The sequence below is a fragment of the Anolis carolinensis genome, chromosome 5, assembly GCF_035594765.1.
Source record: "Anolis carolinensis isolate JA03-04 chromosome 5, rAnoCar3.1.pri, whole genome shotgun sequence".
Taxonomy (NCBI): Eukaryota; Metazoa; Chordata; class Lepidosauria; order Squamata; family Dactyloidae; genus Anolis; species Anolis carolinensis.
Genome location: NC_085845.1, coordinates 39,879,660 through 39,951,748, shown reverse-complemented (window position 1 = coordinate 39,951,748; position 72,089 = coordinate 39,879,660). Strand labels below are relative to the sequence as shown.

The 72,089-nt window shown below is 38.5% G+C and overlaps 1 long non-coding RNA gene across 3 annotated transcripts; it reads right to left on the bottom strand.

Moving 5' to 3' along the window:
- Positions 1-23,792: 23,792 nt before the first annotated feature.
- On the bottom strand, positions 23,793-44,447 carry LOC103279012 (uncharacterized). 3 transcript variants are annotated; one of them, XR_506487.3, is made up of 4 exons: positions 44,332-44,447; positions 43,352-43,389; positions 36,692-36,760; positions 23,793-26,710 (listed from the first exon to the last, which is right to left on the bottom strand). It is a non-coding gene; the product is annotated as an uncharacterized LOC103279012 (long non-coding RNA). The 3 variants fall into 3 exon arrangements; XR_010006250.1 differs by lacking the exon at positions 36,692-36,760; XR_010006249.1 differs by lacking the exon at positions 23,793-26,710 and having other exon boundaries at positions 36,385-36,760.
- Between the last annotated feature and the right edge of the window lie 27,642 nt (positions 44,448-72,089).

Here is a 72,089-nt window from a genome sequence, read left to right as displayed (position 1 = left end):
CTGGAGAGTTCTTCCTAATGTGTCAGAGGAGGAGGTGGGAGGAAGTGATCCTTGGCCAATTGGAGGCTAAGGAAACAGTGACATGGGCTGCTAGGGAGGTATTTAAGGGGTGGACTGCCCCTAAACTGGCCATTGCCGTTGCGTCATTTGGTGCTGTGGGTGTGCAGGCTGGCTCTCTCTCTTGGCTTGGCTTGCTGCTTGTTGTTGCCTTGCATTTTGCCTTTGGCCTTGCTGCTTCCTTGCCTTGCTGGTGAGGTCACTGTGCAGTGGGCACAGATTTGGGTTTTCTTTTTTGCCTGGCTGCTTGACTTATTTTAATATTTTTTTCCTTTGAAGGGAAGGGGCTGGGATTTTTGAAGTGGTTGGGGGATTTTGCTGGGGAGCGAGTGTGGGGCTTTTCTTCTTTATTCTTTGTGTAAAACCCCCTTCTTTCTCCCCCATATAGGTTTTTTTTAAAAAGATATATTTCAAAGGATATAAATTTTTGGGCTTTCTTTCTCTGTTTAGAAATCAAACCTATCTCTTTTTCTATAACTGGCCCTTGGAAAATCTACTGTTTAATTTCTCTTTATCTCTCTGTATTGCCTCTGGCTTGGTCCTCCCTCTCCTTTGGGCTGCATAGAAAACAAATACAATAGGATAGTCTTATTATTTGTTATAGATTACATATATTTTTTGGAAACAAAGACATTTTTGGACTCCTGTCTCTATTCAAACCTTCGTTTTCTCTCTAAAACTGGTCCTTAAGAGAACTATAATAATAATAATAATAATAATAATAATAATAATAATAATAATAATAATAATCTTTATTTATATACCGCCCTATCTCCCGGATGGGACTCAGGGCAGTTTACAGTCATAAAAGCAAACACAAACATTACATAACAACATAATACACATTATTAAACAAAGTAAAATAATACAATTATAACAATAAATCACACTTACATGACCAGATCAAGGGGACGGGAACCATAAACCCAATATATTAAAATGTATCATTTTAGGCTAAGGAAATCTTGTGCAATATATTCAGGCCCAGAAATCGGCGGTAGTCCAATGTAATTACTCAAAAACCTGCCGACACCACCAGGTCTTCAGTTCCTTATGGAAATTGGATAATGTAGGGGATTGCCTGATCTCTTTTGGCAATGCATTCCAGAGCCGGGGGGCCACTGCCGAGAAGGTTCGTTCCCTCGTCCCCACCAGCCGCACTTGAGACGGTGGTGAGAGCGCGAGAAGAGCCTCCCCAGAAGATCTCAAGGTCCGCACTGGCTCATAGGAGGAGATGCGATCACGGAGATAGGTATAATTATTTTCTCCCTCTAGTACCTTTGCAATCCCCAATCTTTGAGTGCTTGCTACAATGTAACAGACCAGCAAAGCTTGGTCCTTGAGAAAACTACATTTCCTTTCCCTCCTTGGTTGAGTTTCCTTGTTTCTAATTCCCAAATAGGTGGGCTAAAAGGGGTCGATATGCCTTCTGTGTGTGGCGATTTTCACCCCTCTAGCCCTAAAACTGCATTGGGGGGGGGGGCAAGCCTTTGAAGCCCTCCCATTGTCACCATTTGTATAGGCACCCCATTTTCAGAAGCAGGGACAAATACAAAAACGAGACAAATAATATGAATAATATCTGACCTAGTGTAATCCTAAAGTGAACTCACAATGAGATTTTCTTGTAGATTTTCTTGGGGGGGGGGGGCTGGCATTACCTTCCTATGAGGCTGGGAGTGTTTGACTTGGTCAAAGTCACTCGGTGCATTTCTTTGGCTCAGCAAGAATTCTAAACTTTGCCTCCTGCAGTCTTAGCACTCAGACCACTATACCATGCTGGCTCTCATTAGTTCTATTTCTCCTCCTTTTCCTCCTCCTCTTTTTACATTCTTCTTTCTTCTTTCTTCTTCTTCAAGTAATACATCCAGAATTATGTTCCAAGAGCTCCAATTGTTCCCTTTAATTTGCTATTATGTGACTGCTTGGAGACTAAACCCAAATCAGGATAAAACTCCCATTCACTGCAATGGGATTTTGATCAGCCTCTCATACTTCAATAGGCTGCTGAGTGCAGTTGAACCATAGTGTGCTGACTTTGCAGTGTGTGTATTTTTGTGGTTAATTTGGGGGAATGAAGAGTTTTACTAACATATTATTTCTTTTGGTTTTTTGTTTAACTTCATTGTTATTCTCTTCTCACAGATGTTTATATAAAGGGGCTGTAAAAATTCAAGTAAATTCCTTAAAAAGAAAATGTGCTTTTGCATTAAGGTATCTAAAGCCTGAGGCTACACTCTCTCTCTCTTAATGAAAGATGATCTGCTCAGACTTATGCTGCAGTAAACATCCGCTTATCTCCTGTGAATGGAAAGTTAACATCAAGTGGAGAGAGGATCACAAGTTGTTTATAAATGAGGGCTTATCTTTTCTTTACATACCAATTATTGGTGTTTAAATAAAATCTGAATATTAGCATCCCAAAGATTCTCTACTGAAAATGATAAATCACTTTTCTCTGCTCATCATTTCTATTTTATTCAAGGTTGGAAAATATATATATATATATATATATATATATATATATATATATATATATATGGAGGTGTTATTTATCCATCAAATTTTATACCTCAGTCATCAACTCAAATAGAGGGTGGTTTTCAATTAAAGAGATTAAATGATTAAAAACCTTCAAATAAAAAATTAAGAACCCTTGTGGAATTGGAAGCAAAATAAAGGCAGACTAATAGGGAGAGTCAACAGCAATTTTCAGTAGAAGTAAATGAGAGATTAAAATATTTAGATAAACAAATGTTGGCTGGCACCCAAATAACAAAAGAATAAATCCTCCAATTCCTTTTGATCCATGAAAGTGCAGCAACTGAAAAAGCCCTTTCACTTGGCACTTACCTCAGTTCAAAATGTGTAGATTGTTAGAAGCAGGGAAATGTGCAATCACACTTTCCCAAGTAACAATGCCTCTCTTTGTCTTGACTGTTTTGTTGTGCCAGGATCTCTATACCTTTAGTCAAGTAGAAGAACACATCTTTCTTCTTCGTAGATATAGTGCAGTAATAAATATGTTTCTTCTTGCTGTAGATGTGTTGTTGTGGCTGATCCCAGATATCCATGGAAGTAATTGGGATACTAACTAGTAAAAAAGATGCCACAACTTGTGTCTCCCTTGTCTGAAATGTTTGAGACCAGATATTTTTCAGATTTAGGATTTTGTTCTTCAGATTTTGGAATACGGTACCTGCATTTGCATATACAAAATGAATGGAGAACAGGGGAGAGGGGGCTATTCATATGTATTGCCCAGCACCCACTGCCTGAAGGGGCTCTAATGGGAGAAAGGGAAGTAAGGGGTGGGACTTCACTGGCACAAGGTGTCTCTAAAAAGCACACCTCCTAGACACTTTCCTAGCAGTCACACTTTCTACCTTTTAAGCAAAGTAACTAGGAAGGGAGGGGAAAATGCTTCCCCCTGTGAGGCTTTTTCATTTTCTCTGGGTTGGACATACAGGTGGTAGATAATAGGGTAGTACTATATTTAAAAGTCTGTTTCCAGAGTAAATGTCAAACTGTGTACCACAATCGGCAAGTGCTGGACATTTGATTAATCCCCTTTCCCCAAAGGCAGAAGTGGGCAGCTGGTGGCAAAAAGCTTTGGGTTTTGGAATATTCCAAATTTCAGATTCTGGATAAGTGAGCTTCAACCTGTATATATCAGAGATGTCACTGAAAATACATCTTGATCTGATAATACTTCCAAGTGATGAAATTTGTATTTTATGGAAAGTAGTCTGATCCACAACAGATTTACAAACCCACCCCTTCACTTCATCTGGAATAAGCTCCAGTTAATTGGTTTTCATTCTGTCCTTTACCAATATAAAAATTTCTGCTTTTTCACCAGAGTAATGGCAAGAGTTTCCCCAGCATAATGTTACTTTATTCCATAAATCTAAGAAATGGGGGAGAAAAAAGTAAAAACCATGGAAAAACATGAGTGGGATGGACAGAACAGTAGTGTTTCAGAACCTCTTTTTGTGAATGACTGTCTTGCTAAAAATAAACAACTGAAGGGCAATAGCCTTAATCCTTATCCTTGGCAGCTGTTCCAGAAGAATAATATGATCACAGGTGTCAAAAGTTGTCAAGAAGTCCTGGAAATATTGTAGGATTTTGGCCCTCTTTCTTTTACCACATCAGTGTGGTCACAATGCCAAAGCTGAATAAGAAACCAGATCAAAATGGATCCTGATAATATGTGTAATAAAAAGAAAGAATGGTTAAAGTTCCACACTTACCACCCACTCAAACATGTTTTTCCCAAACCATTTTCAAATCGTCAAGTAATTAAGACCACATGTTGTGATATTGGTTATCTACTTTACAATTATAGGAGAAGCTTGTAGAATATATGAGGCGATTTAACCTGTAAACAACATGACCTTTTCCCAGGAGGAACTTTGCTTTGATACCAGGAAGTAGGTCATATAGATTTCACAGAGAGTCCCAGTAATTAGTAACAGGCAGGGGGGCATCACTGCACATCACAGTATCAGTAACATGATGTTTGTATACTACAAAATTGAGAAATATACCCAGTGCTTGTAATTCTTTTCAATAGAAATGGATCAATAGATGTAAAGGTAAGCACACTTTTAAAAAGATTGTGCTTTGTTGAACTTAATGCGACTGTAAAGAGATGAACCTCTTTTGAAAATATTTTTTATTCAAAGACCAAAACAGAACAAACAAACAAAAGCATGTTTCCACAAATTGAAGTTTTGGTAGTGGTGTTGTATTTTTAAGAGCTCCTTAACAAACATAAAACAAACAAGGAAGAACACACACCTACACAATAAAAACAAAACCAACAAACAGAAAAACCGATCTACAGACCTCTCACTCACTACATGCTGATTTTAAACCTATTTAGTATTTACTCTGAATGCTGTTATATAATTAATTTTCTCGTTTAATAACATTCTACTAATTCCTAAACCTCACAATAGATACTCCATTTATTATAACTAGTAAATTGGTAATTTATTTATTTATTTGCTACATTCCCAATCTTGCTTGTAGTTGGACAAATAATTCCCTTGATCAGCTTAATTTGTCCATCTCAAAAAATTCATTAATCTTCAACAGCCTTTGTTGTCATTCTTTGTCTTCAATGCTTTAGGTATGCATTCCTCCTGCTTTTCTCTTTCCTCTTTTATACAGATCTTGTTTTTCAATCTCTTCCCCAATACAATCCATTGATAAAGAGTTAGATCACCAATCTGCCATCTTATAAGGTTCACCACCACATACCTGTGAAGCTTTCTCTGACTGATCTCATAAGAATCCTGTGGATAGATTTCATACACCACACCACTGTAGTCTTTCTATTAAACTTTGACAAGAATAGGATGGACTTTGGACAATCTGAAACAGATCACTTCCTTTAGCGGTTTGAGTAGATCTTGTGCACAGATTATTTTCTTCTGCTAATTACTTTCCAAATTTTCTCCTTTTTGTGCTCTGATTTTTGCAAAATTTCTGGTTTTGAGTCCAAAATTTTACTAATTTATGGTTTTTCTGCATTAACTCACCAGACTGTTTGTCCAATGGGACAATTTACTGACCTATCCTGCCTCATCCATCTTAATTCATTAAGATTTTGAGTAAAATCCATTAGTTTTTATTTAAGCTTACAATGGCTTTATAATATAAATTTCTCCTGAGTTCTTTTGAGTCATTTTTGGGATTCTAGCATTAATCTATTGCAGTTGAACACACAGTGGCACTCCAGTACACTTCTTTCCTCAATAGGTTGCTATGACAACAAAGGTGGTATATTTATTTTCTGTGTACTTTTCATCCTGGGAACTTTCCCTTGTTTTGGCTTTGAATATAGTATTTGTGTAAACAAAACATAACCCTTTGCTAATTGTCAGGGTTATAGTTGGAGCCTCCGGTGGTGCAATGGGTTAAACCCTTTTGCCAGCAGGACTGCTGACCCAAAGGCCAGTGGTTCTAGTCTGGGGAGTGGGGTGAGCTCCCATCTGTCAGCTCCAACTTCCCATGTGGAGATATGAGAGCAGCCTCCCACAGGATGGTCAAACATCTGGGTGTTCCCTGGGCAACGTCCTTGCAGATGGCCAATTCTCTCACACCAGAAGCGACTTGCAGTTTCTCAAATCTCTCCTGACATAAAAAAGGTTATAGTTAATAAATGCCCCACTCTAAACTCTTTAAGGTTTATTAGCTTTTAATGTCCTTCCTTGATGTCCATTAAACCATCCTTACTAAACTCATTCCCATACACTATATAACAGAAATAGTAGGGGGAGAAAGAAACATAGAACCTCTAGAATACATGAGGATTCTCTGTATCCCACAAAACTTTTAAGAATCTAGAAAAATCTTCTGGAGTGGCATTTGGAGATAATGATCATAACATCACCTTGAACTTGTGAACTGAACTGGTATTGAAATATGAGAGGTTTGTGTTGATTTTAGTAGATGGCAGGATAATGATGCTATTATTATTTGATAACAAAGACAAACAAAATATGTACAACAGTATGCTGGGTGGTATATGACATAATAAAATATCAGCACATGGGTGTGCCTGAGAAATTATGTCACGTGATTTCAAGAAGTTTCCCTTGGTATTAGTGTACAATTTTATCTGTTTATAAAGTGTTCTGGTTGCAAAGGCTAATTAAAACAAACTACAATGGTAATTTTGACTGAACTTTAGAATGAACTTCCCACACTCTTTGCTTATTATAGATCTGATTTATAGAACTGCACACACATATGAACTAAACAGATGGTTGTGCTCTGAGATCTGAAAATGTGTTACTTAGTGGAATTTGGGGTATGCCAAGGTTAAGGACAACTGTTGGTCATGATTTTTATTTCCTGTAGGAATCCTCTGCACTGAGTATCTTTTGTCATGTGGAACCCAATAAGGAAGTTCTAACATATTGACCTGGATTAGGAATATGTAGATAATTATAAACAAAACTCTTTTGTTAATGTGCTAAAATTCCTCATAGCAGAACTGAGACAGATGCAGTGTGCTATGAGGAACATAGAGAGCTGCCTTATATCCAGTTACCAATGACCCTTCGAGTTCAGCACTGTGTGTTCTAACTGGCAATTCAGCAGTACTTTTCTAAGGTTTTAAACTGAGATATCTTCAAACCTCGTTTGGAGATCTTGGGACCTGACTGTTTGTTTGCTTGTTTTGTATGCAAAGCGCATGCTCTGCCATTGAGTTAGGATTTCTCTGAAAATGAGAAAGCACATACAAATGTTTCTTCTGTTCCTGACTAATGGCTAAATAAAGATGCTGATAGAATTATGTCACTGAAGACTCACTTTTTGCTAGGATAAATGAAGACTGAATTAGAATTCTCATAATCCCTAGTGGAAGGTAATACTGCCAGAATTATACACAATCATTGAAGATATTCAGTCGATTGCAGACTGTCTTCCTCTCATCTATCCTGCATATCTATTCACAATCTGTCCTTATCTTACCCTGTCTTTTCCTAATCATTCAGGTGTATAACTATTTAAACATTAATTTGTAATTGCATCAAAACACACCTCCTAAAATCTGTTCTGTTCTATCTTGTGCTATCTTACCCTTCCATGCAGAAGCCCCTTTTCTATCCATAAAAAAATCATTTATCAGATCCAGTTACCTTATTTCTTTGGACTTAACCCTAGATACAATACAGATGCTCTCCCAATGCCCAAAACAGCTTCTAGTCTCAAGTCATTTGCAAAATGGTGACCCGATAACCTAAGCCCTAATGAGGTGTTTTCCATTTGCAGAGTTATTTTTTAGATTTGTTTCTGGCTCAAAATGATTAATAAAACTTGATAATCAATTAAACTGTTTGCAAAGTTTTGTGTAATTGTAATATACTGTCATCATGTAATACACTGCTTTGATATTGGGTCTATCATTTTAAAACACTCTGTATATTTCTTCTCCTATGAATGTAGACACACATACACCTTTGTCATATTTCCTGGCTGATCTGCAGTGTTTGCTATCCTTCGTTAGTTTGGGTTTTAGACTGTTCACTACATGGGTTAGGATACGGCTCCTCTGCTACCATCACCACCCTACAAAGAACTCAATCTGTCTTTGTCAAGCTTGCTAAAGGAATGTAGTTTACATATACATAGCAATTGATTTCTTAATCTTTACAGTGTCATCCCTGCAATGGATTTTAAGAAGATGCAGAAGATGATACTACTATAATCACAACCACAGGAATAATATTGAGTGTTTGGTATTGAGTTTTTGATACTACCTTCTTCATTCTGCTTCTTCCATGCCATACTCATATACACTTCATAGGCACATATGTGCATTCTTTCCCCACCCCCTCTCAATTTAGAAGTTTTTTACAAAATCTTTTCACAAAACAAGAAGTGATCATCTGCACAAACAGCTGGTAAACTGGCTGGGATTTCTGGGAGTTGTAGGCCAGAACACCTGGGGACCTACAGCTTGAGAACCGCTGCTCTAAAGCCTGGAGGTTTTATTAGTGACATAAACAAGGCTTTGGGTGGGGGGGTTAAAGGATTTGTTGACATTGTGGTCTTTCAAAGTGATCCACATGCAACTCATAGCACATATATCTCATCTAATCTTAACAAATGTTCCCCCTCCTACATTGATGCATTTTCTGCAAACCAAACATAAGGAAAGCAATATGGAAATTATACCATGTTGTTACTTTCATGAACCAAAGTTCTTGAGTGAGATCCTGCATCAGGAGATGTAAATCTGGCATGTAACTACTTTTCCATAGCTAGCTACAACTCTCAGTGTCGATCCCTAAAGCCACCTTTTAGGAGATGCAACACCTTCAACAGGTAGGAACATATTATTCCCACCTTCCAATATCTTTATAGTGTAGGGAGTTCAGCAGAGTTTCCTTCAGGTACAGCAAGATGTTCTACAAGCATCTGAACATCCTCAGAAGCCTCATGCAGATGATGATTTTGCAGAGTATACAGACACAGGAAAATAGCTGGACATAATTGTGGTCTCCCTGGTCTCCAACAACAACAACACAAGTGACACAGAACCATATTCAACATGGTGCTGTGTCACTTAAAAGTAGGATTAGTAAAAATTAAGACTTTCATAATCATCAAAACAGCAAGATATTGGAGTATATGTTGGATGTAAGCTATCCTAACACATTCCAGAAGGAAAAGCAATACCAAACCTTGTCTGTTCAGGGTTAGCACATTTGGGCAATATTTTTGGTATGCAAATAGCTTTCTAAGTGGTACTATTTGAACATAGGATTCTCCTTTCTGCATGTATGTGGTCCTTTATTCTTGATTTTTTACATGAATGTCTGCAACAGCACCAATGACACATTTCAGAGTATTCATTTTCAGTCTTTATTGAACATAGAAGTGTCCCAACTGCAGCATTTAGTATGCATGAGGATAGCCTGATTTTAAGAAGAAATAATCATACCACCTCTGTTCTTTGTAATAGCTTGGTAAACTGAAGGTAAACACTGTATATCTTTACTAAAAAGAAAATGGTACTCTAGCAATAGATTGCTGTACCGCTAGGCTACGTGATCCTTGGAACCCAACTCTACAATTCTATCTTCAGTAAGCTAGCATTGTTTCACTTTAATAAATATAGAATTATGCTTACATGTGAGTGTTCACTAAATTATTTGATTTATTACTCTTTGGCACCATGGTTTGTATGGAGAAAGTGGGATAAAACTTTAATGAAATTCAGGTTTATTGTAAGCAAAAGATATTCATACCATCAATATGATTATTATTTTACAAGAAATTCCTCCAATCACACTCTTCTCCAGATGCTAAAATCAATTATATTTTTAGAAATAAATGTTTCAGGAATATAGTTGTGACGGCGCGAGTGGCGCCATCTATATGTCAAACTATAAGTTTCAAGATTTGAATTGTTGTATCATGCCTGATTTTGCCTTTACCCTGTAAATGTAGTTGGATTGGTTATTTATATCTGTCAATCAATGTTGTTTGTACCTGTTATATTGCTCACTCAGCTAAACTGTTTGGCTCCACCTCTTCCTGGAGTAGGACTGTGTTTCCTCCTTTTCATTCCACTCTATCGGATGGACGTGAAAGAGAGGCTTGGCTCTGAAAGCCCTTCAAAAGTTACCTCTCAGCACCAATTCTGAGGTTCTTACCCTTGGGACTCACACTTCATGTTCAGGGCCAACCTGAACAACGTTGAGGAGTCTCAAGCGCCTTCACATCAGTCCTTTGGCAACAGAGGAAGACTCTTGTCTTCAGATATAGGTCATTGGACTGAGGCTGAGTTTGCTCCGGCATTCACAGCCAGAGAAAGAGGGATCTGGACAAGCTTCATGGACTTAAACAATCAAAGACTGTAATGTATATTTTCTTTTACCCCCTTTGTGAACAATAAACCCAGTTTTTGAGTTAACTTCAGTGTTTTGGTCCTTGGGAGTTCCAGTTTCCCTAAAGGAGGACAAGAAGCAATCCCCTGGGGAAAGATGTCACGTCCATGCCTCTTTCACTAAGAGTACAGCCCCAGGCGCGACGGCACAGTGCTGAGAGAAGCCTTCTTTTCCAGAAGTACTGAGAGAGAAGCCTTCTTTTCCAGAACTGCTGAAAGAAGCCTTCCAGAAGTGCCAAGGGAAAAGAAGGAGTGAAAGGGCCTTAAATTTGCCAAGCCCATAGTCTCCTAAAGATAAAGAAGTCAAAGGAAGCCCAGCCTTCAAAAAGTTGAGACATTTACAAGCTTTCCTGCTCTTTTGCATCTCAAGCCACCAGCAAATTGCTACATTCAGCTCTTGTAGCTGCAGCAAGTTCAAGCCTTCTGCAAAGTGGATACATTTTGCTAGAAGCCTAGCCTTTGCAAAATTGAGACTTTGCTAGCTTTCCCGCTCTTTTTGCATCTCAAGCCACCAGCAAATTGCTACATCCAGCTCTTGTAGCTGCAGCAAGTTCAAGCCTTCTGCAAAGTGGATACATTTTGCTAGAAGCCTAGCCTTTGCAAAATTGAAACATTTGCTAAGTTTCCCGCCTTTTCTGTTTCTCAAGCTAGCCAGCTAATCGCTACATTCAGCTCTTGCAACTGCACAAGATCAAGCTTTTTGCAAAGTAGATACATTTCGCCAGAAGTCAGCCTTTGCAGACCAACCAAGCCTCTTCCAGAAACCAGATTGCAAAGCAATAAATTTCCAACCTTCTGCAGTTCCTGCCATTTCTTCAGAGCCTGCTGCAAGTTTATGAAAGCCCAGGCTTAACTTCTCAGTTAAGCAGCTGTTTTAATTGTCTTGTTTAAAGTATTGCATTGCCCTTTTGTGTGCCTTTAATTGTATAGTTATATAGTATTGCATTTTTGTACTGTTTGAAACTTGGGATAAGTTTCCTTTTGAATTACAGAATGTCAAGTCATAGCAATGAGATTTTGCAAACAAGGGTCAAATCCCCCCGCCCAGTCAGAGAAAGGCACCCCACAGAGAAAACAATGCTCTGCCTTTTGCAGCAGGAAGGCCAGCTTAGGCAGAGGTTTAACAGAGCTTGGCAAAACCTGCCAACCATAGCTGATGCAATAAGGGCATCCCTTTGCCCAAAGCAAAAGGAAATTCTTAGGCAAGAATTTGTAAAGGCCTTCAATAATGGGAGTGCTATTGCAGAAGAAATAATCTATGTACTGAACAAAATTAACACTCCAGAGTCTTTAGATAGGGCTAAGGAAATTTCTTTTAGCCTACAAGAAGAGAGGAGGCGCTACAGCGCGGTTCTATCTGAACCAGAGCCCAGTTCCTTATTCAAAGGTGCAGAAGAAAGGGTTCAAGGCTCCCCATGTGTAAGCCTTAGATCCAGTCTGCTCAAGATTCCATCTAATGATGCTAGCCATAAATCCAAGCATTCATCTAGGCATAGCAGTTCCTCCCAATCCATACATTCATTCATCAGTACTTCTTCCAAAGCAGCCCTCTACAACAGAGAGGCTGTCCGTTTGAAAATTAGAAAAGAGGTTTTAGAAGCACAGGCATCTGCAGAAATGGCTAAGCAACACCTTGCCTTCAATGAAGAGGAACTCCTCCTTCAACAGGCTAAAGCCAAGCAGAAACTGCTTCTAGCTCAGGCTAGGGCCCAACAAGAAGCTGACCTAGCGCAGGCCAGGGCCCAGAGAGAAATAGAGCTTGCAATGGCTGAAGCCAAGCAAGATGAGCTGCAACGGGATCTAGATCTGCTTCAAGTAAAAAGAGACACAGCACAAAAGATAGTCAGAGCTAATGTTCTAGCCAAAGCCCTATCACAGGAACTAACCCAAGAAAACCTTAGTTTCCTGCCAACACAAGAGCCTACAGCAAAGGTTTCAGCACATCTGCAGCTGGAATCACCTGTAGTGCAGAGTCATATCTCCTTTCGCCACCTTGAAGATCGCTCACCTGTTCCAGTGTCTGCAACTTCAAGGCCAGCCCATTCCTCAGAAGTACAGCAAAGCACGGCCGGGAGAGTGCCATCATCTCTGTCAGAGTCCATCCCTGCACTTAGGCCTCAGAGATACCACCTGTCTACTTGGGAACGAAAGGATGACGTCTTTCAACAACTTCCAGATGTCCATCCACATTGGCAAGGCATGGCCGGGAGTAAACCACCACATTCATCCCTGCATACCAAGTCAATTCTCCCATCGCTGAAGATGAAGGCTTCAGAGGTGCTGCCTGCCAGCAATCTGCTGAACCCAGCATCGCCTACCATCGATACAAGATGTGTTCAACCGAAGAACATTGACTTCGTCGGGCCACATCACACTTCTCAGATGTACCCTTACACACTGGAGTCTCAATTGGGTTCCCTCTTGAGAAATCCAAGAAGAGACATCAGAGACAAAGGCGTCCAGAAATTCACTGACCGACCGGATGACTACCTTCTGTGGAAAATCACCTTCATGAGGGCCATTCGAGATTTCAAGCTAGAAGCGGATGAAGAACTGTCCCTTCTTATGGCGTGGCTTAGACCCAGCTCAGCCGAGCAAGTAAAAAGACTTTATGCTGCTCATGTAGCAGACCCCCAAAGAGCTTTGTCCACAGTGTGGTCTCGCTTGGACCAGCGCTTCGGTGCGAGCACTGAGATAGAAGTGTCCCTCATGGATCGACTCAACAGGTTCCCATCGATGAAGATGAAAGATTGCAAACAGCTTTGGGACTTTAGTGATCTTTTACTAGAGCTAGCTTCAGCCAAAGGAAATCCAGAGCTGTCAGGTTTAGCATGTCTGGATCAGCACATGTTGCAGAGTGCCATTCTCTGCAAACTTCCTTTTCCTCTTCGAGAAGCTTGGGGGAAACAGGTGTTCAAGTACAAAGAGGAGAATGCAAATGTATACCCGCCCTTCACCTTTTTGGTGGATTTCGTCACTAGAGCAGCCCGTGAGAGGAATGACCCTCAGACAGGTCTTCTCGCTTTGTACCAAGACCTAAAGCCTGAAAAGACCTCCAAAGAAGACAAAGCCCAGGGCAAAGATCTTAGAAGGAACCTAAGTGTCAAGATGACAGACGCAACTCCTGCAACTTCTGCTCAACCAGTCAGCAACAACACCATATCCTGTCCCATTCATCAAAGGCCACACAGCCTAGCTGAATGCAGAGAGTTCGCAAAGAAGCCTTACAAAGAACGACTCCAAATAATTCTAAAGGCCAAGGTGTGCTTTAGATGCTGCGGCGCCACTATTCACTTCTCCAAAGACTGCAAAGAAAAGGTTAAATGCCAACACTGCAACAGCATCAAGCATTGCTCTGCAATGCAAAACTTCGATTCCCCTCAATTCAAAGCAAAGTCAAATTCTCCTGCCAAAGAAGAAACCAAAGAAGACCAAAAGCCCACAGAACCTCAGGTAGCCCTCAAGGCTCCTGCGGTTGCCTGCACCAAGCTTTGTCAAAATAGCCACAAGCCCAGGATTTGCCACCCAATCTGCCTGGCAGAGGTGTATCCAGACAAGCAGCCATGGAATAAGAAAAGGGTCTACGTCGCCTTGGATGCCCAAAGTGACGCATCTCTTGCAACCCCAGAGTTCTTCGACATGTTCGACCTTCATACAGAGACAATAGAATACACCATATCCACTTGTTCTGGAAAGAATAAGATGAATGGCAGAGTTGCAACAAAGTTCAAAATCTCACCTGTCGGACAAAAGGCCAGGTACGATCTTCCCGACCTTATAGAATGCAGCCTGATTCCCAGGAACAAAGAACAGATAGCCACGAAGGAGGTGGTACAAGCCCATCCTCATCTCAAAGGTATTCAAGATCTAATTCCAGCTTTGGACTTGGAAACAGACATCGTCATGCTTATCGGTGCAGATTGTCCCACACTGTTCCGTGTTAGCAACCAGATTGAAGGTCCTAAGGGATCACCCTTGGCCCAGCAGTTGCCTTTAGGATGGACGGTGTTAGGCCCAGTCTGCCTGAACAAGATGTTCCAGCCTGTCACTAAAAGGCCTTCACTAATGCAAGGATGTGCCAGCCACATCTCAGTTTGCTGCCAGGGAGTAATGCCAGATTACTCTCCCATCATCGAAGTCACAGAGAGAGATGAGCAAACAGCCTTCTCTAAAAATGATCAGAAGTTTCTTGAGATGATGAACAACCAAGTCACTCAAGACCCTGAAGGTAATTGGATAGCACCTTTACCTTTCAAGCCGGAAAGACCATCTCTATCCAACAACAGAGATGTTGCCCTTCATCGTCTCCTGTCCTTAAGAAGAAGGATGCTAAAGGATCCGAAGGTAAAGACCCAGATCACCCAGTTTGGGGAAGACCTCTTCAGAAGCAACTACGCTGAACCAGCCAGCGTGTGTGCGGAGGGAGAAGAGCAGTGGCATTACATATCCACTTCAGAAAATCCGGCAGATGTGACATCCCGAGGAACATCAGCCGCAAAGTTGTCCAAGTCATCCTGGATCACTGGACCCAAATGTCTTCAAAATCCTTCCTTTCCAGAAAGCATTTCCGTGCTCAAAGACACTGAGTTGCCAGAAATTCAGTCCTGCAAATCTACCATCGATGGCCAAGACTTATCAAGGCAAGGTTTAAATCCAGCCAAGTTTGAAAGATTTTCAAAATGGACTAGACTTCAGGCAGCCATTGCCAGGCTCATACATTACATCACTACAAAAAACAGTGGTGCAATTCAGCCCCAAGATCTTTCAAAAGCCTCAACAGTCATCCTGAGATCCACTCAAAGACAGTGTTTTTCAGAAGAAATAGCTTGTTTAGAAAGAAAAGCATCCTTGCCCAAAAATAGTTGTTTAAAGGACTTGAACCCCTTCCTGGACAATGAGGGTCTCCTTAGGGTTGGAGGTAGACTAAAAAGAGCAAAGATTAGATCCTGTGTTAAAAATTCTGTTATTTTGCCACACCATAGCCACATAGCTCTGCTGTTGACACAGCATTTCCACGCAAAGGTTAAACACCAAGGAAGGTCAATTACTGAGTCTGCCCTAAGAAACTATGGGTTTTGGTTTGTTAAGTGCCAACGTAAAGGTTGGGGATTTGATGTTACTTGAACAAAAGATATTCCTAGAAACCAATGGGCTAAGGGTATTGTGTCAAAATTATATCCTAGCTCTGACAATAGAGTGCGCAAGGCCCAGGTTAAGGTCGTCTCTAACGAAAAGGTTTCTTTATTTGACAGGCCTATTAGCGGCATGGTTGTGTTATTTTCAGAAGATATACAGTCTAAAGTTATTAGAGTTAAAGGTATTTAACTCCATTTTGTTTAGATTTCCGAAAGTCCGGAAATCTAGGCCGGGAGTGTGACGGCGCGAGTGGCACCATCTATATGTCAAACTATAAGTTTCAAGATTTGAATTGTTGTATCATGCCTGATTTTGCCTTTACCCTGTAAATGTAGTTGGATTGGTTATTTATATCTGTCAATCAATGTTGTTTGTACCTGTTATATTGCTCACTCAGCTAAACTGTTTGGCTCCACCTCTTCCTGGAGTAGGACTGTGTTTCCTCCTTTTCATTCCACTCTATCGGATGGACGTGAAAGAGAGGCTTGGCTCTGAAAGCCCTTCAAAAGTTACCTCTCAGCACCAATTCTGAGGTTCTTACCCTTGGGACTCACACTTCATGTTCAGGGCCAACCTGAACAATGTTGAGGAGTCTCAAGCGCCTTCACATCAGTCCTTTGGCAACAGAGGAAGACTCTTGTCTTCAGATATAGGTCATTGGACTGAGGCTGAGTTTGCTCCGGCATTCACAGCCAGAGAAAGAGGGATCTGGACAAGCTTCATGGACTTAAACAATCAAAGACTGTAATGTATATTTTCTTTCACCCCCTTTGTGAACAATAAACCCAGTTTTTGAGTTAACTTCAGTGTTTTGGTCCTTGGGAGTTCCAGTTTCCCTAAAGGAGGGCAAGAAGCAATCCCCTGGGGAAAGATGTCACGTCCATGCCTCTTTCACTAAGAGTACAGCCCCAGGCGCGACGGCACAATAGTAAACACTGCAACAAATACCTACTCATATACTGAGTAAGATGAAAGGATTCACCTTTCTGATGTGCCAATACCTATTGGGTTCACCAAATGGTTTAATCAAAAAATTTGGCAGATCTGAGTCAGGATTACAGTTACTTGTACAATTCACTCCTGGTCATCAAACAGAGAGGAATAGATTGATAGGTTGATAGATCAGTAGAGCAATTGATAGATATTGGTTAGAGGGAAATATATGTTTCCTGATGTGCTGTTTCCCTCAAAAAAACAATCTCCAAATGCTTGGGTGTTGTTTAGCTTTTAGGAGTGAGGCCTGGGACAGAAGACAGAGAAAAATACAAACCACAGTTCACATCTACTTTCCATTATGAGATTTTATTTTTAAAAAAAAACAGGAAAAGGCAAGTTAAGGGATGCTCTTTAGAAATAGCATTTACCAAGTGAGCTGTGATTTGGGGATTATCCTTCACTACTTCACTATTGTTTTAAAGAGAGAATTTGTACATACTGTGAATATTTGTTAGTATTTGTACTATTACTGCAACTTAAGAAAGAAAAGCCTTTTGGTTGGAACAAACAGCTTTGTGTCTCTGCGTTGTTTTTGTTTGTGAAGAGATCATTTCACTGCAAGAAGGTATTTGGCCCCCTAACAGGAGTGAAGAGTCCCTTCTGCTATACTATACAACAAGGAATTTCATGCTGATTTGAACCCCTAGTGTATACATTGTGTAGTTGGTTTTCTAAAGGAGAACCAAGAGTGTATTGAAATTAAGTATTTTCTTGAGATTAATTCCCTGGTTGTTAGACTTTGAAGTCTATCAATCCAAATGTTCTTTTTCCTTTTTATGTCTTTGTGTTTGAAAAGCTGTGGCCATCAAAAGTCAAATACTGTTCAGTTTGATTTGGTTATTTAGGACCAAAATAGCTGATTTGTGGGTTTAAATGGATGAACAAAGGACTGCTGTTTTTATGGGGCACATGATATGATATTTCTGATGCTTGCATTCAGTAATTATGATGATGATGCAAACATTCTATTTTGTTATTCAATTAAGTTGACACTTTTCACAATAGAATTACTGAAATAGCTCAAAGTGTACTGATTACTGAATTGTAATAAGAAAAATGCAATTCTGCCACTTAAAAAAAGAAAGTTCAAAGTAAGACTAGTATTTTATTGGGGGGGGGGGTGGAGGAATTTAATCAGGGCATGCCTTTTATCAAAAGTGGTAATGGAATGAACAGAAGAAAAGAATTTCTGCCATTATATTTCTATAGATCTCAAACTCTCTTCTGATTTTATTTAGAGCCTATGGCAGAAGAAGAATGTAGTCTATTGTAATGACTCCAAATTCTATTTATTAATTAGGGTAGTCAGAGGCTGCTTTGTATCTGAAACAATGAATAACCTTTATTCCAGGGGCGTAGCTAAGTCCTTAAGCTCCTGTGAGTTCCTGCTTTAATTTATACTTTGCATGAATTTACCTTTATTTAGTTATTGCTCTGGACTGAACTTTCAAAGTTTAGATTTCCCTTTTATGTTACAGCTTTGTGGGGAAAATGGATCATTGTAAAGGCATTAAATGTTTTGACCAGATGGTTTCTGCATGATACATTTCAGTGTATAATCCAATACGAACAGTTGTTTCCATACCTGTGTTTCTTTCAGACAGTTCAAGCAGGAAAGGGGAGAGTAGTAGAGAGAACAGAAAAACAATGAACTAGAAGTCATACACTACAAACTGATTATCATATGCTATTTAAGAGAGATTTTCTTTTAGTCTACAATTCCTCCCAGGGACAATCTACACTGAAATGTAATGCATTGTAGAGAGTGCATTAGCCTGGGTGTCAAAATTGATGCACCAAGCTAATGTGTTTTAACCTGGAATAAAACTGTCATTCCAGATTTATTCTGGGTTAAAAAAAATGCCTTCAAAGGTCCAGATCTTTCAGGTTGGATTTCTGCTTAGTGGGATATCCTTTGAAAAGTGTTTGGAAATATTAGCCAGTTCAAAATATTGTGAGACTGCTGATTAGAGTGGTTACAGGGAAAACAGACACCCCAGCTACAATTATTTCAATAGCTAACAGCTTGGTCTGGAGCTACAAATCCCTATATGGGCTGGGTTCAGAATACCTGACCATCCATATCTCTCTATGAATTTCCCATGCTTTAAGATCTATGGGGACAATTTTCTTTGGGGTCTTATGCTTATACCTAAGGTGAAAACATATAAAGGAACTCCACAATGGATGTTTCTGGGTTATGAAATTCCCTTCCACTGAAAGGTAGGCTGATTACCCCTCTACTATTTTTATATCAGGCTAAGAGCTTTTTATTCAGATAATTTTTTGGCCCATGTTTGGTTACTGTTGAAAAAAATCTTTTAATAGAGAATGTTGTACACAAAATATAATGGCTTGACTTCAATATGATTATTCACTTTTTAAAAAACTCTTTAATGTTCGATGTATTAATTATTATTTTTATTTTGTTTTGCACATGTAAAGTGCCCTGAGTCCTGCACTGGGAGAAAGTTGAAATAATGACAGAAAAAGATAATAGCCAGAAAGATAGATAGAGGCCAGGGATAGATATTTCCTAGATTTTTTTCAAATAAGGAAGAGAGAAAGTGGGTAAGAGAACCAGGGCAAGGGATACAAGGAAGAAAAGAGGCAGAGCAAAAAGTGTGTGTGTGTGTGGGGGGGGGGAAATCTGATGAAATGATGAGTAGATGAGTAGTTTTTTCCCCCTCGATGGATTGTCACCTTGACATGGTGAGGGGGCTTGTGTGTTCCAGTGAACCTGCGGGCACAACCACAGGAGTCACACACTCCCAGGAGTGGCCACAGGGGAGGATCCAGACCAAGAACAATCTGAAGACCCAAAGACCTCAACGGCGGAGCAAGCGGAGGATAACATGGTACATGTTACAATGGCTGTGAAGGCAGAAGAAGGCTGCAACAGACTGAGAAGCCACTCTCATTGTGTTAATCACACCACTGCTGGGACCTCAATCTGTGAAGACTGTGTGTTGACCGGCCGTGCACCGACCTCCACACATTAAAAAAAAATCATGCACAGGCGTCTTCCAAGAAATGGAGGACCATCATCCTCGAACTACGAGGGATCGCCTAAGTAAGATGAGTAGAATACCAGAAATAAGTAAAGGATCGTAGCATTAAAATGCCATGTAGCTAAAGGTCATGATAAATCAATCACTCTGCTTTCTAACATTCACCATATCATCTGCTTTGGGTATCTGTTTTCAAATACCCATATAACATGTGTCCAGAAATCACACAGATGTGGTTCTTTCCTGGAAAATAAAAATCTATAAGTCTCATCTTCTCTGTATGGGGTATAAGGTACCCCATTTTTTCCCCACAAAGAAAAAAAGTTGGTCGGTTCCCCAGGCTTAGCCTGAGAGAGAAGCATGGCTTAACCTATTTAAGTCAGCTTGCCCTTCTCCATGGCCTCTTTTTGATTTTGTGGTCTACCCTCAGTGCAGTATGGACAATCTGCTGATCACCTTAGGGGCCAGGTAGGGTTTTTTCCCCTTTAAAAGAAAAGAAAAAGAACACAGTATATTGCATCTGCTGGATGAAGGGATTTATGAGGGTGGTGTCATGTTGTTAAGTTACCTTTGCGTGAAATTTGGGTGGGAGTAACCTTAGCTCATAATTTGGACTGGAAAAGCGGCTTGAATGGATGGATGGCTCTGTTTCCCAAGGTTGCAGGGTTGGCATGGCCTTCCAGTATGATTGTGCAGAAGTAAACAACTCCTTTAGGCTGGGTTTACACTTAGGAGCTGGTGGTTCATTCAGGGTGCATGGGAGGTGGTAATTTGGCATCTATACTTTATAGAAGACCCAAATTATATTGCTCCCCCTCAAATAATTGATAGTTGCCTAGGTATGATCAATTTGCAAATTAGGTTAATTAAATAGCCCATTATTTAATCCAGACATCTCTATCTGGCCTCGTTATATCATGGTAAGACTTCAAATAATTTCCTACACTGTCTATTTGTATATTTTAATCATATTTGGCATAAAAATTATTAATTTGTTTCTTTTCCCTTTCAAATCAGTCTGCATTAAATGGTGTTCATTGTATAGATACTTTCTACAGATACTTCCCAAAGTTTGTATATGTTATATAAAAGCTTCTATGTGTTTTTATTTATACTTGTTTAATTTTTGTAAGTTGACTTAAGCCCCAATTTTGGAAAAAGGTAGGATATAAGTGAAGGAGGGCAGGAAGGACATGAATTTCTTCAAGTGGTCATCTGTGAATTCACACAATAGGGTTTCTGCACCTGCACAAACCTCTTCAGAACTTTCTAGAACTGGCACGGGAAACTTTGGTTCTCCAAGTGTTTTGGTCTTCAACTCCCATAATTCCTAACAGTCCATAAGCTGGCTGTGATTTCTGGGAGTTGAATTCCAAAATATTTGGAGGGCCAAAGTTTACCCACACCTGTTCTATAATCACTAGGTTCTAGAAAATCTTTGGTGGTAACCCCACCCACTCCCTCAAGGCTAAAAACAACTGTTGCCTCAGTTCCAGGGCCATGACTGCAGCCCTCATAACTGAGGTGAGCATGATCCAGTAGGGAGAATGAGCAGGGTTATGTGATTTCACAGATGACCACTTGAAGAAACAGTTACAGGTAAGCAATCTGTGCTTCTTCATGGTATCTGTGAATCACACAACTGTGTGCATAGCAAGAATTCCTGGTTAGGAGGAGAGATTCATGACACCAGAATAGTCAAAGACTATCCATTTATTTAAAACCAAATTGGAAAATTTGACCAAGCCAGAACAAATAGTTGAAAGATATCTAGCAAGGTTCAGTATAATAAAGGTAAATGTTTCCCCTGACGTTAAGTCCAGTCATGTCTGAATCTGGGGGTTGGTGCTCATCTCCATTTCTAAGCTGAAGAGCCAACGTCCATAGACACCTCCAAGGTCATGTGGCTGGCATGACTGCATGGAGTGCCGTTATCTTCCAGCTGGAGCGGTACCTATTGATCTATTCACATTTGCGTGTTTTCAAACTTCTAGGTTGGCAGAAGCTGGAGCTAACAGCAGCAGCTCACGCTGCTCCCGGGGTTTGAACCTTGGACCTTTCAGTCTGCAAGTTCAGCAGCTCAGCCATTTAACACACTTCGCCACCGGGGCTCCTTCAAGGTTCAGTATACAAACCTATAAAGGCATAAACATTTTGCTAATTTTTAAAACACCAAGAAACATTCAGCAAACGGTCAAACTATCTAAAGGCATTTAGCCATGTTTAGTGTAAAAAAAACCCCTAAAGGCATGTATGCATAGGTCTGTTTCTCCAGCAAAAAGCTGGGGTTCTATCAAGATAGAAAACCAAGGTAGGGAAAATCCCACTGAAGAGCACAGAGTTTGGAAGCTCTTCATGCTGAGGTGATAAACACAAGAAAAGCCATTTTCCGGGATAAGAAATGTAGTGGGCATATGGCCATAGGTCCAAAGGCCTTGTCATGAGCTGGTTTAAAAGCATTTGAAGGTCCCATGTTGGGTCAGTTTCTGGGCTGATGGGAACACATTTCTATATCCCTTAAGAAAAACCATGATCATGGGACAAGAAAAACAGGAGGAATTGCCCTGGCATTGTCTATATGACTATTACAAGATACAATTTAATTGAACCAAGGGATAATTCCTTGTTGGATAGGTGAGCCAAGAACTCTAGTAAGTCATTGGTTGAAGCAGATAATGGTTCCAACCCTCCCCCCAGGTGGACAGGAACTCATGGAATGCCATTTAGAAGGATGCAATGCCTAGGTCGATGGCTTCTGTGCAGTCCAAATAATATGGTGCACTGACTCTGGGATGGAGCTCAAAAACCTATCTTCCAGACTGTCATGTTCAGGATGGTTACACTCGAGTGACAAACCTGATCATTCTTGATCATCAACAGGTTGGCAATCAAAGGAAGACATTGAAATCTGCATTCTGACATCTCTAATAGGGCAGAAAACCACTATCTCCTTGGACACCACAGGGTTATTAGTATGCATCGGGTTCTGTCTGTGTAGATCTTATTCAGAACCCAAGGGATCATTGGAATGGGGGAATATACGTATGTGGTGTACCCGCTCCAACAGTTCATCAGCACATCCCTAAGACAGCTCTTAATGTAGCTGTACTTCCCTCTTGCACAGAAAAGCAGGCTCTACAGTTGGAAAACCCCAGTACTCAAACAGGTTGAATTGTTGAAAGTTAATTATGGAGTTTTGTTAGTAAGTTAGGTTTATCCATAAATCTAATGTACATCCAAGAATGAAGAAGGGGCGGGTATTGTTATACACTTTTCTATTTTTTAAAGCAGTTCCATTCACAGTGCCTTTTGTGTAGGAAAAGACATTGTGAATGGCATGTAGGTGATAAGTGAGGCAAAGAGACAGGTTCCAACAGTGGGTGCAGTATCAGTTGCCTGCGGATTCGAGTTCTAGCTTTGAACCGATAATCAGGCATGGGTTCGTCTCTCTCACCTCCATCCCAAATGTGATATTGTTTCAATTGTGAAGGTAAACCAAAAGGCCTGCCCCCCAATCGCGACATGGGATAAGCCATTGGGGCTAAGGTCTCATGTCCTATACATGGCCTTGAAGACACTCTCATCTTGGAGGGGATCCAGGCAGCTCCCTTTCCGAGTGTTCTGCTACGGTTTCAGGAACAAGCAGTAAGTTAAGGTGAGGGCTTTGGGATTTGTGTGAGGTAGCCACACTCACCACCTTCCTGCCAGATGGAAAATTGACTGGCCCAGGCAGCGGAGAGTGTTGGTTTTGCTTAGCCTTCTTTGAGTCCTCTGAGTCTGTGGTCTTCTCAGAGGTCAGAGCCCTGGATTTCTTCAATTTCGAAGGCAATTCCTCTGCCAAGTGCTTAGTCACAGACTGTTTGGTAGAAGTGAATGGTGGCAGGATCGTAGATGATGGTGAAGCTATTGGTACCAAAGGTACGCCAGAGATCAAACCCATATCAACATAACAGTTTTGGGCAGGCTGGGCCAATTTTCCAGTCAATGTTGCTGAGACTGAGGCTGAGGGAGTAAGAGCTTTCAGATACAAAATATCTCATAAATGAGACTCCCAATTTTTCTGAGCCTGTGAGGCGAATGTCTTACATTGAATACATGTCTGCACATTGTGCTCCTCTCACAAACAAAAAAAGTTATATAATATGTCCATCTGTATTGTACATTTTCACGCTACATTCCCTGCATCACTTAAATTTTGTGGTAGAGAACATAACTGCTGATATTCAGAGAGGGTTTACAGAAAAAGAGGCAAATATCTCTCATCGTCGCACAAAAAACAGCTGCAGTATTTACAGCAGATTCTGCAGAAAATGCTCCAGCCTTATTTATTTTCAATAAATATTTGATTTTATATTTATTTCTGGGGTCACATAAAATGTATTGGATAAAAAAGGGTAATGAGTGGGAAAAGTTTCAAAGAATCATCACCCTCACATAAGCATCATATATGCTACTTGGACCTTCAGCGCCAATGTTGGATTTATTGGCACCACAAAACTATAAACCTTTAGATTTACTTTAACTCCATTCAAAGCAGGCTGCACACAGCCTCCACTGGGAGCTGAAGCCATCAAGCCACCATCTTGTTTAATTTGAATTAAAATACATTAGTCCTTATCCAGTCCATTCGTAGTCCAAAATTCCACATTTCCATTATATCAGTCAGCGCATTTATCCTTTCATCTGAATCTGATAAAATGGATTGGTAGAACTGAGTGGCATATATTAAAGAGCATACATAGTGTACAATGATATGAAAATGTTGAAAAGTAAATAACTACACGGATTAATGTATATGAGCAAGTAGAAACTTGGCAGAATATGAGGCTGGAGAAAAAAGAGTAGATATTGGTGTGAAAACACAATTACTCTGTTTCTGTTTAACATTTGAATTCAGGAAAATTTGCTTATTCACCACTGTTGCTTGACTGTGGAATATCACTGAAATTGAATGCCATTTTTTGGTGTGCTGAGCTATTGATATAAAATGCAATATGCTGTTCATTTCCTTTTTTCATTGTCTAGCCAAAAATAAAGAAAACCCCTTAGAGTCAATAATAATGTGCTGTCAAGGAAAACATTGTCTTTTTGAAAAGAAAATGTTTCGAGTTCCTGTTACAACTAAGCAATTTCAAGCAGTTCAGGAAAACAGGTTTTGGAGGGTCATGCGCTCAATCAGGTAACCTTGTAGCCAATTGCCTGATAGGGTCACTCTTCATTGTATGGTTGAATAAGCCCATTAGACTTGAAGAGACTGCAGAGAATATTAAAAATACACAAACTACTCATCATGGGAAAGCATTGAAAAACATTGTCAATACAGAAGCTGCAATGAGCCATTGTAGGACAGTTCTTTTGAAAATATGATCAGCACATCTTCACCGACTCTATTAAAAAACTAATGTCATGGATGGCAGAGGAGAGAGGGAACCTATCACCTCCTTAAAATGGGTGAATAGTGATGGTCAGATTAGTTATTCTGCTATCTTGCAAAATATCCAAAACAGATTTGGTTGCATGGGGCTTATAAAGTACTTTAATTATCCTCCATGAACCTTGGTGGTGTCAAGGCTTTAGGAATTGTTTGGGTGGGGGAAGGGACCTAAGACTGTCATCTTGACAAATGCAACCTATAGGAAACAAACACAGTCTCCAGATACAGAATTACAGGATGGCAGAATAATTCCCTCTTCCTGTTTGTTACTTTGGAAATTATAAAACCCGCATGTCAGAGATAATCCTATCATTGGAGCAGTGGCTCATAGCTCTAATATCATTTGGGTGGCAGCACATTTGCTCTGGATTTTAAACTTTAAATGGGTTTTCAAAAGTGCTCAATTCAGTCCTCAGAAAAACGTCAGCACCTTGGGGAACTTTAATTAAAAAACACAGAGTAGAATTATCAACTGACAGGCATTGAGGTCATTAGCCACACTGCACCCCTTTTCAGGAGATTATTTAGCCCAGCATGACTGAAGTGTGAGTTTAAATCCCCTGGATTTGCCTTTAGTTGTGGCCTATTTCTCCCACAGGTTGCTTCAGATTCTGATTTGACACTTAAATGTTTAAACAGGTTTAATCCTAAGAGAGAAAACTGGACAGGCAATCAGGCTCAAACTTGTTCAGGTCCCTTGCCCAAGGTCATGTCTGTGGGCCATTGAGTTCAGAGGACAAGTGACTGTGAAAAATACCCATTGGACCTGGATAAGTAAAGTACATGTGGTTTCTCTTGACAGGTAATGGCACAGCAATGCATGTCATCCAGCCAAACCCAGTGGGAAGAAGAGTGGGTCCGATTTAGCATCCAATAAACTAAATTCCTCTGGAGATAAACTGTCAGTTCTTGAAATAATAATTCTATAACTCTGAATAACTGTGGCAGGATCCAATGGATGGCAGTTGCACATTTCTAAGGTGAAAAACAACCCAAAATAGGCACCAGATATAATTTTCGGTCCTTTAATGCTTGCTTGTGCTGCCTGTTTTCTTCTAAATTTCTCATTTCTGCTTATGTATACAAGTTGTGGGATAGTGGCCAAAATGATAGGACTTTACCAGACTCAAGATAACATTTGGGGGAATTTCATGGACAGTTTTCTTTACCCATCCATCCATCTTGCCCTTGGTCACCCACTCTTCCTTTTTCCTTCCATTTTCCCCAGTATCACGATCTTCTCCAAGCTTTCCTGTCTTCTCATTATGTAGCCAAAGTACTTCATTTTTGCCTCTAATATCCTTTCCTCCAGTGCGCAGTAGAACGCATTATTTCCTGGAGTATGGACTGGTTTGATTTTCTTGCGGTCCAGGGCACTCTCAGAATTTTCCACCAACACCACAGTTTCAAAAGCGTCTGTCTTCCTTCGCTCAGGCTTCCTTGCTTTAACCATGTGGACATTTGTTGCCAGTGTGATGTCTCTACTCTTCACTATTTTATCGAGGTTGGTCATTACTCTCCTCCCAAGATGTAAACGTGTTCTGATTTCCTGGCTGTAGTCTGAATCTGCAGTAATCTTTGCCCCTAGAAATGCAAAGTCTGTCGCTGTGTCTACGTTTTCTCCCTCTATTCGCCAGTTATCTTGGGACCCAGGCTACTCTGTAAATCAAAGTTTAGAGCATAGGTTAAAATGGAATCTAAATAAAATGAATCATAATTGTTACAAAGTTTAAAAGCAATTAAATCAAGAAAAATTAAAAGAATATTGAATTTAAAGAAGTTTTAAATGAAAGCATACTAATTCTTTTTAAAGAAGAGCACCTCCCTTTTTATATGTCATCACCAAACATACATGTGACAGTGGTTGGATAGAGAGAAACACTTCCCATGATAACCACAAAGTTTGGGCAGGTTTATATATGTCTTATATGAGGAGATACACACTTTTGAGTATTCTGGATTCAACCTATATAAGGCTTTAAAACCAAAACGAGTACTTTGATTTGTGCCTGGAAAAATACTGGCAGCTGGTTAAATACTATAGTTGTAAATAGGAGTTTCTGTTCTTCCTGTAATCAACTGTAGTCTGACTATAGCATTTTGCAGCTGCTGAAGTTTCCACAACCTTTTCAAAGGCATTCATAGACTACATTACAAAAATCCAAATGGAAAGTAACAAGTGATGTATAATTGTGTCCAGATCAGACATCTCCAGGAATGGGTGCAGCTGGCTCACTAGTTTTAACCACAAATGTACACCTAGCTAGTGGCTACAATTGAAGGTTCAAAGTACTGTTTGTGGGGACAGGACATAGACAGACATGCCGGTAATTCATGGTATAAAACTTGTTTATTTACATAAAAAGGAAAGTTTTATCAGTGGATGATAGGGGAACTTTATTGTTCTATGCTTTTTAAGCATCTGCCCCCCACAACTCAAATCCCTTCTCCCAAAAGCAAAAGAGCCAAACTGCTTGATTCATGCACAAATGGACAAGAGCAGATTGTGCTTTTCCAGTTTGTAAAATCAACTCAAATGTTGTACATGATAATAATTGGCTTGCTTACATGCAATTTATGGACAGATTTAGTCAAGATTAGAGAAATGAATCCATAGAGGTTAAAAAAAACGAGTTCTATTTAGATTTGTGTAAAGACAATAACCATATACTTAAAAAATGTATGGCTTCGAAATTAGAAGCAGAACCTTTAAAGAAGAGAACATGACAAGGTGGCACTTTGAAGAAGGAGAAAAGTTAGTGGACTGAAATTTATATGTTAATTTACAAAAGGGTATAGCCTGTAATATTACCATAAATGTTTCAGTTGGGCATTATGGATAAAGAACTTGATAGCAAATATGGATTAATTTTTTGATATGTAGTAAAAATACTGTTTACTTAAATGTGGAAATGGACTTGAACACTTAAAATGGAAGTATAGATTGTTAAGGGTTGCTGAGTTGGCCCAAACTGCCAAATCAAAATGGGTTCTAAACAATTTTATATATAACTTGATCCCCCCTTTATTTTTTCTATTACTTGTGATGTTTTTCCAACTCTTTGGAAATCAATTATGCTTTCTTGATTTAGTGCAGTTGCTAGATTTATAAACCAGTTTCTTTCTAATAAGATTACAAAAACTTCTTTTAAGCTGGCTTTAGCTGAATACACTAGACATAAAAGGTCACTTGAGTGCAAATTTGCTATATTGCATTGAAACCATATGCTACATTGTGACCCAAGAGCCATAAATTATGTGAAAATAGCATATTTATTACTAATAAAATATAGAGAGGCCAATGCATACATATCTTGTCTGAAAACTATGAATAATTCATATTCTCCATGGTCCAGTAAGTAAGTATATAGAACATTTTGGGCAATTTGATTTGCATATCCTTGTCCTTGTGAATTGGGTCAGGGGGAGCCTATGGAGAGAGATCCTGCAAGAAGAGAACAAATATCCAACTTCTCAAAGGCAAGTATCTATCTACCTACCTTAAAGTCTATACTTAACTATATTGCAATCAAGAATTAGATTCCACAAACTACAGAGTTATGCAGCTTCAACCCCAATGGAAAAATTGCATGTTCCCATGTTCTCCTATAAGACCCTCATGATAGATTCCCTTGTTAAATGAAAACACAAAGGCATCCTGGTCCCAAACAAATGAGACACACGGACCAATTTTAAATGACCCTAGGGAAAATTTCAAATCTCTGCCCAAGAAATCAGTTCAAAGGTTAATTTACACTACAGTATTTTGAACTCAAGGCTGCTTAACCATTTGATTCACTGACAGGTTTTGGGGAGAATACCAAAAGCTGGTATACACCTTGGCACCATTTGAGTGAAGAGTGGGTCTCTGGAATGGCCTCTTTGGGTTCTAGGGCCTGGGGACTTAGAAGGACCCCACCCTGGGGGTTGATATGAGGATTTGCTTTCCCTTTTTGAGTTCTGGGAATTTTGGGAGGAATTCATAGGTCAGCATTGCAAAATATGACCATCTGAGTGAGCATTCATTTATAGAGGAGGTGCCATGGACTGTGTGTATCATCCTCAATCATTTTAAAGTCCCCACAAGGCTTAAAGCCAATTACTTTATATTTTGAAAAGCCTATGCAGATGCAGAAAAGCTGGGAGGGAGGGCTGAAAATACTAAAAAATGTGGCAGAATGACCAATAACAACCAGCACTTTGGATTCTATTCAGAGAGCTGTTCAAAGGCTGGTGGATTGCAAGAGTATGACTGGTGGAAGTACAGCCTTCCAGATACTCATGGAGAATCAATACATCACTCCAAGTCTCTAGCAATTGTCCATTTTTAATTTTGGGCGGATATGCTAGAGTAAGATAGTAAACCCTATCCTTCATTTACTCATTCACCAAATGAGTAAACTGTATTTCTTCTCTCCACTTAGAGAAGTAAGTAGAGATTGGACGATCCTACAATTACAATTATGAGTTCAGTTCCTGATCATATAATGAAAGATGTACATATAAGTTGTTGTATATAGAGAGACACCACCCAATAATACAAATAGTATTTTTTTGTATCATGTAATTGATCACTGTGGACTATCGTGGACAATTTACCTGCTGATTAAATATACTGTATTCAATTTAGTGTTGGGACATTATTCAAAACAGATACCAATATTCAGAAAACAGCATTCAAGTCACAGCAGAAATGGGGTTGTGAAATGGCATAGACTCTGTAGAGCTCACTGTTGTATGAGATGGCATTCCATAAACATAGTAATCAGTATTTCCAATTTACTATGATATGGCAAATGCCGTCATGTGTACTTAAAAAGGGTCTCAGCTATGTGCATAGGCTTTAACATGGAAAGACTACTGCAAACATTCTCCACTAAGTTCCACCGGTCACTAGTGAACCCTACTAAGATTATTATAGGAGTTACTAGCTATCTAAACAAGACCTGCATTTCATGGCTAGAGATTACTTTGAAATGCTAGCAGGAAAGGGGGGGGGGAGGATTCCGGCTAGATCAAAATGTCAAAACCTATTGGTATTAAAAGTGAATATGTATCTAAAAGTACCCATTACATTCCCTGTCTGTAATAAAGGGACACATAAAAGGGCATGTTTATACTATGTGACATTTAACAACAGAAATTGAACTGCCATCTGTTGTCATTTTTAATATAATACAAAAAGACACACAATCCAGTGGACCATTTCAAAAAACTCCCCAGAAACAGAAGGAAACCAAGTGGGAAATTCTGCTGTAAAATTCCAGATCTTAAAGAGGCTTGCCTTTGGATATGAAAGCCACAAAGAATTAGCACAAATTGGTTGGTATTTTCTGCCATCTGAACAATAGTTGCTGGAATACTAGATTGGTCATTCAGGGTGCTACTACACTGTAGAATTGCTGCAGTTTGACAATACTTTGCCGTGGCTCAATGCTATGGAACTTCCATGAGTTCTAGTTTTACAAGGTGTTTTAGCCTTCTCTCTCGAAAGAGTGCTGGTGCCTCACCAAACTACAAATCATAGGATTCCATATCAATGAACCATGACAGCTAAAGTGATGTCAAACTACGTTAGTTCTAGTGTAGAGCCAGCCTTAGTTATGCCTTAGTAATGTCTTATTGCCCAACTCACCTGCTCATCTTAAGAGCCATCTGCATAATCAGTCAAAAGGGGTCCATTCCACGTCTGATTAGAATGTAAGAATGGTAACATTTCTATCTGACCATCAGTGGGCAATACTGTAACAAGGTCTTGTGACTAGGTTCCTGCTTCTAATTCTCATAGGCTTGCTCACTGGTGGGAGGCGATAGGGATATTATATCCTCAGTGCCCTGATCAGAAGATTAATGTACCTCAAGATGGTTCGGGACTTCTATACCATATATACAATTTGACTTCATGTATAAGATGAGAACATGTGTGGGGAGAAAAATTATGAATTTTGGCACAACCCATGGATAAGTCAAGGGTCATTCCACAGAGAGGGGAAAGTATCAGTCCTTTGAGGGTAAGCATCAAGAAATGCTGGCATCACTAGTTTTCTTCCCAGGCATTCCAAAAGACTAGAAGTAGGGTTGCTGTAGAAAGAGTAGAGGGCCTTATACTTTTAAGAAAGGTTTTTCCAGGATTAACTACTCTCTCACTTTTTGCCAATCTACTCAGAGAAAAGTATGGTTCCTTTTATATAAATATAAAATTTATGGTGTGGTACTTACATTAGTCTGTAGATAACTGAACCAAGGTTTTTTGGGCCAACATTTTGATTAAAAGCAATCGACATACATATGAGTATATACAGTAGGTTTCCAGTAATACTATGTAATCTTAATGAATACAGACCAATTACAGACCCCTAGGTTACAAATCTTTACCTGCAGTATTGTATACTAACCATTACATTTTACAAATAATTTGTTTCAGGGAGGAATCAAATTACTTTTGTTCCTATTGATTTGTGATCTGGACCCAGAAATAATTACTACCAGCAACTAAAACGATGTCCATGAAAATCAATGCAGGGAATAAAATAGTCCAATGTATATTAATTCTCCACAAGGGGAATTCGTTGTACTCTGTGATTCCTTGTTAGCTCTTCAGTGGCTCAAACCATGATGAGGTTCCTATTTAATAGTCTTCATGTAAAAGAATTACAGTTCGGAAATTGCTAGATGGTTGCTTTCTAATTCCACTAAAGTCCATTAAAATCACTTGTTTTGTGTAGCTTCCTAAAGGGCTTTAAAAAGTGTCAAACAAAATTAGTGTGATTATTGTTCTATGATTAAATGGGAATCCAAAAAGTACTCCACAGCATGGAAGCAACTGTGATTATAATAGCAGTTCTGTATTACATCACTGCATATTGGTAAATATATATTCTTTTCTGTACATATGTATATGAAATTATCAACAATGCAATCAAACCAATAGAAAATTAAATGCACAAAGATCTGATGGCAATTTGTTTTCATTGTATGGGTTTCTGTCATTCTGAAATTGGATCACAGTAAAATAATTGAACTCAAAGGTTTGCAATTATAAAAGAAACTCTCCATGCACACTACAAATGTGAAACTTAATATCTCCTCTTCTACATTTGAAATGATTAACATGTGCCAGAAAATGAATGGAAAGCATATTGAGAGGAAAAGATGGGATAAAAACCATACTGGAAACACCGACAAATGTACTGTTATGATGTAGTATTTTTGTACCAATGTTAAAAAGTTGGTGTTTAGAACTATGGTTTTGCTGAATACCACAACTATGAGGGATATCAGGAAAGTAAAATTACAAGACTCTTTTAAAATACAAAGAATCACCACTCTGCTCAACATACATTGTCATCCGTGGGATGAGTTCCCTATGCCTGTGTCATAGAAATCTCCTGCAGGAGGAAGCAGCAGCAATACAGCCAGAGCTGGAAGCAGGGGGTGGAGGTAGAGGCATGGCCGAGGCTGCATCCTGGCTGGAGGGGCTCTCTGAGCTGTCCAGCCTCCCAACAAGCTATGCCATGGCAAGGACGAGTCACGCCAGAGTGAGGAGGAGGAGGAAGGCAATGGGGAGGGAGGAACCACTGCCCCTCCTCCTCACTTCCGCCTCTGCCATTCACTCCCAGCTCTGGCTCTGTTGCTGCTGCTTTCTCCGCAGGAGACTTCTATGACATAGGCATAAGGAACTTGTTCCATGGATGACAAAGTGTGTTGAGCAGAGTGGTGATTATGTGGAAAAGTGGTGTAGTGTCTATGATATGATCCATGTAAGTTTTGTTGAAATATATTCATTCTTTGTATTTTAAAAGAGTTTTGTAACCTTACTTTCTGGATATCCCTCGGACCACTGCCAATGGTCATACTGGCTAGGGAACTATGAAAATTGTAGCCTAAAAAGAGACTTTTGCCACATTCTATAGGGGGAAATTATACTTAAAGTGCTTATAGCAGATACACGATTCTACATCCCAGGAGGCTTACCTGAAAATGTGTGGAATTTGTGTCTGACTCCTTGGCCATTGGCCTACGGGATCCCATAGGTTTTCCTTTGTCCCTCATGCTACTCAACATATATATGAAAGTACTGAGAAATGCTTCCAGTGTCTTTGGTTTTATGTCATAGGTACAACTCAATCTTTCTTTTCCACATCAATCCAAGAAAGACGTTTTGGTTAAAAGCATTGCCTGACCATGGTAACTAACTGGATGAGGGTAAAAATAGTGAAGCTTATCCAGACAAGACAAAAGTTCTTCTGTCAGTTGTGTGCAGATCAAGGAATAAGTATGCAACTTATGCAAAATGAAGTTTCCTTTCCTCTGAAATCATAATTGGCCATTTGACTGTATTCTTACTCAATTTTCAATCTAGGTTTTCAGATTTCAATAATGATAGACATGCATTTGCAGAATTAGAATTAGAGCACCAATTGCATGACTTCCTTGAGATACCTGACCCATGTCTTAGTTGCATCTCATTTGGATTATTATAATGGTGGTCTTTGAAAAATGTTTGGAAACTTCCACTGGTCTAAAGAGCTGCAGCTAAATTGTTCTTGGATGCTGATTATAGGGAGCCTACAATTCCTCTGATACAACATCTGTACTAGCTTCTGGTCCATTTTTGGCTACTACTACTATTACTTGTTATCACTCCTCAAGGCTCGAGGTGAAGTACAACAAAGTTAAAATACATAGATGTAACACAGAAGAATTAAAACACATATATTAAAAGACAGACCTAAGATAAAAACACATTTAAATATATGACTGTAGTCTACTTTCTGAAGAATTTTATCTTTTCATATAAACCTGCCTGAACTCTTAAGTTTTTTATGGGTAGGCATTTTTCTCAATCCCAACCATGTTTGCTGGCAATACATGACAGTGCCTTCTCTATGGTTGCTCTTAGATTTTGGAAATCTATAGGAAGTCTAGGTTGGCTTCATTTACCTATCTATTGCATTTGCATGCATTTTTTTCCTCACAAAATGGAGCCTAATGTGGCTTCCAATGTACAAAATATTCCCAATATCTTTCTCCTCCAAAATACAGTTTAAAAATAGAGTGTGTCAAGATACTGTCAGCTGGGAAACACTTTATTTATTCTGCCCTTTTATTTACTGAATGCAATTTACTTAACATTTGTCTTATCTCCCTGAATGCTGTCAGCATTGCTGTTCATTTGTAATTGTTTATTAATATCATTGGAGATCAGGGATAAATTCTTTTGTTTTAAAGCCAGACTGTATCAGAAGCAAACAACTACTGGATTCTTTTGGGGACTTCTCCATACAGATGCAGATATTGGAATCTTTGATTAAATGTGAGAAGTTGGAATAATCTACCTACGTATTTTGCAGAATACATTTTTAATTCACGGTCTTGTGAATATTAGGTAGGTTGGAATTAAATCTGAGAGTTAGGACATATAACCCAACTATCAGGCCATCTGAGCAATACATAATTTACTGAGATAACAGGTTGCATATTTTTGTTTTAGTTCTAGTTTTTAATGCACCCAGTTGAATTTCAGTGGGGGAAAAAGAAGTGAAACTTGCCTTCACAAGATTTGGAAGCAAGTTTTGTCTTGTTGCTTAGCTGAATAGCAGTACTGAAAGCTTTCCAGAAGTGGAAATGTGCCCCCTACACATCTTGTCCTGAAGATTCCCACCACCACCTTTTTTATGACCACCACACCATGGTCTTTAAGCAGGATCTTATGGGGAAAAAATTTTGAATTCATAGTGCTTCTTTTCTGCTGTCTGTCTTTTTGTTTTTAGTCTCTTTGATGTTATTTGTTTGTTTGCAGTGGTCGTTTGGGTTTTGCAAGAGCCATGCACGCTTTCCACCAACAGAGGTTTTCCATTCTGGGTTAGGATATTTATGAAAGTGCATCTTTCTAGATAACTACTGATTAGGCTGAAACAGTTATACTGCCTGAAACAGAATCTGCAATGTCTTCAACCCATGTACTCTATTCAAAAATAGATGTAGATCCCAGTCTGCAACATATGAATATTAAAGCCATTGTTCAAAAGCTAGGAAGTACATCTGTTCTGCTGGGACAATCTGCATTTCTTCTCCTCCGGACTGTCACCACTGCCACTCCCAGCCTGCCATGGAGCTCCAACTAAGTTCTGTTCCACCAGGCTAATATCAGTGTGGGGTTCCTGTGCAGTCAGGAAGAAGGAGAAATGGTCACCCCTGCTTCAAATGATGACACAGATTTCAGTTTCATAATGCATTTTATTCATGTTTTCTTGGATGGCACTAATGGGCAAATACATGACCACTGTCTTCTAGCTCCCTTAATTTTCCCCTCTCCAGTCTCATGTAGAACCTATCTATATCATTTGGTATTTGATACAACTCACCACTGGAAGCAGGCAGTAAGGGAAAACATAGGGAGAGAAAACTTTTTCTCAGGCTTTTGGTAAATTTTGTTAATCATTCATGGAGACTAGATGCACATAATTTCTTTAGTTAGGACCAGAGGACAGAAACTATACAGAACTATATGTATTTGTTTCCCTAAAGAAATGTGTTTACTTCAAAGGAAAAATGTGTACATCTTCACAGAGAGCATGATTTCTGCACAGAAAATGTGTTACAGTGCCAAATAAACTTATTCATCTCTGCAAGGATGAATACTTCCCAAAACATGAACAATGACTGGGTGCTGCCTGGTAATCTTTGCCTTCTCATCCAGTGGTGAGAATTGTGCAGGAATCCTTCATTCTGGTCTGTGGTGACAAAGAACATAAAGATGTACTTCCCTATAGAAGATATATGCTGGATCATAAGATCTGCCCAACAGGGAGTTTTGTATTCTCTTTTTCTCAGACTGAGAACTGAACTGTGTCTCAGCTTGATTTCCGAACACATCAAGCAACATCTTAAACACCAGTCTTTTGCTCATTTCTATTTTACAAGAACCATTTTCTCTCTCTTCTGAATTATTGGAAGACATCTGTAGTTTTATACACACAGTTTTAAAAAAAGGAGAATGGCTTTTGGTAATGTCTCACTTTTATGCCATCTACTCTTTAGTGTCTTCCTAAATCTTTGTTGCCTTTCATGCTGGAATAATGTTCCAACATCTAATTTTTAAAAGTTCTGCCTTTGTGGCTGAATGATTCATGGATACTTCAGTGTCGATACTGAGCACATCATTAATATAGCATATTTTTCATGGCATACAAACAACCAGTTGGCAGTGTCTTAAAAAGAATTTCTATATATTTCCATTTTCTTTTATTAGTCCTCCACAATCTGTAAGAAAACAGAATTAATCAGAACACCCTCCTCCACACACACTTCCAAACAGATATACTGTTTAGAAGGAAAGAATAGCTTATTGTGGACTCTGATTGTGTTGTAAGAATTCATAGATTCATGCCCCACTGATTCCAGGATGCAGACCAAACCTGTAACATCGATCAAGAATTTGATCTATTTGACCTATAAGGCTCAATGTTATAAAACTGTAGAGGGAGTATTTTATTAGACGTACTGTAGCAACAGACCTTACCATACACCATTTGTTTATTGTTCTTTGTGAATAGAGCCAATATACCTACAATTTAAACATGCAGTCTGATGAGTTTCAAAGTGTTACATAAAGTTTTAGTGAAAAAATAGATACACCTGTATAGAAAGGAAAGAAGGTTTCCAAGTATGTTCTCCCCATCATGGTTGTGCAAGATCTTAGAATATCTGAAAACAGGGGCCAAAAGGCAAGGGAAATGGTTAGAATTATAAAAATGTACATGTCTATACTCACAAAATCCTAGTCTGCATTCTTGCTAATACCCTCTTTGTTTCCTTTGGCCATAACTACTCTCATCCTGTATCAGCCTAACATGCAGCCATCTTTTCTTCCCTCCTGACTATGGACAAATATTTTCCCTGTTAGACTTTGTGTGTGGTGGACAGGCATAGGACTGGTAGTTATTCAACCTTTGTATTGCTGATTTAATTATTTTACTGGAGAGATACCCTCTTATCTCTTACATTTTCCCACAATAATTAAATGAGGTCTGAGCCTTAGGATTAGTAAGTAAGATTTACCAGACTGGGTTTTAACAGCAGACATCCAGATGTAGAAGCAGGTAGCAAGGATAGGCTCTGCACTAGATTTTAAAGAGTTTTTTCTTACTTTTCATTGATCCAAACCTAAATAAATATTTGCATCTAATTTAGATAATATCAGCTTCTTAACTATCATAAACTGCATGGAATCTAAAAGTTTAACATTTTGTCTTAAAGCTATGCAGTATTGCTAAAGGGCTGTAAATTGTGCCCTTTTCTAGTTAGGGCATGTAGAAGACAGGACAACTTTAGATGATATATGAGTCATGGAAAATGCAAACTTGTGTTGCATTATGCACTTTGTGAATCACTTTGCTTTGATGCTTGCATAAATTGGGCTTTCAAAGAAAAGTAGACTACTTTGCAAAATGTTAAGAATATACAAAGAGACATCCAAATGGATGTCAGGTTCAGTGGCTTTTTCACACAGACACTGGTTAACCAGTTAGTCATGAGAATCCCACCAGGAAGCCATGAGTGCAACAACACAATTCTTCTTACTCTTTCCAACAACTGATATATCAAGGTACATTCTGGGACTATACAGTACATCCATCATGACCCTTCCTCCATGAACTTCTCCAACCCCATTTTGAGGCTTTTCAATTTGGCAATGATAATAACTTCTCATAGTAGCAAATTCTACAGTCCAATTGTCCATTTTCTATCTTGAATCTCCCATTATTCAACTTTAGTAGATGGCCCTGGGTCCAAGTATCACAAGAGAAGGTGGAATGGTACTCTTTATCAATTTTTCCACAACATGATTTTTTATACTTCATCATCTCACCTCACTCACCTTTGTTTATGAATCTATCCAGCCCCAACAGTCTATGCAATGTTATGTGTAAGGGAGTTGTTATAACCCCTTGATCATATTGATTATCTTTGAAACATCTTTTCCATTTGTTAATTAATGCATTACTTTTAAGTAACAATTAACATACACTTTGAAACATCTTAACTCTAAACTGTTCAGCACATTGTTCATGAGCCAAGATATCCTCAAGGCACTGGGCCCCATGTGAACTTGGAATGTAACCAAGGTCAAGGCTAGTTGGCACTTGCATAGGGAACTGCCAAGGAATACCAGATGCCTCAGGGAATATTTCAGAGGACTGCAGTAGTAAACCAGCATTGAGTAAACCTTGCCTTAAAAACCCCTTTGAAATTCCTGGGTTCACCATAAATTTGACAGGTGACTTGAAGACATATACACATGGAAGACACTGTATAAATGATGTATGTCAGTGAAGTAATCCTATTAAATACTGCTAATAGCAACAGAAAGAAAGCATAACATCCCTTGCCATTGTTCATTAATAAAGCATTTGTAAGCCACCTCGAGTCCCCATGGGGAGATGGAGGTGGGGTGCAAGAATAAAATAATAATAATAATAATAATAATAATAATAATAATAATAATAATTATTATTATTATTATTATTATTATTATTATTATTATGTACTTAGTAAGAGAGAGCCAATGAGGTACAACTGTTTGTGTATGCAACCAGGATGCTGGGAAATCAGGTTTCAAATCCCTGTACAGCCATGGCAATCTACTGTGTGGTCTTAGTAAGTCATACCCTCTCAACCTCAGGAAATAGTAATGGCAAATCTCCTGGAGAAATCTTGCCAAACAAATCCTATCAGAGGGTCACCATAAGTTGAAGTTGATTTGAAGGCACGTAGCAACAACAACAACAAAAACAACAACCTTAGCCTGAATTGATTTTTCCATCTTGGAGTTTGCACTTGGTGAAATCTATTCAAATTTGTTGAAATGTTTAAGCATGTGATATATAACACAAACTTTTGCTAAGTTTGCAGCATCTAAACCAGGGGTCCCCAAACTTTTTAAACTGGGGGCCAGTTCACGATCCTTTGGACTGTTGGAGGGCCGGACCGTTGGAGCAACAACAACAACAACAACAACAACAATAAAAAGAGGGTTGGTAGAGACCCTTTGGGCCATTGAGTCCAATCCCCTTGTGCCTTTGTGCACTGAAAGCACAAGCAAAGCACCCCTGACAGATGGCCACCTACCCCTATTTTAATAAATAATAATAATAATAATAATAATAATAATAATAATAATAATAATAATAAAAAAGAGGGTTGGAAGAGACCCCTTGGGCCATTTAGTCCAATCCCCTTCTGCCTTTGTGGACCAAAAGCACAAGCAAAGCACCCCTGACAGATGGCCACCCAGCCTCAATGTTAATAATAACAACAACAACAATAATAATGGTTGTAAGAAAAGAAGAGACAGCTTGGGTCATTTAGTCCAACCCCCTTCTGCCCTTGTGCCATGGGGGCCGGATAAATAGCTTCGATGGGCCGCATCCGGCCCCCGGGCCTTAGTTTGGGGACCCCTGATCTAAACCTTCAATTGCTTCTTGCTCCTAAGCATGCCTTTGACTTAATTTCAGCCATAAGAACCGAAAGAGTTTCTAAAATATAACACAGATGTCCTTGGTTTAAAGTCAAAAGAGAACTCTTACGGAAAATGATATATTATGTGGTTTTATTTCCTTTTTCTAGCTGAATTAGAGAAGCAAATATAATGTTTTCCCCCAAAAGAAACCTTTATGCATACTGTGACAGAAAAAGGAGAGGAAGACAAAAACTTAGACAATATGGACACTATGGACAAAATTCCAGTTCTGGTGATTTCATTTACTATGTTATTGTGAATTTGCTGTACTTAGACAACATGGACAAAATTCCACTTCTGGTGTGTTACTGTACTTGGAAAAATAGTCAAAAATCCAATTTTGGTGTCTTCATTTATGTTACTGTACTTTTTGTTTTTGCTTTACTGAAAAACATTAGCAGGGAAAAAATCAACTGTGCAAATACGTTTGCTGAAAAGCAATTCCCACTCAATTCAGTGACACTTACTGGAGGTAACCAAAGTCTCAAGTTTAAAATAAAGATGATGATGATGGATATGAAGATGATTCCACCTTTTCTTCTATTTGGATCTCAAGGCAGCTTACAAAAGTCAAAAGTCATATAGCTAAATAATATACTAAATACAAAAGTTAAAATATCATTAACTCATAACTGATAACCAATTAAACACTTAGCTATAGAAAGCAACACATAAACAAAACACAGCGAGACAGTGCAAAATAATTCTAAAGGCCCTTTGAGCAAAGACCTGCTATCATCATCATCATCATCATAATCAGCAGCAGCAGCAGCAGCCAATAAATAATAATAATAATAATAATAATAATAATAATAATAATAATAATAATAATTCTAAAAACTCTAAAAACAGTGCCCAAGAGACACCTGGCGCCTCTCATGAAAGATGTGAATGCAGCACTCTCCACTGTCCAAATAACATCAATTGAACAAACAAACCAGTTTGCCTACAGTGCAGCAGTGATAGTAACAGAAGAACTTGGGCTCCTACAACCAAGGCAGCCCCAAAGAAAATCGACTGGAAAACCAAAGTGGAAGGTCAGGCTAGAGTTGAAAATCAAAAAGCTTAGATCAGATGCAAGTAACCTGAAAAATATGAAAGAGAAGAAACTGAAGAATGACAAAATCAAGCAATACCTGATCCGAAAGTACTGGCTGAACACTAGAAAAATTGAAGAAGCTTTGGAAATTGTGAAAGAACAAATTACAGCAACAGCCAGAAAAATTGAAAGATATGAAGCCAGAATCATCCAGTACAGACAAAATCAACTGTTTCAATCAGACCAAAGACGGTTCTACCAGAGTCTGAACCAAACAACAGACACAGTAACCATAAAGCCAGAGAAAACTGCAACAACGAAGTTCTGGAAAGAGCTTTGGGAAAATAATAAGAACTACAACAAAAACGCTGGGTGGATAAAGGAGTTTGAAGGAAAATTCTCACAGAACAAAATGGAACAGATGGAAATAACAACTGAAATGATCAGCAAACGAGTGCAAAAAGTCAAGAACTGGACATCGCCTGGTAGTGATCAACTTCATGGATTTTGCCTCAAACATCTGATTAGTTTACATGGAAAAATGGCCCAACAATTCAATGAGATGCTGCAGAAAGGAAGTATCAGTGAATGGCTAACAACGGGAAGAACTTACCTGATACAAAAGGATCCAACAAAAGGAGCAGCACCAGGAAACTACAGGCCAATAACGTGTCTGCCCACTATGTTTAAACTACTGACTGGCATCATAGCTGACAGAATTCAAGACTATCTTGAAGAAAAAAACATCTTGCCAGATGAACAGAAAGGCAACAAACGGAAAAGCAGGGGCACAAAAGACCAGTTATTGATTGACAAAATGATTCTGGAGAACTGTAAAAGCTGAAAAGCTAATCTTCACATGACGTGGATTGACTACAAAAAGGCCTTTGACTCACTCCCACACAGCTGGATCATCAAGTGCCTGGACGCCATCGGGATTAGTAAAAACGTAGGCACCTTCATTGAAAACATGATGGAGCACTGGAAAACTGAACTGTTTGTTGGAAATGAAAGCTATGGACTTGTCAACATCAGGAGAGGAATTTTCCAGGGAGACTCATTGTCCCCTCTGCTTTTCATTATTGCCATGATCCCTCTGTCAACAATCTTACAAAAAACAAATCTCGGCTACCAAACATCTAAGAATTCTCACAAAATTTCGCATCTGATGTACATGGATGACCTGAAGCTGTATGGAAAAACGAAAACTGAAATCCAGTCTCTGACTAACACTATCCGAATTTTTAGCACTGATATCAACATGGAGTTTGGTTTGGACAAATGTTCGACAGTGGCATTGAAGAAGGGGAAAATCATTGAAAGTGAGGGCATAAATATGCCTAATGGCCAAACAATAAAGTGTCACCAGCCAGAGGCCTATAAATATCTGGGCATATTACAGCTGGACAACAGCAAGCATGAACATGTGAAGACTGTGGTCAGTAAAGAATACACACAAAGGGTCAGAAAAATTCTCAAAAGCAAGCTCAATGGAGGCAACACCATCAAGGCCATAAACACCTGGGCCATGCCTGTCATAAGATATACTGCTGGCATTATAAACTGGACACAGATGGAACCGGACAATTTGGACAGAAAAACAAGAAAACTCATGACCATTCATCACTCACTGCACCCTCGCAGTGATGTTGACCAGCTATATCTGCCTAGAAGATCAGGGGGCAGAGGACTCTTACAAATAAAACAAGCAGTCAAAGAAGAAGAACATGCCCTGGCAGAATATGTAAAGCAAAGTGAAGAACCTGCTTTGATTGAAGTCAAAAATCAGAAACTCCTCAAAGCACAGCAGACAAAAAACCAGTACAAGAAAGCCACACTACAAACTAGAGCTGACAGCTGGCACAACAAAACATTGCATGGAAAGTTCCTTGACAAAATTGAAGGAAAAGCTGACAAGGAGAAGACCTGGCTCTGGCTCACGAATGGGACCCTGAAGAAGGAGACAGAAGGCCTGATCCTTGCAGCCCAGTAGCAAGCCATCAGAACAAATGCAATTAAGGCCAAGATTGAAAAATCAGCTGATGACCCAAAATGCAGACTGTGCAAGGAAGCTGACAAAACCATTGATCATCTCCTCAGCTGCTGTAAGAAAATTGCACAGACAGACTACAAACAGAGGCACAACTGTGTGGCCCAAATGATCCATTGGAACTTATGCATCAAGTACTACCTGTCAGCAGCAAAGAACTGGTGGGATCACAAACCAGCAAAGGTCGTGGAAAATGAACATGCAAAGATACTGTGGGACTTCCGAATCCAGACTGACAAAGTTCTGGAACACAACACACCAGATATCACAGTTGTGGAAAAGAACAATGTTTGGATAATTGATGTCGCCATCCCAGGTGACAGTCGCATTGATGAAAAACAACAGGAAAAACTCAGCCGCTATCAGGACCTCAAGATTGAACTTCAAAGACTCTGGCAGAAACCAGTGCAGGTGGTCCCGGTGGTGATGGGCACATTGGGTGCCGTGCCAAAAGATCTCAGCTGGCATTTGGAAACAATAGACATTGACAAAATTACAATCTGCCAACTGCAAAAGGCCACCCTGCTGGGATCTGCACGCATCATCCGAAAATACATTACACAGTCCTAGACACTTGGGAAGTGTTCGACTTGTGGTTTTGTGAAACGAAATCCAGCATATCTATCTTGTTTGCTGTGTCATACAACGTCATTGTGTCAATAATAATAATAATAATGTATTTCTTACCCGCCTCTTGTTGTGGCTTTAGGTGAGTTACAGCATCGCTAAAAACACATAATCATAAAAAATATTATATAAAATATACACATTAAAACATATTTCCACAAAATACACATTAAAATACACAGAACAAAGATTAAACACAAGATACAAGTTTAAAATTCATGATTAAAACTGGCTGTGTAGGCCTGACAGAAGAGATAGGTATTCAAATGTCTTTTAAATTCCAACACCTCATTTAGCTGTTGGAGCTCTTCTGGCAGGTCATTCTACAGTCTTGGGGCAGCTGATGAAAAGGTCCTCTGGGTGCTCGCCAGTTGGCTTTTGGCTGGTTGAAGTAGTCACTCACCAGAGGAGCTAAGTGTTTGGGGGCAGATTGTATAGAAGAAGGTGATCCTGTAGGTAACCTGGACACAAATCATGTAGGACTTTAAAAGTGATACTTTGTACTTTGCTCAGAAATTAATTGGCAGTCAGCCAAAGGAGATAGTAAACACTCCTAACCATCACATCTACTGGGCTGACATTTGGAGAGACACATCCAGGAAAACTCCCAAGCTGCAGACACAGTCTTTCAGGGGGAGAGTAACCCCATGCAGGACTGGTTGACATGTCCCCATCCTCAGATGAGAACCCTGGATGGCAAGTATCTCTGTTTTGCTTGGATTCAGTTTCAATTTGTTTTTGTTTTTCCTAATCCAGCCCATTACTTCCTTTAGGACTGTCTGCAGAAAGTTAGTAAGGAAGATGCCAGTATACCCTCTCTTGGGAGTCCAGGAGCCTGAAAGTAATTTTGGCATGAGTTACTTCAAACACCATCGATCAACAGCTCCAGATCAGCACCCTGATGAATTGGTGACCTTCTGCCCTCACGAATTCCTCTCCAATGTCAGACTGCTGCTCTCGTTCTGAGTAGCAGTACAGACTTACAGACATCCGCAGTCTGAAGTTCAAACACTTATTTAATATTTACAAAGCATATTTACATCGCAGCAAAAGCCATCGCTGGAAGCTGGCATTCTTCCTTTTGCCTCTCGGCTAGGCACACGTAGCTCAACTGATAAGAAAAACACATTCCACAGTTCATGAGTTTCGGCCAGACAGTTCACACGGAAACTCTGCCCCATAGGTCCTGTGGGCAATCACTCAAGCAGTCTAGTGATTAACTCCTGCACTGCTGAAATGCTTTGCCGGAAACACAGTTACAAAACACCAAACAGTTTAACTTGATATAACATTTCAACCTCAAAACATACACTAACCCTTGAGAAGGCCCTACCTAATGTCCTGGTTCAGCCCAGCTGGATGGTCACTCTTACCTGTATTGTTGAGTGTCACTGGCTGAGCTCTTCACATACCTTAAAGTGTAGAACTGCTTCAGGAAGCTATAGAACATTCCCTGACATTAGGTAATGCAGGATATAACTGCATTAGGGAGTGAAAGTCCCTGGATATCATCTAGACACCCAGGAGAGGCTTTTGGACTGATTGAGGTTTGTGAGTCATGTAGGATAGGCCCTATGGCTGCCCTTCTCCTGGCTGAAAAAATGCTAGGGACATTGAACATTTTGGAGACAAACAGAAACCTATGAAAAATGCAGATTCCCTGAGAAAGTCTCTAGCTACACTTGGGGGTTAAAAATGAGAAATAATCAGAAATCTTGAAAATGATGTCATACTCCTCTCTATTTTTCTAAAGAAAAGAAAACTACTTTAATTTAATCAATTATAGGGTAGATACATTTAATAAAATGTTGCTGATATTCTGACGTGTCATTTATCAGATTCTTACAATCTTAAAATGTGCCTTTTTCTTTTGGAACTGCTGATATAACAATATTGCAAACACCAGCTTTGTTTGCATTGTTTCAAATATTTTAGATTTCACTGGCAATGAGATTCTGTTAAAGCATAACAAAATGTCAGTTTTAGTTGACAGTGTAACCCATTCTAAGCATATTGTTTAATTTAAATTTTATTATTAATAAGGCTACAATGAATTCATAGCAATCTATTGTTAAAATCTAAATTGGAATGAAAGAAAATGAAAACTGAAATCTGATACACCAATTTAAAATGCAGTGTTCATTTCAGCTGTGATTATCTGCTCTTAGTTACAGTCTTGATAAGTCTTGGGAATTTTTCCAAATAAGACACATTCATTTTGATAAATCACAAATTGAATGAAAATAAAAAGAAAACATATCCACCCATCTATCTGCATGCATCATAAGTGTCACAACATTTAAGCGTTGTTTTAGACTCACATCTAAGTTTAAAAATAAAGTTCATTTGAGTTGGAGAATGATAAAATGTGAGTCAGTATGTCAGACCAAAATTCATGTCTGAATACATTGAAGCAACTTCTATTATGTTGATAATAGAAAACCAAAAAATTCTACCAGACAGCATTCACTCCACGCTTCCATTATCTCCTTGCTTTCAGAAGCTCCTTACCTTATACTGTATTTCATAGGCTGAGCCTCCCTAAACTGAAATGCTTGGGACCAGAAGCTTTTCAGATTTTATCCCCCCCCCCCCCAGATTTTGGAGTATTTGCCTTGGCATATACATCATAAAGGAGAGATGGGGGGAAAGGGGACTGATCACATGCCCAACACCCACCACACCTGCCTCAGGGAGCCCTTGATGGGGAAAAGAGAAGGGGGAATGCCGAGTAAGTACATAAATCCCCTGTAAAAAGGAGATCTCCCAATGCTTCTGGCTGCTAGTATACTTTTGACCCTTTTAGCAAAGCTGTTGAGAAAGGAGAGAAAAATCTTTCCCTCCTTATGGATCTTTATCATTCTCTCTGTACTGTGTACAGCTGGTGGCCAATGGCAAATGACACTCTCCTTAGCAGTCATTTCTATGTCACTTGCTTCACCGCATGTCACCATTGACAGTGTGGAACATGAGTGCACAAGTTTGTGGGACATCTGATTTTTCCACAGGCATTCTCTCTTTTCTTCATCAAGGCTCCTTGAGGAAAAAATCTTAGCCCCTTTTTTCCTAAGGGCAGAAATGGTTGACTGGCAGTAAAAAGTTTCATATGTTTTTGGGAGTATTTTGAATTTCCTATAATAGAATCTCAGCTTGTATAACCAATTCATTGAACAACATTTGCATTGACAAGGCCATGCCATGAAAAAGTCAATGGAATGGAAACTTGAGAGCGCCTTCTTAGAGCTTGCTCCCAAACAGTGAAACTCTTTACTATGGGTTTCTTTTATGTTCTTCTGCCAGCAGGAACAATTTTTTTGCTTAAAACAGACATTCGGTGATTTAACAGCTATACAGAAGGGTTGTTTAATGGGGTTGGGGGAGTGTTCTTTTACTGTTACATTATAAAATAATTTCATCTTATTTTATTCAACTAATAACTGGGGCTTTCCAAATATCTGAGCATTTTGCAATAATATGTTTAACACTGTTATTCAGTCTTCCAAAAAAAAAGTGTAGTCATTGGGTCTGTCTAAAAATATGTGATACAATGGCAATTCATGCTGAACAACAGTAGCCAACAGTTAAAGAAATGCTAATGTAACTAAATTAAGAGTTCAGTTTCATAGTATAATGGACATGAAACAAATATATTTCATTTGTACCTCACAAAAATGTATACATCAAAAATATATTCAAGATAAAATGAGAGAAAAAGAAGTATCACGTTTTCTACAACCACTTCTTGTGATTGTTTCTGATATCTCATAATAACTGTTTCACTCTTATTAATACGTCAAGCAGACAGTTTTTGAGTTATAGCAATTGGCTTGTGCTTTGTTTTGGTGGGAGGGAATGCTCTCCTAATGGTCCAGTGGTCCAAAACAAGGCTGGGCAAATTGTGGCTCCAGATGTTGTTGTTTCTGATAATGCTAATTTATTCATTTATTTATGTCCTACTTTTCCCCAGTAGTAGACTCAAGGCAGCTTGCAAAATTAAAACAAATCCAGTTAATGACATTTGGAAAGAGAGAAGGAAACAATATTAAAAACTATTATTAAAATATCACTAAACTGGAGATACAACAGTGGCCAGTGGAACTGTTGCAACAGCAGGGTTGTATGCTCAGTGTAGCCAGGCTCAGTTAGCAATCTGACTGGCTGCAGCTTTTTGGGTGAGCTAAAGCTCCCAAGCACTTCTGTCTGACACAGAGCACATTGCAGTAATCTAGCAATATTGTTAACCAGCAGTTCCCAGAATTCCTCAAGGGTCATATAGCCTAGATGTATTTTAAAGCTTAGTGACATCTTGAAGGTCACACGTTCATTCCTGTTTTAGCAGATACATATGATACTCAATCAAATAAAATATTTTAATCCATACAATATACCATTAAAATATATTTATGAATAATGTGATTTATTATTTTGCTCCATATACAATGTCTCGGATTTTCTGATTAAACATAATTCCTTACTGAGAAGGGTGAGAAGGGCGGGGTATAAATGTTGTAAATAAATAAATATAAAAGAAACAACAGCATAACAAATAGTAAGCTAGATGGACAATTGGTGTAATTTAACACAAATTAGTTCCATGTGTTCTATCCTATTCTCATAACCATCAATTATTCTAAAAAGGAAACTTTGGAGCTTGTACTTTCAACAGCTCAGATCTCTGGAAATTTTCCTCTTAAGGTTTCAAAGAACTGAGTGAACTTCAAACAACTCCCTGAAATGAAACAAGAAAGAGGATTATATATGTTACATGTCAGTTTTATTTCCATTCACAACCTGCCTTGTCTCAACATTTTTTCCTTTTTCTCCATGTTTGTTTTGTATGCTTTCTCTCTCTTTTGGCTCACATATAGCAAGGGTTCTTGTTTCTCACTGAGACAGCAAATGTCTGAACTATAGGAAAGTGCCTATGGTAAGAGGATGGCAAAAGTTCAGACTGATGACTCAGGGCTCAGCAGGCAAGCATTTCATATACTGTCGTTGTGCTGTGACAATTGATGCACTGCTCAGGGATGAATTGCACTTTTCTTTATCATTGCAGGGCAATGAAGAGTTTTGTTTCAATGATTTTCTGCCATTATATGAGAGTAATAGGGTCTCTGACCGCAACTGCAATAGATGAATAAGGGTTTCCTCAATAGGTTTCCAGAGACAGAGAGTAGGTGCCACATTACTCTCATTTCACATTTTGAAAGATGAACCTTCAGGGTTCATGAAAGCCTAAAGCAACAAGCATCTGCAGATTGTATCAGCCATTTCTCTCCTAAAGCACTTCAGATTCACTATGGAACAAGAGTGCGCCAATGACCTACCTGAATGAAGGATAGATTGGGCTGAATGATCTGTAATGGACAAAATATTGAATGCTATTTGCACTTACAACAAAGGGCAAACTGATTCTTATTTGGGATGCAAGGGTGAAGGAAAATGATAAGAGGTACAACATCATTGAAAGACAGAAGCTCAAAATCTAAGCCCTTTAAATCTATCTTATGTTTATAGATTCTTAGTGCTGGACACACAATGCCTTATGGATCATTCACTGCAGGGGGAAGAAAAAACTTCAGTACATAAAACACTTGTTTCCCCAGCCCAATTCCCAATGCTAAGATTTAATTAATAAAATGACAAAGAATCTCAAGCAGATTTGCTGATTTCATAACAGACCAACATACAACCTCTTCACATGGGCATTTTTGCCCCATTTTGCCGCTTTTATGAGCAGCTTGGATGGAGCCCACCATGTGCCATTACACACATCAGATCCCGCCCACATTCCTCCTAAAGTGGAGAGGAAAGTGTTGTTTGGGTAGCTCTGACCAATATGGATTGGTTTACTGTGAACCCTCTCTTCAGCATTCCTCTATACTATAAAAATCCTTTTGCTCCTTTGTCATGTGTAGTGTACCTCTTCTTCACTTCCTTTCTTTTGCTTCATAAAGTTATTGCTCTGCTTATATGATCTTGGATGTCTTATTGACATTGCTAGTCCACTATTCTCTATTCCATCTCATGCCTGATTTTTTGTGGTTCAGTCCCATGTTTGACTTATTTTCTACACTATTCTCTTCTTCTGGAGTAGGAAAAGAGGAAGTACGCATTCCAGATTTGAGCAGGACTGCTGAGTATAGGGTGACTAGGACCCCTTCTACACCGCCCTATATCCCAGGATCTGATCCCAGATTATCTGTTTATCCCAGATTATCTGCTTATCCCAGATTATCTGCTAGTGGAGACTCATATAGTCCAGTTTAATGCAGATAATTTGGGATCAGATCCTGGGATATAGGGCAGTGTAGGCGTTATTTCATATATATGCTCTCCATATGTCAAAGTCAACTTGAATGTAGCTAATTATTGTATTTTAAAATAGGCAGAGAGAGAGAGAGAGAGTAAAAGTGGGGGAGGGAGAATTAAGTTGAAAGGTCATCTAGAGATCTTGTCAAATCTCTGACTTACAAATTTTCACCCCTTCTCTATTCACAACTCTACTGTCTAAAGGAATTTGATCTTTATAACTCAGTATGATCCCTTCTCTGTCCAATCTTTAACCAATCCACAACCACTCCATACCATTTCAGCCTGTACAACACTCACTTACCAGGTTAGGGATGTACCTATTTAACTTTTATTCTCTTGTGCACACACACAAACACCCCTGTTTTCAGGACAGAGGACAGATTTTCTGCAGAAGATTTCTTTAAGGGAAAATGGGGAATTTACACAATAAAATGTTGCTCTCTGAAGAATAAATTCTCCACAAAATGTTGAAATAGTAAAATACAAGGAGAAAATTGCACAACATTTGTGGTGGCCTGTTCATTTTTCTAACGGTATTTCCCCAACACTGGAAAATTCTTCTTTTTCTTTTCTTTTTTAAAACTGGTAATAAATAATTATAAACATATTTGCCATCTCTAAACTGTCTATCTCTGTACCATTTGTTCTCTTCTTCTGACTGTCTGTTTCAGGGAACTCTGATCCTGTTTACATACTTTTAGTCAAGGAGCAAATTTCTTTTTTACTCCCCTAGCAGAAATAAAGAGGTACAACTAAAAGAATTATTCAAGGGATGCAACCTACTTTGGATTTCATTAAAAAGCTGTTGTGAGAGTTTCCCAGAATATTAAGGTTTGGTGAAGGTGAATCTGCTACTACTCAAAACTGGCACTACTTTGTAAATAAGGAGAGGAGAAAACCAATGACCTTTGCAGTTAAAAATCATGAATACATTTTAGAAAAGCAGTGGCATGTCTATCTATCACTGAAACAGGAGGCAGACATGGGAGGGAAAATGAATGATTATTTGTAAACCTACTAACAGATTCCTACGAACAACTCATGTAGCTATGCATTATTATGTAAATTATAAATCGAAATAGAAAAGAAGAGCATGGTAAGAGTTTATGCCAAAATTACCTTGCCATTTTGTGGAATATATAATAAGAGCTTTTATAATAAATAATATGCTAAACTTTGCAATGTTCCAGTAAAAGCTTACCCAGTTGTTTCATATTACAGCAACCTAATTTGGATTTCTGCATTTGTTTACCAACCCCCACACTCTACAATGAAACATATACATCAGTTTTAAACTACATTCATAGGCATGTTCAGAGAAATGGAAACTAAATTTGCACCAATAGGATCTATTCTCTTACAAATAGGCAGAGGTTTGCAGTCCGTTTCACACCAGGCTTTAGGCTTCTGTGTCTGCCTGCTGGTTTTTTATGGACATTGACGTCAGTGGCCACAGAAGAGCCAACAGCCCAGCCATATTCATATATGAGATGATTCCCAATCAGTTTGAAAGACTTATTTCCAGATTGGCTGGTAAGGGATTGAAGCACAGGGATATGTTTTAAAACAAAGTATAACAGAAGATAAAGTCAGTGTAACCATTTGTAGATCTAAATGCTTTCATTTTTACAATTTTAATTTCATATAGGGGGCTCTCATGGGGACATGTGGATAACAATGGTTCACTACATGAATCTTCCATGTAGTGGACCATACCCCATCATTTGAAGTAGCATTTCCCCTCTTCTCCTTCCATTTCGATTTTAAATTATTCAAAATCTTACCCACTTTGAGTTACTAGCTTTTGTTGAGTTTCTATTAATAGACTCTCCCATTTTTCTATGTAAAGTTTTTTATGCTACATTCTTCAAGTTTTGACTTCTATGGTTTCATTATATGCTTCCCTCTCCCATCCTCTTCCTGTTCTATTATACTAATGCAAAGATATGAATGCAACCTGCTTAAAAAATTAAACTAAACATGAAGGAGATATGGTTATCCACATACACTTCCAACTTATTGTCCTTTCCTTTTTGGGTAGCCGTCAGATCCTTATATCTACAGGAAGGTATTAGAAAGCAAAGGTTACTTCTGACTTTTTAAGACTGTATAGCTTGATACATACAGACAAATGTGAACACAGGCACAAACACAGACAAACGCTCAGACACTATGGCCCCAGAACAGATAGGATTTTTCAGTACATAACAAGAATGATACATATTAATGAAATATCAGCAAATACTGGTCCTTTTGTTAAAAAAAATGAACCTACTTATTAACGATTAGTACAGCTATTGTATCCATTTACAGCAGAAATGGAAAAAGAATAGCCCTTGAAACCTTAATATCATATTTTGAGGGCCCATTGAAGTATCTCCCCCAATGAAAATATGAGATAAATATGTTATTTTCTGCTCTTGGAATACTCCAGGGGCAGATATTTCACTATAAAAATAGGATTTCAATTTATAGTTTGCCTTTATGTGTAGGAGAGACTGGCCCTTTTATTCATATTACTTTCTATATGAGAATAACAGAATTTATGAAGGACTAAGCTTCCCAACTTCTTTAACCCCATCTGCACTGCATTTTGGAACTGCATTGTATGGTCAGTGTATGCTCATATAATGCAATTAAATGCAGTAAAGTTTCAAACTGAATTATGTGGCAGTGTAAATGAGACCTATGATGAAACAATATCTTTAGAAATTATAATTAAATGGGAATAGTTTGGTTGGTACATTCTGAAACAAGTTACATCTGCCTGAACTCTGTTCATTTAGTGAGGAAAACTATAAAAGATGGAGTCTTTAATTATTGCCTAAAGAACCTATGCTCAAAAGAGTTATAAAGACACAAATTCTGCCCAGAAGTTTAGCAGATTATATGGAGACTGGAAATATGGACACTTGGTGTGATCCCAATTCCCTCTCTACCACATTTACTGAACCTCTCCACAAGCTCCTTCTGCATACCACTTTTTTACCTCATGTCTTGGGATGTTGTCTTGATTAACAATGACCCAACAGGCTTCAGGAAATGTGGATAAATATTGGAACGGCAATGGCATGTGGCCCTAATTGGTATCTTAACAGACTCACACAGAGAGAGGAAAATAAAAAGGCTATAATAGGAAGTCATATTTTCACCCCTGCTGAAGTAACCCAGCAGCGAGGTTGATGTGAAACTTAAACTCTGCAGCACCACAACAAAACTGTTTCACAAAGTCCTTGAAAGAATAACTTCCAATGTAGATAAAAAAGAACTGCAGTTTAAAGGAATATATAGCTAAGATGCCCTCATTCAGCTACATTGTGGTCCTTGTGTTGTAACTAGTAAGAAAATGGAGTTGTGATGTAAGATTACAATAACAAATGGCTAAAACATGTACAGTAGAGTCTCACTTATCCAAGCCTTGTTTATCCAAGGTTCTGGATTATCCAATGCATTTTTGTAGTCAATGTTTTCAATATATTGTGATATTTTGGTGCTAAATTTGTAAATAAAGTAATGACAACATAACATTACTGCGTATTGAACTACTTTTTCTGTCAAATTTATTATATAACATAATGTTTTGATGCTTAATTTGTAAAATCATAACCTAATTTGATGTTTAATAGGCTTTTCCTTAATCCCTCCTTATTATCCAAGATATTCGCTTATCCAAAGTTCTGCCGGCCCGTTTAGCTTGGATAAGTGAGACTCTACTGTAATTGTTTTCTGAACCTATGCTGAAACAAATTCCCAAGGGATAATATTGAAAAAAAGGAGAGAGGAATCCCTCATGAGTGACACCCTCTTTACAAAAACTGGCTGTGTAGAAAGATTTATACCACCTTTGCTCTGCCAGTTCAGCACCTCTCTTACTAAAATTATCTCATAATAGCAACGTTTTCTCTTGAATCATGTGTTTGTCTGCATTTATCTCACAAAAGCATTGCCAATGATCTGTAAGGAAGGTAATTGAAGCTGTCGGCTTATCTCACAAATCCAAGAAAAAAGGAGCACATCAAAAGATGAGTTTAGGCAACACATGCTTCTTTTGAACAGATGATCATTTTCATGTCAGACGGGCTACGCCCCTATTATTTTCTCTTTATTTGCTGCTGCAGTGAGGTTCCATAATAATAAGTACTTAACACTTTCCAGGTGGCAGCCAAAAAGGACATATGGAGATATTTGAACATGTCGGAAGATCTTGTGGTTTCTTTAGGTTATTTATAACTGAATCCTGGAAACTCAATAGAAGGTTATCTTGTGAGTTATTGAGATAAACCCAAAACTCCAACAACCATCTCAAAAGCTTAATGTTTCCTGTTGTACTTCCAGCAGTAACTCTTCTTCACTTTTTGATGGCACTAAAATAATATAATAAAATGCAAAATAACAAAAGGCTTCTTTTGTAATTTCTTGTTATATGTCTTTCAAATCAAATCATATGGCAATGGTGTCAGGGCTTCCTTGGCAAGATTTATTTGGAAGAAATTTGCCATTGCTTTCCACTTGCAATGAGAAAGCAATACCCAGTGGTTTGCCATGGCTGAGCTATTACTTTCTTTGAGAAGAAAGCTAGTTGCATCTCTGCAGTATGTTTTGGGTGAAGATGACCACAATTTTAATGCTTATTGCAGGGATATTTAAATTTTTTAAGCAGGAAGCTGGTTCAAGTTTCCTCAGTCTGTTGGGGGGGGGGGGCGTACAACTGTAGTAGGCTGGTGCACAGATTTGTTTTAGACATTTGCCTTTGGCTTGTTTAGAAGCTCATAACGACATGGACTCCACCAACATTTTTTTACTGGCAGCAACAGAACAGCGGCTGTCAAAAACCGTCTGCTTTTGGTTTCTTTTGGTTACATGTGGAGTACAGGGAGGGAGGGAGGAAGTCACTAGAAGGAAAAGGATCCCAGGAAGCAAGATTTCTTGAGCTCTCCCTTCTCTCTTGATTTAAAAGCAGTTAGATTGAAGCATGAGGGAGAAAAAGGCATTCTAAGGAGCTAGTTCTCCTTTCAGGTGCCTCCAAATCAAGAGAGAAGGGAGGTTTTTTTAAAGGAAGCCTGGAGTAGGATACCTCCATGTCATTCCCACTTCATTCCATTTCCCCTGGGAAATGGAAAGCCCCCTTAAAATGCCTTGGAAAACTGCCTCTGCAGGGAGACAGCTGTGTGCACCTGCAGCTCCTGTCTCCTCTAGAGTAGAAACAGCTCTAATGAAGCATTAAACCCAGGTCTTCTCTACAGACAGAAGGAAAAGGATCACAGAAAGAATGGTATCGTAACTCTGATGCTTTTAATCTGGGTCCTAATGAAGGATATAAGGACAAATGACGGGAAGGGGAGCCTGAAAAGTCCCCTCCCATTGCCACCAATGGGCCGATTGAAAACAATTTTTTTTTCTTCCTGGATTGAAAACAGATTTCTGTTATCCCAAACCTAGGAGGCTCCAGAAAAATGGATTGGGACCTGAACTGAAATCCGGGACACCAAAACAGGTAGTGGTTTACCTGAATTGCACACACCTAGACTGTAGTTGAAAAAAATAACAAATTCCCATGAACATTGCACATATCTTATTTGAAATGTAAAAATATGAAAGAACAATGCAATATTTAAAATGAAGAACAATATTAACCAATATAAAATTACTAGTATTTCAGTGGGAAGTGTGGGCCTGGTTTTGGCATAAGAGATAGGGAAATTACCATATTTGCTCAAGTCTAATGCTCGATTGAATCTAATGTGCACCTCAATTTTCAAATGACCCAAAAAATTATTTACCATATTACACAAATCTATGCACATCCTAATTTTGGGAAGGTAATTTAGTAAAAAATGTTGAGCATTAGAATCAATTAAATATAGTAATTAAGATTGTTGCTGTTGTGTGCCTTCAAATTGTTTCAGATTTAAGGCAACCTGAGGTCTAAAGCTTAGGGTGGGGCCTGGATAAATGACCTTGGAGGCCCACATCTGGCCGTGTGATGCCTCATGGGCTTTGTAGTCCTGCTCCCAGTGCCATTGTGGCTAATGAAGACGAAAACATGGGGTTTTCGCCGGCTCAGCAAGAGCCGGAATCTTTCCAGATGCCTGATGTTGATTTTTTACCCAAGAACCCATTAAAACAGACCTTGAACAGCTCCCACCCCCTTTTGCTAGGAGACAGTCCTATGCTGCAGACAGGGGAGTGAAGGAACAGGTTCGCAGGAGTTTGAGAATTGCAGCTAAACAAGACACTGATTAGCCATGCTTCCCTTGGGAAAATCTAGGGAGTCTCACATCTGGAGAAAGCTGGGTTTCGTTTCCTGTTCTCTAGGGAAAGAGAACGCTGGGCACCTGCTTGGCAGGAAAATGAGACCCAGATATAGGTGCCTGGCACGGTAGGTTCCGTGCGGAGTCAACAGAGCAGTTCCAGGAGTGATTTCGTGTTTCCAGCTTTGTGCGGACTTCGCAAAGTCCGCAACCCCAGTCTCCTTGCCTTGCTTGACCAAGTATTCAAGAATTGCCTTGCCTTGTTCCTAGCCACGGACCTTGTTCCTAGCCATGGACCTTGTTCATAGAATCAAGTTTTGTTTCCAGCCTTGTTGTGAAGTTACCTTGGACCTTGAAAGACTCTGGACATTTCCCCACACTATTGCTTGGCAATAGTGTGTGTTTCGGTTTATTGGATTCTACTTTGAACTCTAATATCATTTATTGGACAAAACATTTCTGGACTATATTTGACCTCATTTGATAGGTCTGCTTCTGGACTACATTTTCTACTTGTTTTTATTATTCTTATATATTTCCTTAATAAAGATATTAGATAGTTATTGGCCTCCGTGTTTGGTTCTTGGTGCTCCGTTGCCTTGGGCGTGACAGGCCCATGGAGCTTGGTTGGGGAACCAAGAATCAATTAATCAACAATTATTGCACTAATTGTTGAGTAAATATTAATGGGTCCTATCGAATGATGCTTAACAAATGTCAAGTCCATGCTGAAATGTTATAGAGTGCACATGGGTGAGGAAGACAGAAGCCTATTAAAGTCATTCATTTATGCGTCGGGAGCTTAGCAGACAGAAGACTGTGGCTTCCTGGTAAGTTGCATCAGTATTATTCAAAGCTTCTAATAAGCCAATGAGGGGAAACTTCTGCTGTTGTGTAAGGCTATGTAGATGTCAACAAGATAGCCTGTAGCTGAGTGACTTAAACCATGAATTATTCCATTCTCTCCCACTTGCAGTGGTCCCCAAACTTTTATCCTCAATTGGTTTGGACTTAAATTTCCAGAAGCTTCAGCCAGATTGGCCAGCAGCCAGGATTCCTAAGAGCTAAAGTCCAAAACATCTGGAAAGCCAAAGTTTGGGAAATGTTGTCCTATAGGATGTGCTTTGAGAGAGAGAGAGAGAGAGAGAGAGAGAGAGAGAGAGACCAGTGGGAATACCGGTTTGTATCTTCAGTACAATAAGCTCTGCAAAAGAAACTTTCAGGAAAGAAAGAAAAAACAGGCCCAATAGGAAGGACTCAAACTACAAAGTGGAAATAAATGTGTCTCACAAGTTTATTAACCTGACCTAACCTCCATATATTGCCTGAAAGACTGAAAGACTGAAAAGTATTCAGGCCAGGATCATCTGTCTTTATTCAAGTCTTTATTCCTTTGAAAACAATGGGCTACATTCAGTTCTTAGATCCAACTAAAGCAGTTGTCTCAAATAGAACCTATTAAGTACCATATATACTCATTTATAAGTTGACCTCATATGCTGAGGGCATATTTGGGGACCAAAATTATGGATTTTGAAATGCCCCGTGGATAAGTTGGGGATCGTTACTCAGAGGGGAAGAGGGCCAACACCATATCAGGAGACCACCTGCTTGTGGTGATTACTTTCACCATTTTCTCACTGAGGCATTCAAAATGGCCTTTTACCACTCTACTCATAGAAGGGGATGGTTCCTTTTAAAAAATAAAAGTTAAGGTACCATATTAACTCTAATTTTAAAAAATGAACTGTCTGAATATAATGGCAAAAGATGCATCAATATTAGTTCAGATAACTTAGTTTGTGCCACTAGAACCTAAAGAAATAATTTAAGAACACTTTGCTGAGAATGCTATTGAATTTGGTAAGAATCTTGCCAGAACCTCTCCAATCTCTGGGCATATTAAATGGGATGAAGAAAAATAAATACTTTAATATGACTGGATTTGAATTAACTGGATTTGTAAAACTCACATATGCTATACTCTTTTAAACATTTTCTCTAATTTTACTATATTTTACATTTACTATAAGGCAGATTTCATTTACTATAAGCACAGATATCTCTCAATTAAAAAGCAAAATCTATTCATTTTATGTTTGAAAAGAGATCTGTTACAATTCCTTCCTCCTCGGTTCCAAAACGTTAATGGCAGAAGAAAGGAAACTTTCCATCTCAACACCTCCCTCCATGATGACATTATCATTTTAGTTACAAATGAGCAAGGGGGATTCACATCACATGCTAAATTGGGCATTTTTACATGTCTCTATGCAGGAAATTGAAAAAGAAGTCAATTGCCAATTGACTTGGGAATAATGGCAAAAACCCACACCTTAGAAATGGCAAAATACCTGGAACCCACAGTTGAAGTTTGTGTCATGTGGTGGGCTCCGTGAATTGCTGATTTCTAAATGTGTAGAAACACTGATTTTATTGTGTATGATGAAGTCCATAGAAATACACCCAAACTTTTGTATAAAGTGTCATGCAAACTTTAGGAAAGGGATAGATTTATCTACCCCTCATCAAGAGAAATGAATAGATGACCATAAAAACAATTTCACTGTTTCTCATATTAGTCCTACTCTCTGTTTGGAAGCAGCAATGCATATAATCTTTCAAAACCTAAACCGATTCTTTTTCATGAATGTAGGCTAGAAAAAGGTCTGTAACTTTTAAGGGTTTGTAAAATGAGACACTAATAATTATCATTATTATTGTGAATTATTTTAATTTTATTATCACATTTGGGTAACTGACAGCTTTATTGTTTTGTAAAGTACAATTATTCTGACTTTTTCCTTTAGTGACATACCCTCTAAACACTTGTATTTCACATAACCAACATATCACAATTTAAAGCTTATCTTTCTTTCAACACACTTCACTCATGAAGCTGCTTTTCTTGAAACCACACCAATAGATTTTGTTATAATGAGCACATCCAGTTAAGAAATGTTTATCATCCCCCTGCATATACTGTTTCAAACAAACTGTAGACTGTCTTGAATTATATCACTGAAAAAAGAGGTTCCAGCCCTCACTTTTTCCGTTGTCTCTTACAAGAACAAGAAATAGTGTATTTTTTTCTCAAAAATGAGATTATCAATGAGGGAGCTTATATTTGCATGAATGATGTTTGTGCAGATTGGGCAACTGCACAAAGGTATGATAGTTAAAAAAACCCTCCAACTCTTATTTTGTTGATTTACAAAAAAATAGAATAATCAGATGGATTGTTTGAATCTTTTTCATCAGTCACTAGTTCTTCTGTTCCCTTCCTCCTTCCTCCTTCCTTCTTTCTGCTTTGTGTCACAAAGGGCAAACCTTGTTGTGCAGAGAAATTTTTGCATGCAGTATGAAACCTTGATAAATTATTAAACGGACTAAACAGGGAGCCATCATAATGCAATGATTTAAGTTGGAAACACAAACAAAGAAGTCACACTGTCTTAGCCTTAATGATGCCATACTTCATTTAAATAATTTTTTTTACAAAAAATCAGTTACAATGATGAATTGAATTGTTAGTCTCATACAGAGTAGATCTATTGAATTAATTGTTTAATGTATGGTAACACCTATGTATGCTCCACTAATTCTATAGCTTTAGTTTAATTGGGACTAAGAATTACATTTGCTGGAGACAAGAACTTTTATGGATGCTATCACCTTTTCTGGAAAGGGGACAGGTTGTCTCAATATGCCAAGACAACAACAAGAAATATTGCTTATATCCTACACATGCCTAATCTGGAACCCATCATTGGAAACAAAACTAAAGCTATGGTCCTAAAATGGACTAAAAGGCCACAGTGGGATTAAGTCTGCCTATGTCATTGTACCCCCCCCCCCCCCCGAATATTATCATAGTTGTATGGTTGGTTGTCATTCCTTGATTATAGGCTTGGACTAACCAGAAGCAAATCTACCACATTCTTCAGGCTCTATGCAAGGTTTCCAGGCTCTATGCATAGCCACATCAACTGCGGAGCTACCATACATAACAGAATAGGAATATAAAATTATCTGGAAGCCATAATTTGAAAAGAAAAATAATAAATATTTCAAACATCAAGTGAATGTTAAAAACCCACTTCTCTCTAAGGCACAACAATGTGGTGGGCTCATATGATGACATGTTATTTGCAATGTTTTATTAGATTTCTACCGTTTGGTTTACATAACATACACTTCTTGGAGTTATTAAATGGATAGGTCATGTCAAAAACCCTAAATCTGGTTTTAGATAGTGCACATAATCTTCAGGCAGATCAAGAAAGTAGCAGGGAAATATAGATTTAGTGGGAGAAAAATACAAATCTGTCAGGAAACGTGTGCTGGATATGTCAGTGTGGTACATATCAATAGTATACAAGTACCAACAAAGCTTTAAGAAGGGTTTTACAATTTGTCTGCTTACAAGCACAGTGCTGACTTTTCTCTGGCAACTGTATGACTCTGAAATATTCTCCCAATCAAAACAAATCAATTTCCCCCTTTGTTTCTCTTTTATCAGAGACTGAAGATGCAGAAAGTGAAAACTCACAAATGCAATTTAATGTAGAATAGCTATGGGCAATATACACATTACACTGAACCTGCTTTTGCACCATTCAAATGTTATCTCTCTACTTCAGTTCATTCCTGAATTATGTTTTACTTTATTTGTTTCCATGTTTCATATATAATATAGTTTGACTTTATTGTAGTAAAATTTTGATTCTTAAAGTGTGGGTTAAAGTTCAGCTTTTTCTTTATTGCTCTGAAAAGCTGGTTATTAGTTGTATTTACAGTTTTCACTTATTTGTACCTAGGACAAAGAATTATTCAATTGTTTATATAAATAGTCGTTCAATACATATAATCTGAAAGAAGATCAGAAATGAAAGTGTTTGTGAGGTATAGTTACACAGATGGTCTTAAAAGAGGTGGAGGGTCCTTCTTTGGAGGCTTTTAAGTAGAGGCTGGATGGCCATCTGTTGGGGATGCTTTGAATGCGATTTCCTGCTTCTTGGCAGGGGGTTGGACTGGATGGCCCATGAGGTCTCTTCCAACTCTACAATTCTATGAGAGGGAGAGAAGAGAAATTAAGTCAATGTATTCTTTGTTAGTCAAATGACTGATGGAATAGTTTACAAGATGACAACACCACTTCATATTAATGGTGACAGAAAAGTCGGAAATCTATATATAAGACTCTAGTCACTGTATTGATTAGTCACAAAAATCATTGTTAAAATATTTATTTATTTCCTTTCAACCGGTCGTGTTGGGGTACTTTTGCTACATATATCCGGGGCCGGGCTGTGGCGCAGCTGTTGAGCAGCTGCCTTAAATCACTCTGACCATGAGGTCATGAGTTCGAGGCCAGCCCGTGGCGGGGTGAGCACCCGTCAATTAAAAATAAAAAATAGCCCCTGCTCGTTGCTGACCTAGCAACCCGAAAGATAGTTGCATCTATCAAGTAGGAGATAAGGTACCACTTAAAGTGGGGAGGCAAGATTAACTAATTTACGACCTGGAATGAGGAAGTGCCGTCAGTGTGGATGATGAAGCAGCTGCTCCCCCCTGTGGCCAGAATCGAACATCCCCTCAGAAGAACGTTAACTTGCCTCTGCGTGTGTCTCTCAGTCTCTATTTGATGTGTTTATGGGCATTGAATGTTTGCCCCATGTGTGTTATAATGTGATCCGCCCTGAGTCCCCTTCGGGGTGAGAAGGGCGGAATATAAATACTGTAAATAAATAAATAAATAAATAAATATCCTTGTGGACTGTGGGTAGAAGACAGTTGGCTCTCTTTCCCTCCATAAGATGAAGTAACCCCATCAGGCAAGTATCATGAACTGGGTGACTTGGTAGTTTCTATTTTCCTAGTACTCCTCAGAATATTAATTTGCAGCATCCACCCTCCATCCCTTTTAGGTTGTAGTATAGGTCCAGTGGATCATTGTATTGGAAGTTAAGTATCATTTTCCAGCATATTGGTTTCTTTTTTGTCTACTTCATGCTTTACTGTTGTGATCAGTGTGTTAGTGATATTTTATTGTTAGTGTGTTTTTATTTTTTGGATTATTGTTTGATTGGTATTGTATTGTTAGACTTTTTATTTGATCAATTAGCCTTGTATTTATTAGATTGCTATATCTATTTAACTTTGGCTAATGATGCCTCTATTTGCTGTCAGGACGCAGTGAGGATCAAGCAACATAGCCTAATTCAGATTTTCTAGTGAGCATGTTTGAGGAATCATATCATGGAAAGTTTGTCTACCCAGGTGTGCCCTCAGGCGACTTATTTGGCATTGAGTAAATGTCTAGACAAACCTATTGCAGCTCTCTAGAGGGGACCCCCCTCAGTGTACTTAATGTAGGGTTCTAGCTGATTCAGATCCCTTGAGGGAATGCCACTAGATTCATGCCATTTGAAGTTCATTTTACTTAATGAAGAGTCACATTGCAAATTGATTTCAGTTAAATAAAGTTAATCCCACCATTTAATTCAATATTTTCATGTCTTCATTCCTTGGGCAGGGTCACAGTATTGTCTGTTTCTTTAAAATCTTATTATCCCATCCAACCTCAGAACAGACTACAATAAAATCACTTTAATCAAGGGAAGTAACATGAAATTGTAAGAAACAGTAAACAAGCAAAAAACCTATTTAACAACTTTGTATTATTTTAATAAGTCAGTTATAATAAGTCACACATTTTAAATGATTTGGAAATATACTTCCCATCCCCCTAGATTACATTCATATACAAAGCATTCATACACAAAGCTACACAATGTAAATTTCACATGCATGGTAATAGTTCTCCATCATCAACAAACAAATCTCCTTAGACTTAATGGAATGTATGTTGACTAAACATGTTGAGTTTTACTTTCCCTTCCTGTTTTCTCTGAAGCTATGTGCACTGACAATTGCAGCTTGAATGAGAACACACACGGTGTTGGGTGTAACTACCACCTGAAATGCTTACATTGTGAAATAGATGTTTTTTTCTTCTTTCTTTTAATTGCTCAATCTGTGCATCTCTGCCAGGATTTGCTAACATTCCCATGAAATTTTAAGTGGCACGTTAAGGCAAATTATTTGTTGCCACCCATAAAACGATTTTCCATTATCTAAGTTCAGACATCTACATGAGCACTGCCTGTATTTCACAATTATTAATGTGGTTTTATTCAAGCCTGAAAGCATTTTACCTGAAACAATGTGCTCCTGTACCAGAGAAATACAACATTATTTTATGTGAATGCTTAATTAAACTAAAGGTAGAAGACAGAAAGAGCAACTTTCCATTCTTACTTTGATTTGCATTCTTAGCTAGAAAAATGATCACGTTTTCTTTCCCTTCCCTTGGTTTTGGTTTTTTATAAAGTAAACTGAATGTTAATTTCAGATTAACTAATTTTATAGGTCAAGCTATTGATAGAAACTGTGGGGGCATGTCTTTGAAGGACTACATTCTGATCTCATAAGGATGAGGATGATACTCATGGAAATAAGCTTCTAGGCACATTGCAATCATCAACTTGAAGAATATATGTGTAAGTGGGTGTTGGGATTGACCCAGTTATTAGGAACATAAGAAGATATATTAAACTAAGTCATTTTGAAGAGCAGCAAATATTTACAAGGGTTTTATTGGATGTTTTCTCAGATCTAGGTAGAAATGCCAGGTGCTGAATTTTGGACCTTCTTAGAGGTCTATTTACAGAGAGATTAAACATTGAGTCCTATTGTCTTCTTCCTCTTTCAGTGCCTTCCTTCTCTATCTCCTGTCAGCTACGTTAGGGGAAAGACAAGACATGGACAACAAGCAAGGAGGCAAAGGAGCAGACATAGAGTTAAGAATTAACAGAACCTTGAAGGGCAAACCTAAAGGCTTTTGTGCATCCTTCCTTTACTGCATTAAGTGTGGACCCCCTGGCTTCTGCCCCAAGGCATATGGAAAATGACCTCACTGTGTGATGTCCTGAGTACCTCCCTAGATGTTTCTTCTCATAGCTAAAAGCCCAGAAAACGTTGTTGAAAGCTTTACTCAAGTTTCATGTTCCCAACAATTCATTGGTGTTGGCAGATCTGACACTTCCAGCCAAAATGGAATTCAGCAGAGACAAATGCAAAATTCTACATTCAGGCCACACACAAAAATGTAGAGATGAAGGATACCTGGCTCAGCAGTACCCTCAAGGGCTGATATAAATAAGATGGTGCAGGTTTGTTCTCTGTTGCCCCAAAGGTTTAATGATTTTAAGTTACAGGAGGGTAGAATTTTATTGAATATTAGAAGGAACCACTTGATAGTGAGAGAGGTTTGGTGGTGAAACCAATTGACTAGAGAGGAGGTGGGAACTCCTCTGGATGTTTGCAAAAAAGAGGCTGGAAAACTTGCTGGTTGGAATGCTTCTGCTGGAGAGCATGCATGGAGCAGGAGTTAGACCTGATGACCCTTAGCGTCCTTTCTATCTATAATGACAATTTAATGCAGTTTCAAACCAATATTGAAGATAAATATTTTGTTATGCAGATGATCACATAGAAAATCCTGTAACCAATCTGATGCCGAGATGGTAATTACAAAACCACAGAACACTGATGCACATTAAGGACTGTCTTTCACATGCTTTTATGGATGTTTGTTCTCCGGCCTCTGCAGTTTAATGCTAGTTTTTAACTGCATTATATACTCAGTGTATATAGGGCCTGAGCCTATGAGTACATGATTTTCTTTCAGGTTTAAGAGAAATGCTGAAAGAATACAATAATCACTAACTGGAAAACTTGGACTCATAATTCTTTCTTTTATCCCTTGTAGCATTTTATTATCACAGACATAGTTTTGAAAATTCATTTGTTTCCTGCAGTGAAAATTATCTTTGCATAATTCCATCAAAATGCAACATATGAGGTCACTAAAAGCATAAAAATATGGTTAAACTCTTGTACAAGATTAGATACACTCTGATCCCCTACTAGAGCACTGTAAGTACTGCAGATTTTGAAAAAAAAAATTAAAATATTTCAATTAGTGACTTTCACTTTTACAAAAAGAAACAGAAATGACCTTCTTGTGGTAGGGATCATTACTTTTTATGCTTGTTTAGCTATAGACATGATGTATTACTAATCACACAAAGAATTGTTACTTTACACTATTAGGTTCCATTAAATGTATGATTATTATAATCTGATTTTGGTTGTCATGCTAATGGCGCAATTAAATACTGATTGTTTTTTTTGCTGTAATGGCTTTTGATTTCACACTAGATGCAAAAGAATAAATTTTTGAAAAAGCAATACACTTACAGTAAGTCCTTGATATCCACTGGGTTTGGTTCCAGAACCCTGCATAGATACCAAAATACTCACATCCCATTATATATAATAAGGTAGTAAAATTGTATTATTTAAAATTTAAAGATTTGCTTTTTGTATTATACATGTGTGGGTATACTTCAAACTGTGGATGGTTAAATATGTGGGTGCAGAATCTGTGGATATGGAGGGCTGGCTATACTCTTTTATGCAAAATATGTTACCATTAAAAATGGGTAGAGCAATCCTATCACACATCATGATAAGTTGGAGGTACATTAAGTGCTATTTAAGAACTAAAAAACACTACACGTTTAGGTCCATACTATCCTAAAGTTTGCATCTCTTTGCATGAGCCTGCCTGAATGGTATAATCTTTAAAAAAGAACTTTTTCTCTCTTTCTCACCATCCTTTCGAAAAAACCTCAACACCCACAAAGGGAGACTACGTTTGTTTAGAAAGCTTTGAACTAGTTAGGGCAGAATGATATATTCTCCCTGTTGTTAGTTATATTTATTTATACCTCACTTTGCTCTTAGGACACTGACACAAAGGGGCTCACAATCTTAAAACTGTAATTTAAAAATCTACAAACTATTATATTAAATGTTAACACTAATAAAACAATTTAGTTAAAATCTTACTAAAATGATAAAATACTGCTAAAAATAATTCAAAAACCACACAGCACCCCTGGCCCATTTTTAAAAACGTTCTGCTTTAAAAGCCTGCCTGATAGAAATGTTTTAGCCTGCTATTGGAAAGGCAAAAAGAGGGGGCCATTCTGGTTTGAGTTTCTATTATTTTCTGCTAGTAGTATAGTATCATCTACTAATCTTAAATGGCTGACAGACCAGGTAAATAAGAGACTTGGCAACAGTAGTGGATTGAACTAAGGGCAACTTTCATTAACTAGTTACATTTTTCTGCTGTTTCTTGTAGATAGCAAATAACTATTTGGGGGAGCAATCTGATACAGCAATGAATGAGGCAGATGGTAACCCTTGAATCCAGATAATCATTCTAGAAGTTAAGTGTGATGTCAATAGACAGTCCACATTTCATAGGTGTATAACAGAGTTGGGAGGACAATAACTTTATAAGCAAGCATCTTTCTGTTTCATTCGAAAAAATGCTGCACTCACATTGCTCAGATGGTGTTGTATTTCAGTGTTGAGGTTGACTTTTGTGGAGAGGTGACTGCCAAGGTAGCGGAAATGGTCAACATTTTCTAATGTTACACCATTATGTTGTATTTTTGGCATTGCATTAGGATTGGTTGATGCCTGCTGATAGAGCACTTTGGTTTTCTCCATGTTCAGTGAGAGCCCAAGCATTTTATATGCTTCTGCAAAGGTGTTTAGAGTGGCTTGTACTTCTTCTTCTGAATGAGCACAGACTACATTATCATAAACATATTGGAGTTCTATAAGAGATGTTGTTGTGATCTTGGTTTTGGCTTTAGTTTGCTGAGGTTGAAAAGCTTGCCATCTGTCTGATAGATTATTTCCATGCTGGTGGGAAGCTTCCCATCAACAAGATGCAATATCATAGCAATGAAGATGGAAAATAAGAGTAGGGCAATAACACATCCCTCTTTGCCATCTGATGCCACCTTAAATGGGTCATTTTGGGAGACATTGCTGTCTGAGACTGTTGCCATCATGTCATAATGGAGGAGCTGCAGGATGTTCATGAATTTATCAGGTCATCTGATTTTTAAGAGGATGGCGCAAAGAGCATTGCGATTCACTGTGTTAAATGCCTTTGCAAGGCCAATGAATGCCACGTCAAGAGTTTGATTTTGGTTTTTTTTGCACAATGTCCCCTATTTCCCACCAGAACCAAATATGATGATGTTGCAAATCCCCAAGAAACACTCCCTAAACTGTAGGAACAATAAGCCATTCTATTGTAAGCCCCTTTGGCTGAGCCATCTGACAGTGGCACTGCCATTTAAACCAAGATGACATTCAAAATGGCTCTAACATGCCATTTTACAGATGGCTAGACTAGTTCAGGAGACCAGGGTCCTGAGTCTGCAAAGGCTGTTGATGAAAGGGTGAGTTGGGCCACATCTATACTGCTTTATAATGGAGTTTAACTGCATTGAACTTAATTATATAAGTTTACACTGTCATATAACACAGTTCAACTGCATTGTGAAATTGTGATACATGGGAGTGTAGATGGGGCCTTTGAGATCTTTCACTCTTTATATATGTGAATTTGAGAGTCAAAGTCAATTTTATAGGCGTTAACAACAAGAAACCCCAATGAAAAATGTATGGGATCATCATAAATTGACAGGAAGTATACACGTTTCCTATGTAAAGGCTTACTTAAAACTTACACAGTAAGGAAGTGTAACATGACCTTCTCCATATGGTAATTGCTATGCCTTTGAGTGTCATACTAAGGGGGAAATTTCTTCCTAGACATGTAAAAGAGAGAGTTTCGTTTCATGTCATTTTTGATAAGAAATTGACAGAATTCATCATGTGCAAGACTAAAAAACCTGTTTTAAACATTCAAATTTGGCAGAAGGCAAGACTGGTAGATAATATTCCTTATCTTTAAGATTCCTTATCCTTACCTATGCCAGTTATTTGCATAGATGTATATGCATAAACACTAACATGTTATTAGAATACATCTTTCCCAGAAGAAAAAAATGCATATTATACAGCCACTTTTGTCACATAAAATGTGTGACTTGCCTCGCCTTAGTGTGCTGTTAAGTGCTTTATGGGAACTGGTAGTATTTCTGCTAAATTACTGGTCTACTAAAGCTGAATAGCCCTTAAATTATTAAGATCACAACCCTTTGGATGCAACACCCAGTGCTTATCATCCATCTTTGGGTGTTACCGCAAGGCCATATATTGCATCTTTGTGCAATTACTATTACAGAGCCTTTGTATTGCCACAGGTGATAAACACTGTGTGTGTGTGTGTGTGTGTGTGTGTGTGTGTGTGTGTGCGCGTGCATGCGCACACACAGAGACATATAATGTTAACCCTTTAATATATTGTGGGAATGTTACTTTTTTGGACTTGTCTAGTAAACATACTGACTGAGATAGTCTGGAGATTATGGTGTAGAAATTAACTTCCCCAATATCTTTAATTAATACTATCTAACTATGTAATGGGAAATGCTATAAATGGATTACTAGCATATTTTATGTTACATCATTTAGCTTTTTATTTTATATATGTGAATTTTGCCAAGTTCCTTTACTCTAAAATTTATTCTTATATGTTCCTCAGGAGAAAAAATAATCTTTTTTATAAATGAGTTATCATTGTACATATTACATGGATTTGCAGGTGGTTAGTAATATTTGTGTTTTAAATGCTTGTTTGTGTTTAATGCACTTTTTGAACTGTTTTGTTATGCTGTAGGATTTATTGTGATGGTTAACACTGTTCCTATTCAAAATATGTCCTTTGCCATTGTTTTGTTCTAGTGTCTTATTTATTATGTTTTGAAAATGTATCATTTGTATATGTGATATGATGGATTCTAATGTATTTGTTTTCTATACTTAACCTATACCGCTATGAATTTTGAAGAGGTTTTGTTATTTTTGAGGACTCATTAACTGTATGTTCGCACTGGATTGTAGCCTTGACTAGATACTAGACGTAGATTGGAGGGGAAGTCTATATAAACAATATCTCTGAGTGTTGGCATTAAGGTGTCTCATGAAGGAGAAGAGGCGTTTGTATTTTGCATAAATCTGTATTTTAATGTTGGAAAGCACTGGTTTGAAGATGTTCTTTGAATGTTATTGTGATTATGTAATTTTAACCAGCACTTTAGCCTTTTGTCTAGAGAAAATGGTGGACAACGTAAGATTTACATGGACCATTGATGATATCGGCCGATCGGAACTAATGGAAGGGAATTATTATTATTATTATTATTATTATTATTATTATTATTATTATTATTATTATTATTATTATTTTATTATGACACAGCAAACAAGATAGATATGCTGGATTTCATATCACAAAATCACAAGTCGAACACTTCCCAAGTGTCTAGGACTGTGTGATGTATTTTCGGATGATGTGCGCAGATCCCAGCAGGGTGGCCTTTTGCAGTTGGCAGATCGTAATTTTGTCAATGTCTATTGTTTCCAAATGCTGGCTGAGATCTTTTGGCACGGCACCCAGTGTGCCGATCACCACCAGGACCACCTGCACTGGTTTCTGCCAGAGTCTTTGAAGTTCAATCTTGAGGTCCTGATGGCGGCTGAGTTTTTCCTGTTGTTTTTCATCAATGCGACTGTCACTTGGGATGGCAACATCAATGATCCAAACCTTTTTCTTTTCCAAAACTGTGATGTCTGGTGTGTTGTGTTCCAGAACTTTGTCAGTCTGGATTCAGAAGTCTCACAGTATCTTTGCATGTTCATTTTCCAATACTTTTGCAGGTTTGTGATCCCACCAGTTCTTTGCTGCTGGAAGGTGGTACTTGAGGCATAAGTTCCAATGAATCATTTGGGCCACGTAGTTGTGCCTCCGTTTGTAGTCTGTCTGTGCAATTTTCTTACAGCAGGTGCCACCTTGACGTGGTGGGGGAGCTTAACCATTCCAAGGACGCTGAGGGCTGTGCTGGCGGTAGTGTAACTACCGGCAGGTCCAACCAAGCCAGAGAGGCCTCAGCTGAGGAATGAAACCAAGAGCACCTAACCCATTAGCATTATGGAGAATCCAACCGAAACGAAGTCTATACTGGCTCAGTCGTCGCCCAGGATAAAAAGGACCGCGGCTGATTCTGGACATCCATCGACAAGTGGGCTACGGAATCATCAAAACCCAAATGAACAGCCACAGAAGTGGCAGAAATATATAATGCCAGAAAACCGCATTATTATTATTATTATTATTATTATTATTATTATTATTATTATTATTATTATCATCATCATCATCATCTTATCTCCCTGAGGGGACACAGGGCAGCTTGAGGCAACTCAGGGAACCTGAGAGTATCTTTTTTTCTTTCTTAAGAATTAATTATGTCCTATGGGCCTTTATCCATAACTTGGAATGTGTAATATAGATTTGAATAATAAATTAATTTAACGATTTATTATACTTGGTGTATATTTACATACACATTTTCTGTTCAATTTTTTTCTGTGTACCAAAAAAAGCAGAATTTCAGAAGCAGCTGAGAAATTCAACAAAATAAAGTTAAATATAATTTCCCTATGCAGTTACTAGTGTAAGTTATGCATCAAGATGATCAAAGCTGACTCATCTTTGTTAGATCAAGTTGAGAATCATATAAGACCTCACCACACATTGTGGCCAATCCATGGGGTCACAGCAGGGGGTGTAGAGAAGCCATCCATGCCTTGGTTACCTCCAGATTGGACTACCGCAACACACTCTACGTGGGGCTGCCCTTGAAGAAGGCCTGGAAACTACAATTGGTCCAACGCTCGGCAGCCAGATTACTTACTGGAGAAAAATTACAGGGTGTAGTCAACCCCCCTGTTTAAGTAGCCCCACTGGCTGCCGTTTGTTTTCCAAGCCCAATTCAAGGTGCAGGTTATTACAGTACCTATAAAGCCCTAAACAGTTTGGGGCCCACCTACCTTTATGACTGTATTCCCCCCTATGAACCTGCACGGTCTCTTTGTTCGTCGGGATAGGCCCTCCTCTCGATCCCATCACCTTCACAATCACGGTTGGTGGGGACGAGGGAGAGGGCCTTCTCCGTGGTGGCCCCCCAGCTCTGGAACTCACTCCCTATAGAGATTAGGCAAGCCCCCACCCTTCTAATCTTTAGGGAAACCTTAAAAACCTGGCTCTTCCAACAAGCCTTTGGTGAATGATTCCCACCCCTGTTAAGGCTTGTCCTGATGGTATATATCTGTTGCACTTTATTCTATTTCTTCAGTTGGAATAGTTCCCATTACCTTATTCTAGTCCCTTTCTATGATAATAATCTCAGGTCACCTTTCATGACTTCATTATTTAATATATGCACTTTATGGCCCAGAAAATTTTTAAGCGTATTTCATGTTTTTATTCTATCCATGTTTTATCAATTTGATTTGTTTTTGTTCTCATGTTTTATTGACTTTTTACTTGATGTGTTTTATCATGTTTGTGATGTTTGGGCTTGGCCCCATGTAAGCCATCCCAAGTCCCTGCAGGGAGATGGTGGTGGGGTATAAAATAAAGTTGTTGTTGTTGTTGTTGTTGTTGTTGTTGTTATTATTATTATTATTATTATTATTATTATTATCAGTATATGCCCCGCATTGAGCTACTTTTCTTTCCCCCATCCCATGGCGGGGGAAAGTGTCACTGCCCAGCTTCTCCCCCATTGTGTAATAGGCTCCATCCTGAAAGAGGAGAACAAGTGGCGTAGGATGGGCAAAGTAGCCTATCTGATGAGGTGGACAATTTAAAGTTCAATGCAGAGTCCAGTACACCCCATTGATCTCACAACCCACCATGTTTGGCTAAAATAATATTGAGGACATTTTAAAATGCAGCTTAAAAATCTGTTCCAGGTGTACCCCACCTCCACACAGTGACTCCTGCCCTCAAAAAAATTCCAAAAAGGTGAGGAGGTGTGATGTCACTTTTGATCACTTGAAGTGGTTGTTGTGGTGGAGCACCACAACATTTTGGAGCTTTGGAAGAGAAAAGAAATTGAACTTTTTCATTGCTATTTAAATTTTGTATGGAGTGTTTTGAACCCTTGGCATATGTATCACTGGATCCACCTGGCACAAATCATCCCTGTTAATTCAGCATCTGTTAATTCAGTTGAACTTTTGGGGAAAATATTGAGAAAAAGAAAAACATATATATTAAAATTTTCTTTTATAAGACTTCAGAAGCTATTTTCAAGATA